Source organism: Podarcis tiliguerta (genome assembly GCF_965153285.1).
Source record: "Podarcis tiliguerta genome assembly, chromosome: 9".
Classification (NCBI taxonomy): Eukaryota; Metazoa; Chordata; class Lepidosauria; order Squamata; family Lacertidae; genus Podarcis; species Podarcis tiliguerta.
Genome location: NC_139542.1, coordinates 39486686 through 39545848, shown reverse-complemented (window position 1 = coordinate 39545848; position 59163 = coordinate 39486686). Strand labels below are relative to the sequence as shown.

General features: G+C 41.2%; 3 protein-coding genes across 3 annotated transcripts in view; 2 read left to right on the top strand and 1 right to left on the bottom strand.

Annotated features, from left to right (window-relative positions):
* FGA (fibrinogen alpha chain) overlaps positions 1-6778 on the top strand; it is a 7436-nt gene extending 658 nt beyond the window's left edge. The window contains exons 2-6 of the mRNA XM_083457301.1: positions 1139-1267; positions 1964-2147; positions 3873-4018; positions 4523-5531; positions 5928-6778. Coding sequence (XP_083313427.1) covers positions 1139-1267; positions 1964-2147; positions 3873-4018; positions 4523-5531; positions 5928-6631 — 2172 coding nt within the window. The 3' untranslated portion in view covers positions 6632-6778. The remainder of the gene's footprint in view (positions 1-1138; positions 1268-1963; positions 2148-3872; positions 4019-4522; positions 5532-5927) is intronic.
* Positions 6779-10592: 3814 nt separating this feature from the next.
* Positions 10593-19070, bottom strand: FGB (fibrinogen beta chain). The gene is made up of 9 exons (XM_083457420.1): positions 18876-19070; positions 18630-18650; positions 17017-17223; positions 16093-16276; positions 14678-14905; positions 13831-13944; positions 12729-12851; positions 11608-11893; positions 10593-10989 (listed from the first exon to the last, which is right to left on the bottom strand). The coding sequence occupies exons 1-9, from the start codon at positions 18978-18980 to the stop codon at positions 10761-10763; spliced, it is 1497 nt and encodes a 498-aa protein (XP_083313546.1). The 5' UTR covers positions 18981-19070; the 3' UTR covers positions 10593-10760.
* A 5195-nt stretch (positions 19071-24265) lies between these two features.
* On the top strand, positions 24266-39533 carry PLRG1 (pleiotropic regulator 1). The gene is made up of 15 exons (XM_083457414.1): positions 24266-24413; positions 28904-29010; positions 30037-30179; positions 30893-30946; positions 32003-32096; positions 32924-33014; positions 33208-33309; positions 33729-33821; positions 34129-34278; positions 34380-34481; positions 35373-35475; positions 36052-36160; positions 36350-36489; positions 37571-37764; positions 39006-39533. The coding sequence occupies exons 1-15, from the start codon at positions 24405-24407 to the stop codon at positions 39063-39065; spliced, it is 1551 nt and encodes a 516-aa protein (XP_083313540.1). The 5' UTR covers positions 24266-24404; the 3' UTR covers positions 39066-39533.
* Positions 39534-59163: the final 19630 nt, after the last annotated feature.

Below are 59163 nucleotides of genomic sequence, written 5' to 3'. Positions count from 1 at the left end.
TGATATGCATTATCTTTGAATTCTTCATATGAAACCTAGTCAATGAAAGTTGTAATTGCATACAACAACAAAACTTAACTGAGCTCTCAGTTATATTACAAAAAAGACCCCAAAATTAATTAAATTACGATGTGATAACTCCCTAAACCAAAGCAAACCCAAGGATAAATGCATTACCTTCATATGAAATCTAGCAGTGTTTCAGCATTTCATGTAATTTGTAACTGTATAAAGCAGAAATCATTCTGACAATCTATACTGCTGAGTTGCTGTTTTTAAGATTGAGTCTACAATTAAGTCACAATAAAACTGAATGAATCACACGAGGGCATGGCAGTTCTCAAAGCTGAAACAAAATGCTTGAAGCAAAGATTCTTTTGATGAATGAGCCTAACCAAACCAAACGTTTCCTATGGAACAGATTCAGATAAGCCTCTCTCTAGCTTCTAAGCTAAGAAGCCAAGTCAATGGAACACCCATATAGCCTATTAAATTAGGATTGATCCAATCCATTTGCTATTTTAGCCAGCTGTATCAATGAAAGAGGCATACAAAACTTTGTGTCAAAGCATACTGATTTTAACTGAGGAGGATTGCAGCCTACATGAGTGATAAATTCCTCTTTAGTTACTATACCTTTCATATACCTCAATTGTAACAGCAGTTTCTTACTAATATTTGGTTGGTGATTTACTTGGCTTATTACTTTCCAGTTGCTTGGTACTTGACAGCATATCAATTGCATGAAGTTGTCCTTTGTGCCAGAAACACACTTCCAGCAAATTCACTCATGACTCACAGCACTTTTGCTTGCATTATACTCCACCTATATAGTAACATTTACCTTTAAAGGCGGAGCTTGAAAGTAAATGACATTGTTTCTCTGCTGTGATGCTAGTGAAACAAGTGCAAGAGTTTCTAGCTACTAGACTTCATTATTAGGGGCATCGGGTATATTTTTGGTTGTTTTAGTAACTCAGTAAATCATTATTAAAGAGACAGTGTGATATAGTGGTTAGAATGTCAGACAGATAACCATGTATGCCACTTGGGGAAGGAAAGAGAAAGAGATACGTAGCAATAAATTAGATTAAATAAGTTATAATATTGTTTTGATGTTTTTCCTCTCCTATGACAGGCAGCAGAAGGTGATGCCTCCTTTACAGAGCTTGGAGGAGGAGTACGTGGCCCAAGAATAGTGGAGCATAAAGCCCAGTCTGACTGCAAATCTGAAAAGAATTGGCCAGTATGCTCTGATGACGAATGGGTAAGAGTGAACAAGCCTGAAGCACATTCATCACACTTTTTGCTGTGTACCACGGTCTCCATACAAAATCACAGTCATGGCACAATAGACCCTAATGACATAGATATACAATGATACCACAACACGCCTGCAATTCAGAAATTGCTACAAAGGGTTTCTTCAAATTTCTAGATTAACTGAAAATCAAGGATGAAAAACTATGTATTGTTTATTAATTAAAAAGCTTTCATTGATTATTAATAAAGTCAATTCAGACTACACATATAACCCGCTGAATTCAGTCAGACATCACAGCAGGAGCAAACATGTACAGAGTCTAGCTGTTGAGCACCCTGTGTGCTAGATTTTGGGCACACACATCTTAGAAAAAATACACAGCACTGCGTTTCCTAAAAATATATTCACATGTGACAAAGTTGCTATAAATACAGAACAATGTTATTATTGCTAGGAAGTCAAATTAAACCAGCTTCTCCAGGTAGCATTCCTGCATAAGCAATGTGGCATGTCAAGCAAACATGGTTGAAACTGGGCATGTGATTATAATTAAATCTCATGTGATAATTAAATTACATGTGATTATAATTAAATCTCTATTAGCAGTAATAATAAAATAATGAACCTTGAGGACCAAATAAGTGACATGGCAGATGTTTCATCTGTAATTTTATTTTATTTGCTATTTCCTCATTTCAGGGCACTAAATGTCCTTCAGGATGCCGGATGCAGGGACTGATAGACGAAACAGACCAGGATTTTGCTGACAGGATAAACAAAATTAAGAAACTGCTTGCGGATAATCAAAACAGCTACAAGACATCAAACATTATTAAACAGGAAATCAATGGCTATCTGGATAGAAATCTGGCCAGTGAGCAACGTGAGTATCATCCACACAAGTGTATTGTCATCTGACTTCTCTAACAATCGCCAAATACAAGCAATTGCTTGTTGCTTCCTTATTATATAAGACCAAGTAGACTCAAGTAACAGTCACAGAATCATAGAAGGGATCTGGAGGGTCGCTTACTCCAGCCCCCTGCAGTGCAAGAATCTCAACTAGCTCATACATGACAGACTAGAATTGTAGGTGTTATAATTACACATAAGGAAGACCCATCAAGAGCAACAAAAACTTTCACAACACACTTGCTTTGTATGATTCCACTGTCAAAATAATCTCCTTTCACAAGCTACCTCCATGCATAATCATACAAAGAGGGGAGCAGGATCACACCAGCTGGCTGCACCCCTGGGCCCCTGCACTCAGAGCCAAAGTTCTGTAGAAGGGCACCCACTTCTAGGTGCATGTGCCTAGTGGGTCTATATCATGAGAAAGGCTGAACGCACAGGATTCTTGAACACACGGTGTCAGCCTGCATATCCAGTGTAACATCAGTTACAGCAAGGCCTTTAACAACTGTTTGAGACAATTGGGAGAGAAGCACCCTTAGCCAAAGCCTAATCAGCAGCCTCCCAATTTACAATTATCACACCATCTTCATTAATTACTTTGCTTTTAACCAGGCATGGCTATCTGTTTTGGCGTCAAGGACCACATGGACCTATGGCCAATCCTCCAAGTTGAAACATTATGGCAAATGTGGGCTTTTCTCCAGATCTCCCTTCCAAAAGCAGACCATGTGATATACTTTCAAATAATGTTCTAAAATAATTCTGAGGATTTATCCTGCCCCAGATCAGAGACCCTGTTTCAACAGTGAAAGCTTCATTCTTCAAGGATGAATATTCACTTATTGTCTTAGTATCTACAGTGTAACGACAACCAAAAATGCTTCATTCCTCAACAGACCATTGGTCCACCTAGTTCAGTGTTGTTGAAGCTGAACTAACTAGAGATGTCACAGGTTGAACTTAACTGGAGATGTCAGGGTGAACTGGGGCCTTTTGCATGTAAAGCATGTGCCCTCCCAGTAAGTTAGGCCCCCGATATTCTTCCTGAATATTTATGGCCTAGATATGAGGAGAATTCATTATTACTTTCTTCCAACATTTCTTTAACAAATTAAAATCTAACATGAATGGAATACACAGAAAGGGGGAAGTAAAAAAAGCTAGGATTCAAATGGCTACAAAAGAGACTGCCAGCTCATGCAGTGAGGTTTTTCAGCACCTCTCTCTAAGAGGTGAATTTTGTGGGTTCCAGTGCAGAACTAAAGGTTGGAAGATTAAGTAATAGGGATGCATAATTCAGGCATACATGGATGCATGCGTCCTTGAGCCTGGCAAAAAAGTTGACAGTACCCAAGTGCTTTTATCTACAAATGGCACCCACAGGGCACCTTGATCTATGCTGGGATCATGACTGGGGTGGGTGTGTCTTCAGGAGTGTTTTTCAATGGGAAAGCAGCATGAGGAGGGAAAGTCAACCCTCCCTCTCAGATACTGCTGTCCCGATCTGAAGAAAAAGACAGTATCATCAAGGGTCATTAGGGTTTGGCCCTACAGGAGCCACTTGCTAATTTCCTCCTACCTAGTGTCCTTATACAGTATAATGTGTTGTTATTATCATTGTAATTCAACCTGTGCCTTGAAATAGCTATTGTGGGGAAAGACTAAGCTATTGCGGCTTCTTTTGCTTCAGAACTTGATGATAACTATGGCCAAATATCTGACGACCTGAGAAGGAGACTTGTGACGCTGAAGCAGAGAGTTGCTGACCAAGTTAGCCGGATTAAAGTGCTGCAGAACACCATCCGGAACCAAGTTGTAGAGATGAAGCGTTTAGAGGTAGGCTGCAACCATTTTTTCCAAAAAAAATAAAATAAATTCTTGTCTGGGCTGAATTCTACCCACTCGCCCTTTCTCAAGGGCATCCATCTTCTGTGAAAGTACAGTACAAGAGGCATTCTTCTCAACTTCTGGTGGAATTGGACAAATTCTAACTATTTTCTGTTGAGCAATGCCTTACTGCTATAGATGAGGGTTTGGCTTCTTTGTTTTACAACAAAACCTTTTGGGGTCACTTCAAGCAGTGATGAAACTGCCATCAGCAATAGCCCAGTGGCATTCCTCCTTTACAAACAAAATAGCCCAATAAATACTTAAGGATACAACAGCTTCGGCAGACTTAGGAATCAAAGCAAGCACATTTATACTGAGGTTGTGGTTTTGTATTTTATACATTGCATTTTGTCTTATAGGTTGGTTGACCATAATACTGTAAACACTTGCCAGACTGACACACGTCTCTTCTTCTCCCATTTGTATTTTCACCTTTCCATCTCTGCCTAGGTGGACATTGATATTAAGGTGCGTTCCTGCGGAGGGTCCTGTTCTCGAGCTGTCAACTACAATGTGGACACCGATAGCTATGACAAGATACAGAAGCTGCTTTTACAGGCCAGCTCCATCAACTTGCAGCCGGCATATGAAGCTGCTCCCTTGAGGGTACTGAAAATGAGACCCCTGAAGGATTCCACTGTCCCTAGCCATTTTAAAACTGCTCCTCTGTCGGAACAAGAAGCAGGCATCATTAATCGTATCAAACTGGTTGAAGTCGTATTGGAAGATTCAGAGGCTGCTGGACAACCACATACTAGCAAGTTAGTCACTCCTGCTTTTGGAGGGGCTACCTCTGGCAGAGGCGATACCTCCAGTAGTTTGAAAATAGTCGGTCCTTCTGAGTCTCGTCTCTCCCGTACATGCGTCAAAACCATCACTAGAAAAGTGATCAGAGGTCCTGAAGGTCCCAGAGAAGAGGTTGTTGAAGAGTATAAAACATCTGATGGTTTGGACTGTTTCCATTCTAAAGATTTAACCAGAGAAGCAGGAGGCACCACCCACACGAGAGTGACCACTGGGACCGGTGGAAGTGGCTCCTCTGACTTTTCTACCCTACCTCTGAATGCAAAAGAGTTTTTCACCTCAGGTTCTGGTGGCAGAATCCATAGCACAGGGACTGGCAGCCACACATCAACCTTTGAAGGACACGACGTTTTCTCCGACCTTGGGGAGGGAGAAACCGACGACTTCTCCATCTTTGACCAGCCCTCCCCCGACTTCCATTCTCATACAAGTGGCAGCACATCCCATTCCAGGACGGTTGCGTCCAGCAGCAGCAGCAGCAGCAGCAGCAGTTCTAGCGGCTTCAACAAAGGGGGCTCCACTTTCGAAACCAAGTCAATAAAAATCCCATCAGTTGAGCTGCAACATGACGAGAGTGGAGAAGACAGACCTGATTTTCATGCACGCAGCTTGAGTGCAGGAGGAGTGAAGCAGGGAGAAAGCTACACCGGGACAGGTACCCACCCACTGCATGGAAAATAATTATTGAGGGAGCAGCAGTGAAGTGTGCAACCAAACTGACACACAGGTTAAGCGAGTGCAATCCATGCCATTGTTTAAATAATAAGAGCAATGTGTCTGTTGGTTGCCATTTTGGAAAGGTGGGGGACATGGTTTCTCGCCATGAGTAATTGGAGAACAAGGCAGTTGTGTACCTAACGTCATGGGTAATGAAAATGTGCATGTAAGCAATCAGTTTGGGGTGGGGGGAGAGTACAAGGATTCGTTCCACTGCAGCCCCAAATTAAGTGTAGCCAGTTGACTTGAGCATGATTACTGTTTGGATTCCTGTGACCTTGTAATAAAGCTTAACCGAAAACTTCTGTCAACCAGATCAACTTTGTTTTTTTAGACTGTGAGGATATCCACCAGAAACACACTTCTGGTGCCCAAAGTGGCATTTTCAGAATCAAGCCAGCAGGAACCACTAAGGTTTTTTCAGTTTATTGCGACCAAGAGACCACTTTGGGAGGATGGCTTCTGATCCAACAGAGATTGGATGGGGCGCTGAATTTTAACCGGACCTGGGAAGACTACAAGAATGGTTTTGGCAGCGTGGATGGGAAAGGAGAGTTCTGGTTGGGCAATGAAAATCTCCATCTCCTGACCCAGAGGGACACTGTCCTTCGAGTCGAAGTAGAGGACTGGGAGGGCAATAAAGGTTATGCAGAATATAACATACACATAAGCTCTGAAGAAGAAGGCTATAGGCTCAGTGTCTCTGATTATGAGGGGACAGCAGGCGATGCTCTTATCAGGGGTTCAGAGGAAGATGGGGTTGAATACACCACACACAATAACATGAAATTTAGTACTTTTGATAGAGACAACGACCAATGGGAGGAGAACTGTGCTGAGATATATGGAGGTGGCTGGTGGTACAATAATTGCCAAGCTGCTAATCTCAATGGAATTTACTACTCAGGAGGTCAGTATGACCCAAGGAACAACGCTCCCTATGAGATTGAAAATGGGGTGGTCTGGGTGCCCTTCAAGCCCTCTGATTACTCTCTCAAAGTTGTTAGATTGAAAATTCGGCCTATAGAGACACTCTAGATATCAAAGCAGCAAGAACAATAACTTCCAAAATTATATATACCTCAACATTATGTAGTGTATGTCTGATTGTGTGTGCGTTTTTTTTTATTATCCAAAACAACTGAATGCAACTGCCTATAAAATAAATGGGTTCACTCAAAAATACATTTCTGGTGTGTTTAAGTTATTTACAAACAACAGCACAAATAAATATTATAAAATGTCTGTTGGGGATGTCTTCCTCAGTTAAGCCATTTGTATCTTTAAAGTTCCATAACAAATGTAGTATTAAACAACGCACATTACACACTGAGATCAAATTCAAAACCATTCCCTTGAAAAACCAGTACTGGCTGAGCAAAGAAAAATAATCTACAGTATTTAAGTCATAAATGGAGAACCATTTTTCAGCCTAAGGATTTCATTCCCTCATTGCCAACTTTCCAAGGTCTTCGCATGCCAGTGGTGGGTGGGCCCAAAACAAAAGTGGGCATGGTCAAAGCAAGCAAGGACAAAGTAGGCACACGTATCAGGGCTGACCCTATTATTCAAGAGACTGAGGCAGCAGTCTCAGTCAGCAGATGCTCATGAGTGCACCCTGCCCCCACTAAGCTAGCCTGCTTCCCTCAGGTGTCCCATGCTGCCCCATCATCAGTGTTGAAGGATGCCAGTCTGGTTGGCTTTTGAAAATGGAATGGGGTGGAGGGGACCATCTTTTCTTTTGCCTCAAGCAGCAGTCTTCATCAATACAACAATCAACAAAACCAGTGTGTGCAGAGGCATATCTGTAAATTTCCCTTTTCTCCCACAGCTTTTTTCAAGCTTAGTTGCTGGAGAGGTGGTGGTCTTAATGAAGACCACAGCCGAGGAGGGGAGGGTTAACCATCTTCATAAATATTGCCCCCCACCCCACTCTCCATGCAGTGATCAGGCCTGAAACAACAATAGATGAGGGTTTACAAGCCCATTTGCCATGCATTGCCTAGTCAGTTAATTTACTAATAACAGAATAACTTTCAAAGGTGGATTTGTTTTGAACTATATAAATTAGTTTGGTGAAAGCAAGGCTGAGGCGATCAAAACAGAATTAAAAGCAGCTGTAGAACAAATGGAGTTGATCCCGGGTCTCTAAATGTTGGAAGAGAAGCCTTTTAAGGGACAAAATAGATGTTACTTTAATTGCCCAGTCACCAGCCATGTCTGGTTTTTATTATTTACCACCAGCCATGGAGGCCCCTGGTTTTTATTGGGACTGCAGCATGAGATGCATAACCCTCCCATCCCTGGCAATAGGCCTGAAAAATTCACCCAATGCACTGCAAATAGCATTAGTAAAAAGGCTCCCATTAGTGATAACCCATGCTTGCTAGCCAGACAATTATAGGAGCATCTGTGTTGATCCACCAATACACTTAAATAGAAAAAGCTTCTCCAGGATCTCTTATCAGTTAAAAATGAAGGTGGGAGAATCAAACAGCTCAATACTCCCCGACATCAGAAACTCTCTGTATTTAGAAAGTTAACATGTGAGGGGAAATATGCAGTGTGTGTGTGAGAGAGAGAATGGGGAGGTCTCTGTGAGCGTATGATCTCTGTGAGAGAGGTGCACTTGAGCAGAGAGAGCGAGGAAAGATGCTTATGTGAAGTGGGTGACTGGTCTGTGTGTGGCGAGTGCTTGTGCGTACTGCGTGTGTAAGCGAGGAAGTGTGGTGTGGTCACCTTGCATATTTTTTCTGGTACTAGGGAATGATCCTTGGTGTTGTTAAATGGCAACAGCATCTGGGTATATATGTAGAATCAATATTGTGTGATCCCCATAGTTGGCATCAGGAGGATGTGACTGACTTCTCAGGCTAAGCATGAGGTTTCCAGGGTGGCGTAGTGGGAAGAAGAAGAGTTTGGATTTGATATCCCGCTTTATCACTACCCGAAGGAGTCTCAAAGCGGCTAACATTCTCCTTTCCCTTCCTCCCCCACAACAAACACTCTGTGAGGTGAGTGGGGCTGAGAGACTTCAGAGAAGTGTGACTAGCCCAAGGTCACCCAGCAGCTGCATGTGGAGGAGTGGGGACGTGAACCTGGTTCACCAGATTACGAGTCTACTGCTCTTAACCACTACACCATGCTAACAACTTTGAGAGAGTAATCAGAGGGCTTGAAGGGTACGCAGACCAGCCCATTTTCAGTCTCATAGGAACAGCAATGCCCACTCTCTCTCTCTAATTTTGTGTTATGCCATCCTCTGATGGCAGCCATTTTGTATTCCGCCATGCACCTTCCATGGCAGCCATTTTGTGTTATGCCACACCCCATGGCAGTTATTTTGTGATTAACATCCATAGCACTTGCTCAATATTCAAAATGTGCCGCTGGACCAAAAAAGCTGGTGACCTCTCTCTTAGTACAACTACCGGTGACAAGGATAAAAACACATCTGCAAGTTCTTAGCCTGGGGTAGCCAATGTGGTGCCCTTCAGGTGTTGTTTGACTACAATTCCCAACATCCCTGACCATTAGCTATTTGGAGGGCCCCACATAGCTAGAGGGTAAGGACATACTGAACAGGGGACTGTGAACTAAAAGGACTCTTGTTTTGTAGTCAACCAGAGAAAGCATTGATAGCCCAGTATCAATTGTTTCTTGTTAGCTGCGTAGCATAATTATAGTCACAGCCCTGTTTTGTCAGGAAAGGCAGACTTCTGCAGGGAAATGTCTAACCGGACAAATGTTAACTGTTTGGTGACAATACACTTCAGCGAGGTCACATTCAAAATGTCCTGATGTGCATTAGACGTTTTTAGTGCAAACTGTGCAAGGGTGGTTCTGGTCTCAGGTGATTAAAAGGAAGTTGGGTAAAAAGTAGCTTGAAGACAAAATAATAAAAGTAAAGAAAAATCACTTATTGGAATTATTTTTATTACTATCATTTATTAAATTTATATACTGCCTGTCATCAAGAGACCACAGGGCAGTTTACACACCCGTGTTCAGAGACAGTATACCTCTGTCGCCAAACATAATAGGATCTCTGCTGGATCAGGCCAGTGGCCCATCTAGCCCCGTATCCTGTTATCAGAGTGGCCATCAGGTGCCTATCAGACGTCTGCAAGCAGGGAGACCCAGCTGAAGAAGCATCAAGGTGAGTTAAGTACCCATTTATTTATTTAATTAACTCAGCAGCTCAGTTTGCTTCCCAGAAGCCTCTGGCTGACTTCTGGGAAAAGAATGCTGGACTCAATGGAACACTGGACAAATCCAGCAGGACCTCTTATGTTGTGAAGCTTTTCCCACAGAATTTGAGACAAGAACTCATTTCGTCACTTTGAATCTACTTTGAATCTACTTTTGAATGGAGAAGTTGTGGAATTCCCTCCACACAAAGATGCAGCTGGCTTCTTTACAGTACAGCTTTTTTCGCAGCTCATTACCCTGGCCTTTGACAGCTGTGAGGTGTGATTTAAATTATATAATACTTAACATTGTATTAGATTTTCATGTAAATTCTTTTATCTTATTTTAAACCGTGTGACGGTCTTGCAACTTGCCCTGGGACCTTAAGGTCAAGGGTATGTGTAAGAACTCCTGTAAGAAAGAAATGAAGTTATTGGAGCAGAAAATGTCAATACTGTAGAGGAAGTATGAGGTATTTAAAAGGTTTTTGTGTTGCCTATCTGTCACAAATGTATCACATGATGTTTGCAAACTATTTCAATGAGGTTAATCCAAGCCAGGAACCCCTGGAATTACCACCCCTGCAAGGTGGAGGGTTTCTTACTTGGCTTTGGGAAGGTTGTGCAAAGGTTCTGGCAGTGTCCCCGAGCTCTCCTGCAAATTCCCAAAGCTTGGAACCTTGCTCACCTTCGGGGAAGGGAAATAAATGAAGAGTGGGTTTTCTTCCCCTCTCCCTTTATTTATTTCCCTCCCATCCCCATCTGCACAAAGCTGTGATCACGTAAGTAAAATAAGTGTAAGATGCGAATTGCCTGTATAACACTTCTGCTTTTATTCACAGCGCATTTAACCAACATAAACATGGCAGAGTGCGTGTGTTTGCCGGTTAATGTTTTAATGCAAAGTTAGGCTCAAATATATCATGAAACAGATATGAGCACACAAAAATTGCCACTGTTTATTTAAATAACCATCATTATTCTTGGATGATTGGTCTAATCTTCATGCTGGCTTTCTTCAGTGAATGCCAGGACCCTTTCCAATTCATCCATACCATGCCATCATCTGTTCCGTGTTTTGCCATTTCTGAGGTATAATGCCCACCCCAGTAGTATCTGCCATTTGGATTGGCGGAATGGCAACGATTGTACCACCAACCACCACCGTCTTCTTTGGAACACTGTTTCTTTGGGTCTGGATTTGGCCTGCGGGGTGAAATATACAAAAGGTATATTTTACATGCACCAATAAAAAAGTAAATGCATAATCTGCAAATCCAACATATATTAATTTATGTTATTAACTGTTTTCAATTCTGAATTTGCCCTGGTGAAGGGTGGGTAATAGATTTAAATTAATAGTAATAGTAATGATAATTACAACCATAATAAATGTAATTGTGAACCCAGTAATAGCTGTATCTTCCTTGGACAAAGTAATCTCTATTAATCACCCAGGAGATCATCCTATGGTTCTCCGAATGATGACTTATATAAATTATATAGCTTATAACTCTTAACACTAGGATACTTTTTATAATCTGTTCCAGCCTGACAGCATGATCCTATACATGTCTAACCAAAAGTAGCTCCCCCTGAATTAGAAATACGCCCCTCCCAAAGCCTGACAGATGTATCTGTGTGCCCATCAGCCATTGGTGTTCATTTATTGCAATGGTAATAAACTATGTCAGCCCAACAGGATGCAGTCGTGCAACATCAAGAGTTGCAAAGGAAGCAATTCATCTTTAGTCATACCCAAATGTGTCCCAAATGTGTGTGCCAGAGTACAGTAGCAAACCAAGTGCAAACGCATACACATACCAGCCATCATTGTCTCTGTCGAAAGTGCTGAAGAACATGCTATTGTGGATTGTCATGGTTCGGTTTTCGCCATACAGCTGCGAGGCTCCTTCTAACAAGGCGTTTCCAGCTGTGCCCCTGTAGTTACTAACTGAGAGCTGATACTTGTTTGCTTCCCCCTGAATGCTGAATCCTCCATAGTGTGCTTTAACCTTATCACCATTCCAGTCTTCCAGTTCGATTAGAAGTTCAGTGGGTCCCATTTTGGTAAGCTGGCTGATTTTGTCATTTCCGAGCCAATATTCACCTGTGGGATAATGAAAACACATTGGCTAAAGAGATCTTCAGAAGGGGTTTTAAGGAATCTATTCTTTGTCCTAAATCTGTAAAACCTGAACCAAACAAGGCAGTTCCAAGAATTATGAGAACACCTAGCTGGACAATGAGTTAAAACCATATGTCATTTTTTTTAACAACAGAAACAGAGAAATCTTGCTTATCCCTGCTCTTCTAATCACTCCAATGCAACCAACAGTCTTTTATTGATTTATGTAAGAGGAAAGTTCAGAGACTGTTAAGACAGCTACAGAAAACACTTCTTGACACTGTTTTGCTGTACAAACTTCATGCATCGATACAAAAAGGAAGCAAAGGTAGTCAAAAGTGGCAGGCATTAAGGTGGCAGTGTTTATCAAACCTGGGTCTCCAGTTGTTGTTGGACTACAACTCCCATCATCCCTGACCACTGGTCCTGCTAGCTAGGGATGATGGGAGCTATAGTCCAATAACAGCTGGAGACTCAACTTTGAGAAATGTTGTAATGATGATTCATTAACACAGCCATGTAGCTGCAAGTACATAGGAAGATACATTATACCGAGTGGGACTATTGACCCACTTTGCTCAGTGCTGTCTACACTGATTGGCAGCCTCTGTCCAGGGTTTTTGGCAGGGGACTCCCCCAACCCTACCCAGAGAAGCTGGAGAATGAACTTGAAGCCTTCCACGTACACAGCAGATGCTCTACCACTAAGAAGTCATGCAACTCCCAAGTTGCAATATGTCCTCTCACATTCTTCACCAGCAAAAGCAGCTGATAATAGTTCCATTAATAAGAAGCTGCTCAGAGTCAAGATTCTTACCAGGGGTGTCACAATAGTTCTTTCCACCACTGGATGCAACATTTCCAAACCCCTTTTTATAGGAATCCCATGTTCTTCCAAAGTTAACACTGCCATCTTGGCGGTTTTGAATAAGAAGCCAGCCTGGAAAAGGTAAAAGGGTGCAAAAATCACCAGTCATTAACCAAACAAAGGAAAGAAGAAGAAGAAAAATGCTGGCACAGGTCATTTTAGTGTATCATCAAAATGGCCTCAGTAATTTGTGTCTCAGTGTGTCTGAATGTACTGGTATATAGAAGACTTCAGTAAAATAAATAGCTGCACCTCTATCTAAAGGACATGCACTGTCTATTTGGACATTCTCATATCATTTCAATAGCAGAACTTGTCAGTGGATCATTGCTTGTGTAACAGAACAATACCTCTTAGAAATAATGAGATTTTAGCAATTGATTTCTCATGGGGTCAGATGCCCACTCTCTGGATTATAACCTGAGATTTTTTACCTTGCCCATCTCGAGATGGGCAGGATATTTAATACCAAAATATGCAACTATACTCTAAAAATATTTGTTCACATCAAGGGTGGCACATGAGATTTCAAAGTGCTAAACTTTGATGTGATCGTATCCATAACACATAGGCTACTGGGGGTAGGTTAGGGAATCTTCTCAGAATTGAATTCCAGCTGTAGTTTGAGAGAATGTGCATCATACTTAACTACCAAATACTTAATTTCAAAGTTAAGTTGACAGGCTGTAACTGTTTTCTTGTTAACGCAAAAGCTGCAGGTGTAATACAGTTGGTGCAAATTTCTTTGCCACTCTTTGGTTCTCTTTACTCAACATAGTAGCAGCTTCAAATGGGCAGCTTCAATGAGTCTTCTCCCTGAATAGCCTTCCCTCTCTCCTTGCCACTGTCACTTGGACTTGTTCTCTCCCTCTGGGACCAACCCACACCACTGCCTAGAAGGCAAGTGGAGGCTACAGCTCCCTCACCTTGCTCTTATCTCTGTTTGCATCCTGGAAGGGGCAGATGAACAGGAAGTAGCAGCACAGATGGGGAAGGGCAAGGGGTCCTGGAAATCACCAAGGAGCTCCTGTGGGGCACTGGCCCAACTCACCTCCATTGTCCGTTTTCATGTCACAATAAACTCTGTATGGTTTGAAAAAAGGATCCGGTTGGACGAGATACATCTCAGATGTTTCACCTCCTTTCCGAATTATGTCTTCGCACTCTGCAATCAGAAAGCCATGATATATATTGCTGAGCAAGCTACAAAAATCTTTTCCTCCCCTCAATAGCCTAGTATTAGCAGAACCAATTACACACTGGCGTAAAACTGTTTACCACCTCCCACTTGCTTTCTAAAGGATGAATTAAATCGAGTACCTGTACTGTCCCACTCACATCCCTCAAACATGGAGTTTTCATAGGGTCTTTGTGTTTAGGGTCCACACCCAATACTTTTGGGGATCCTACTGATGTGAAAAGTCTTTCCTCCACCCATTTTATTAAAATACAAGGTTCCCTCAGTAGAATGAGGTAATAAGAGATTTTCATTAGCTTAAGCCGGCATGTCAGTGAACCAATTACCACGAGGGCCATCGACCAATTGGGAAGAAAGGAAGGAGAGGAGAGCAGCAGGCAAGTTGGCCATGCTGGTCAGGGATGATGGGATCTGAGAATCCAACAACAACTGGAAGACCACATATTCCCTGTCACTGTTATAGACCTTGGGATGAAGTTACAGGGCTGCTGTAGCCAGACCATCACCAGCCACAATGGACGCAGAAGCTATAGCTGGGGGTCAGATTGCCCTGCTCATTATTTGGTGGTCACAAGAGATGCCTCATTGGAGATGACAGTGCGGTGTAAGGGTCTCTGTGAATGCGCCAGTGGCACCCTCAAGGCTGCCTGTGCACCTGTCAAACTATGGAGCAAAACAAGTCAGGGAAGAGAGAGATTACCTTTGCCCGACACCACAGGTATGTTGCATGAAACAGTACAGGGAGTGCGACATTCTTGCAACTGAGAAATGACAGTTTTTTGCAGCTCTTGTATTTTCTTTTGCAAACTATCCACAACTGAACGAAGAAGTCGCAGGTTAGTTGGGATGTTGTTGTCTAGGTTATCTTTGATGAAAGTGTAGTGCTCTTCAACCTCCTTGTTGTATTGAGAAATTACATTCTGGTTATCTGGGGAAAAAAACAAATTCATTTATACTTTTTTTAAAAAAACTGCTAACAGAATAAAAGAGCATTTATTGTGTCAGTACATAGTACACAGTAGACTTTTTTCACCCAATAGACTAGTAATCCGACACTGACTCCCACTGCCCTCGCATTCCTCTACTGCATCCTTTGTGCATTTCTTTAGATTGGAAGCGCCTTGAGGCAGAGAACTGACCTCTCATTCTTTGTAAAACAGCATCAGTGTTAATAACACTTATCCAGAGTAGACCCACTGAAATTAATGGACACGACCAATTTAGGTTCATTAATTTCAGCGGATCTACCCTCAGTAGTACTTAAAGGTAAAGGGACCCCTGACCGTTAGGTCCAGTCGTGACCGACCCTGGGGTTGCGGCGCTCATCTCGCTTTATTGGCCGAGGGAGCCGGCGTACAGCTTCCGGGTCATGTGACCAGCATGACTAAGCCGCTTCTGGCGAACCAGAGCAGCGCACGGAAACGCAGTTTACCTTCCTGCCGGAGTGGTACCTATTTATCTACTTGCACTTTGACGTGCTCTCGAACTGCTAGGTTGGCAGGAGGAGTAGGACTTAGCCGCATATATATGGAGGGTACAATAGAAAAAATAAATACTAATATGTTATAAGCCATGATCAAGATTTGACTTCTGCTTTATCTCCTGGACAAGCACTTCAGATGTTTGTAGATGACATCTGCCTATCTGGTCCAGCACGAGAGTCAGGAATTATTACCCTGATTAGAGATTGATGGCTGGCTGATATGATCAAACTGCCATACTGCTAAATGTGTCATTTTCACACATGGTTCTTACATTCCAATCCCAATATAAATCTATTCAAAATAGACAGCAGTGTTTAAGTTTTCATTTAATGCTATTTTTATGTATGATTTTAAAGTCTCTCCTTTTTTCTATTTTTGTTGTGTAAGTCACTTTGAGATACCCAATTACAAAAATATAACTAATACATAAAGGTAAGAACTAAAAAAATTTTTTTAAGCATTCTGCTGTCCCACCACATGTTTGTGCAGGGAGTGTGGTCACGAATGTGCCCTCTGGTGGTCATTATTATCATTCATCTTTCTTGAGAAGCCTTTCAGGATACCCAGAGCAAGGCAGTTTTGCCTATGTATTGATTTGCAGCAAGTGATAAATAACAATAGCAGGGTTTACCTAGTACTTGTTTCTGTTTCTTTGCTAGCCTCTCATCCAGCAGATGGGTATAAGAATATATAGTTGAAGTGGACTGCTCTAGCTTCTGCACTTTGTCTGTTAGATCCTGCACAGTTGGCTTCACCGTCCTTTCCTGTTTCAGCAGCGCAGTCCGCAGCTCACATCCAGTTGGGCATAAGACTCCCTTTAAAAAGCGCGCACACACAAACACAATGCGACTGAATGCAGTAGGTTAGAACTAAAATGACATTAAGTACATTTTTTAAATTCAATGTGCATGCTTTTTAAAAAAATTATGCAAGTAGCGATGCCATCCCATAGTGCTTGGGTGTGGGTGTGAATGGAGTTCTGAATGGGTAAAAAAGAGAGAGAGACATAATTGGCCCTGTCTATCTGATTGCTTAATTCATACATGACCATGAGTGATATGGAATTGAATCACAAGAAGGTTACCTCCACAGAATTTCAGGCATATACGGATCGGGCATACAAAGTAGGTGCTAACAAATCAATTAATTGGCCAGCCACACATTTGTAGCTGGTTTTGTCATAACAGATGGCTGGTAATTGGGAGAGATAAAGAACAGAATGTCTGTGTTATGATGTGTAAACAAGATGAGTTCTTAAACCATTAAAATAGCTATTGTTTAAAAGCAGCTGCCATATAAATACCTGACGGCCACACAGATGTTTCACTATAGACCCGGCAAAGTAGCTCTGGAGCAAGCTCCCCAGCAGTGCATGTTTGTAATTTTTGAAATATCAGGATTACAGCCCAAAGCAAGCCAACAAGAAATGGACTAATAGCACATATACTTTCCCACCGAAGTGCTTCCAAGAGGTAGCCTTATCAAACAGGATGAAACCTGCTACTTGCTCTTAAGAATTACCGTCCCACCACACTAGTAATGCACATAAACCTACCAGCTCTTCCGACATATGTTTGCAGCCTCCACGGTCAGGGAATACAACCTGCTCTCTCTTTCGGCCAGCCACAGGTGGTTTAGTTGGACGAGCCCGATAGCGAAAGCCACTACTGGGAGGAAGAGGAGCTGGACGCAGAGTTGGATATGGCTCCCGTTTTTTGTTCAGTGGCCTGTGACCTCGTGCATCTACTCCATCGCCGTCATCCTGTTCAGCGACGGCAGTGGGAGGATAAATAATCCTGTTACTGTTATAATCTGCAAACAATTTACATTATAAAAAGAATACGTTGTGCATCTACCAAAGTATTTATTCCTCCAAAGTTTTGCTCATTTTCCAGTTGCTCTCTCCTGTGTAGTTTGGGGAGGGGCTGGGGCTGCATATTTTTAAAGTTTTTCCATATGTTCTTAATGGTTTAAAATGTTTTCATCTATTTTACTTACTTTTCTTTAACCTGTACTGTTTTGCTGCTTCGTCATGTTCCATCTGGGCTCCTTTGGCAGGAATGGCAGGATGGAAATTGAATAAATAAAGCTGATAGGTTCACATGTAACGCCAAGCCATAGTTAAAACAAACTAAGGTTTGTAAGCCAACAACAAACCATGGCTTCAGATTGTGGTTTGTTGGCAGTTAATAAAGCACAGTTAAGCACTGGGCAGGGTTTATGTGTAATACTAAGTCATGGTTTAATAAAGCATGGGTTGGTATTATGAACAAACCAGGCCTGCTCTAGTATTTTGGATTGGACTGGGCACAGGGGTCATCAAGGAAGCTCAGAATAAAACTGTATGCAGAAATCTGTGGTTGGAGGCAAGTAAATTCTTCAATATATTTGACATTCTTTTGAAACCCATTAAGGGATGGGGAAATCACTTAGCATGTCATCTGGAGAATAACAGCAGATAGAGAAATGCCTGCCTATTTATTCTTTGCTTGGACATGCACCCTTCCCAGCATATTTTTTAATTGGAAAAAACTGCATTGAAAGGTGCAGTTTGGTCCTAACAATTATGAGTTTTTGTGCTTACAAATACATAAAGATGCATAAGGAATAGGGCTAATATCCCTTAGATATTCCTAACCTAAAATCCCAATGAAATGAACAAAACCTGAGAAAAAATGAATCCAAAAGCAATGGAAGGCAAAAATCAATTTTAAGATAAAATGAGATAATATATTACAATACAAATAATTACCCACTGAACTTCATTCAAAAGATTAACTGAATTCACAAAAGGTGACAGTGTTCCCAAAGACAAAGTTCATGTGCTATTGAATTCTCATGTTAGAGAATTTTTCTTCCCACTGATGGTACCATGTCCTTTTCAGTATCTTATGTGGAAACAGTCAAACTATACCTGAATAATCCCATGAGGACCAGCAGGCTTTCCTCACCCCACCCGCCAGCTTTATTTCAAGAAATGAATGATAAATGTCTCTGGAATGGCAATATTAAATAAATTCTTAAATTGGAGGTAAGTGCATTTTTTTCACACACACAATTATTTGACAGCAAATTATAAGCAAATACGTAAGTTTCTGGAACGGAATCCATAATTGTAACCATTATGTGGTTTGTTTTTCTTTAATTAAGAAGAAAACTTGGTCTTACCGGAGCTGCGGTTGTGGTTGCCTATATAAAGGAAAAGGGAAGAAAGAAGGGAAAAGGATTAGCATTAATTACACATAACTCAAGAATTCAACCCTTCTTTCCTACATGTTTAATTTGCAAATTATTATTTCCTTAATGCAAATAAAACGGTATTAGGTTTTGCCTCTATTTTCTGAAATCTAAACCAAAAATGCGAACACATTATTATTATTATTATTATTATTAAAAAAACCTTTATATTCTAACCTCCTCTTCATCATCATAGTCAACAGCAGCCTGGGATTTAACAACGACAACAACAGAAAGGAGAAACAGCAACAGTAGTTTCATGATTTTGGATTGCATGAGCATCTTAGCAGCTTTCCTCCCCTCTGTAAAATCAGAGAAAGCAAGTCAGTGATCATATATAAATGAATCAACCTGAAGTATCTTAGCTGGTTAATGATAGCTCTGCCATCCCACACACTGTTAATATTTAACCTAAATGTTCAGAGTTTGTGCCTGGACAAAGTCTCCAGTTGAGCAACATCTTTTCTATGTACCATCTTCAAGGGAGGACAAATAGGTGTCATTTAAATATAGCCCTGTTCATTTGCGGAAATTAAAAAGGTTGTAGTCGTAAGAAATTGGGTAAAGAAAACAGACTAGCAGTGTTTGCAACTGTAATCAGGGTCTTGATAGTCTTGTTCCTTCGTCTCCTTTTCGCTCTTCAGGTCTCAGCAACCCTGACCCAAAGCTATGTATAACTACATTGTCTCAGATCTAAAGAAAGTTAAATGTCATCCTTTAAGTCCCATTGAAATCAATAGGGAGAGTTATTTGATGTGACTATGACCTAATGGTCAGGGGTCCCTTTTTATGCCCTATGAATTCCTATGGAGTTGGTCTTTCCTTTACTCACATGTAGTTTTCAAGTCTGTTACTGTAATTTTACATACCCTTTCTGTGGTTTTGGATATTTTTCATACTTTGTAAATGCTAACCTGGTCTTCAAATGGCATTGCATGCTGCCCATCCTAAGCCACGTCATCTCCATTTTAAAAAGTGCAATTTATTCTTCAACCTTAAGTCTCACTGTGCAACAGATTAGCAGCTTTGAATGCTTACACAATGAGAAGAGCTTGTGCAAATCTTTGATGTGGTACATCATCAACCGGGTTAACCAGATGACGATTTTTATTTAAGCTTATTAGTTGCATACTACCTCAAGCTCTCTCCATGCCAAACAAAGTTTTATAAGCATATATCATCTCGCTTCTAACAGTTCCTATCTAAGCGAGATTGAGGGGTATCAGATCTCCTGCTGCAATCCAGCCAGCACAGGAGATACATGTGTGACTTATCTCCTTTTTTCCTGACATGGCTCTACTTGGAGAATGGCCACAGCTCAATGGTATAGCATTGGCCTTGCATGGTGAAGATCCTAGTATCTCCAGGAAAGTGTGGGAAATAGCCCTGCCTTAAAACTTGGGAGAGCCATTGGCAGGCAGTGCAGATGAGCCAGATGGACTGACGGTCTGACTCTGCATGTGGTAGCTTCTATGTAAGTTATGCCAGCTTCAGGAAGTCTGATCCTGGGGCCCAACAAACATACAGAGATGGTCTCTGTCCTACCAGTGGACATACTTTGGGGCCTAATATTGACTACTATTAGTGAAAGAACTGCCAGCGGTAACTCTAAGCCCTCAGAAATATCCATGAGTATAGTCATACCTTGGAAGTCAAACGGAATCCATTCTGGAAGTCCGTTCAGCTTCCAAAGCATTCAGAAATAAAGGCGCAGCTTCTGATTGGCTGCTGGAAGCCCCTACAGCCAACAGGAAGCTGTGTCGGACATTCGGGTTCCAAAGAACAAACCGGAACACTCACTTCCGGGATTGTGGCGTTCGGGAGCCAAAATGTTTGACTCACAAGGCGTTCGGGATCCAAGGTACAACTGTAGTTGCTAGAATACCAGTTGATAGAATAACAGCTGCTGGGAACTTCAGAAGAGGGCTCTTAAGCTCAAATCCTGTTTGCAAGCTTCCCAAAGGTATCTAGTTGACCCGTGTGAGAACAGAATGCTGGACTAGATGGGTCATTGGCCTGATCCAGCAGGCTCTTCTTATGCCATAATGTTGTGTAATTACCGCTTCCCAGAACAGCAGTTGGAGCACACAGGATAAGCAGAAGTGTGTATATAGCTGAAAACTTGACTATCTGGAGATATTTAACACTATTTAGCAAATGTATAGCCATACAAAATTGTGCTATACTTGGAAGTCTCACTGAGAGTTCAATAGGACTTACTCCCAGGACCAGAGTTGTTGAAGCTCAGACTTTGGGACACCCATTCCTGAACAAATTTATCTATTATTTATTGGCTTGTCTCAGCCTAGGAGTATGTGGAAATGGAGTAGTGAATACAAATGTCCCACAAATCCACCTAACCCCGCTCCCACTAAGGCAAATAAAAACCACCACCATTAACTCTGGCTATAGCCATTAAAAGCCAGACCAAATAAAAATGTCTCCCAGCACTTCTTGAAAATGATTATGTTCAAGCCTTGAATATCTATGGGATGGAAATTACACAATTTTAGGGCAACACCGAGAACCTCTCTTTGCATGTCCTTGTTGTTCAAATATGGCAAATAGGTGACACAGTATTTTCATTTCCTTGAACTGTTATGAAGTATGTTGCTTTTTCTTTTTTTGATGAGGCAGGAAAACGACCATCTTAGCAATTATTGGAAGGTACAGTAATTCATTCTACTGAGAGAGAATGTGTAGCAGATTCTTCTAACTCAAGAGGTGGAGGTAACGAGTTTTTCTTAAAACAAGAAAATGTTGGCTGACATTTCTCCTTTTCCTAGGCTTTCCTCTTATTTACCTATATATTTGGATAGTGGAGAACAGAGACCCTAAACTGCATCGTTTGCCTTGTTGGTTTGTTCAGCCATGGTGCAATGCCCTGCTTTGACTGATAAGCCAAGGCCACTAGTTAGTGACTCTCAGATCAAATGATATGTCTGTGTGCAGCTCTGCAGAATTCTATGAGTAGGCCACAGATAAGCCACTGCGTTTGTGCAAGAGGGTCTTTACTGGTTGTTAACTTATTTAGAAATGTCCTTTTCCCCCAAGCAGGGTTACAAACCTACTCTGTCTTTTAAAAGAGCAATGCAAACATGAAATCTCTCTCTGACCCTCTCAAATTGTAGTCTGAAGGCAACAAATATTTGTAGTAGTTTCTCGTAAGTGAGAATACATCATGACAATATGCTGGAAGCAAGCAAGTACACACACACACTTTTAAAGATTAATGTGTGGGATGCTTCCTGTTTATTTTCATCAGCTGACTTAACCCGGTTGTGAAATTTAGCATGGAACTTGAACTAAACAATTAAAAAAAGCTCTGAAAGCTCTCCAGAAAAGTGGGACTCATCAAACGAATAAACAAACAATTTAAAAGACTTCTGTCCATATCCAAAATAGTTAGCTGTAAAAATATTTGGAAGAAACTATAATCTGATACGATCTGGGGTTTGTTTGTTTTTTGAAACTTCTTGGAAGGAATTTGAATCTTGGCTATCTCTAGTTCTAAGGGCAAGCAAGGATCTTTTTTAGAAACAGTGCAGCTGCATTTCTACACATACATGCCTGGCAGCATGCATGCTTGCTCAGAAGTAAACCACATTGAATTCATTGGGGCTTACTCACAGATAAGTATGTATAATATCAGAGCCAAGTAAATCTTGCCAGATTTCTAATGTTAAAAAAACAGAATCTTTTTCTTGAGGTCAATGAAAAGCTAACTCACGCACTCTTCTGTTCAGAATCTGTAACTACACTTAGTGCCTTCTGAGTTACAAAACATAACTGAAGCCATCCGATTAAACTTGTCCACAGATGTAGTGGAACTCAGTTTTACAATAATTATTACACAATACTGTACACACGCACGCACAAACATTCCACAGCCACTTTTGCAATTCATTATATTCAGTGTATCTTGACGGTATGGGTGCTGCCTTGAGCACAATATTCCCATTTTTATTTTCACAAATTTGCTTTTAGCTTTATTCAGTAGCGGCATCAGAAAAAACTTAGTGGGTAAGAATAGAGCTGCCACCATTTCTGCAGAGCAAGCAGCAGTGCTAACAGGTACGACCTCTCAGAACTTAATTTATTTACTACACAAAGGTAGAAACAAATAAAATGATTTAAAACAGCAAAAATAAGTAAAAATCCACAAATAAATTACTGCAGTGACCCAGGGAAAATTAAAATATATTACTATACCAGAAGTGAATGCAGCCCTCGATATGAAAAAGGTTCCTCACCCATGATATAAATAAAGGTGGCATTTGAACTGCTGTAGTGCATGGTGGTAGTTTCAGCACAGGGATAGTCATATAGCATTCATAGGAAGCTGTGTTATGCCAAGTCAGACCATTGGTCCACCTGGGTCAGTACCATCTGCATTGACTGGCAACTGCTTTCCACGGGTTTTATCCGTCCATCCAATGAGTACCTTTTGCATGCTAAGGATGTGCTTAACTGCTGAACCACAGCTCTTCCCTGGTTACTTCCTAACACTGCCACAGTTTAATGCCTTTGGACAACTATCCAGCATCACTGATGTAGAGTGATACCTCAGGTTAAGAACTTAATTCATTCTGGAGGTCCGTTCTTAACCTGAAACTGTTCTTAACCTGAAGCACCACTTTAGCTAATGGGTCCTCCTCCTGCTGCTGTGCTGGAGCACGATTTCTGTTCTCATCCTGAAGCAAAGTTCTTAACCCAATATACTATTTCTGGGTTAGTGGAGTTTGTAACCTGAAGCATCGTTAACCCGAGGTACCACTGTACATGGATTGGAGTAGCCTTACTTCCCACTAAATTTAAAGGGATTATTCCAAAGGACTGCAGCTTCAGTTAGTCAGGTAACACAGGAAAATCAATCTGATACCTTACCCTGGCACTCCAATCGCATTCTGCAGCCTTACTCAAACAGAACTGATTCCTGGATCACACCAAAATATATTTCAGATGAGTAAATAATAACAATGATCAAATGTGTGTTTGAGTGGGAGGGGGGTGTTATTCTTGTTTTTATTACGTATTTTGTCTTTTTCATTTTTCATTTTTATGTTGTGAACCACTCTGAAATCTATGGATAAAGGGCGATATACAAATTTAATTAAGAACAATAACAATAATAATGTTAGCAATGGTCCTATGGCTCTGTGGCTTTCAATTTCAGAGCATTTTTGTTCACAAACCTCCGAGCTCCTGATTATAAAATCACTGGATGGCGTGACGCCCCGTAGGTGTTTCTGTGAGAACGGCTAATGGGAAGAGAAACAGAAACACGGGGGTTTGAAGCGCATCCTTTTCACGCGCTTCCCTGGAAGTCCCACGGGGACTCGCTCTCTAGCCAGGCGCATGTGGCATACGGCAAGGGCGTGAGGCTGCCGCCACACTGTCTTCAGCCATCAATTCATCTCTCTCCGGCTCTCAGCCCCCTTTGCTACGTGCGGGGTTCCCGTTTCGAGCGGGCAGCCCTCCGGTGACGCCATCAAGCGAGCGCCCGGCACTGAGTGGAACCGAAGAGGTTCCGCCCTAAACACTGCTCCGCGCAGGCGCGGCAGAGGGAACAGCGCGTCAGTTCCGGCGCGGCGAAGGCAAAGCGCCGGAAGTGGCGCCTTCTTGCTAACGGGCCTGCGTTCGGCGTCGGTTTTGCCGCGGTTTTCACTGAATGACCAGGTGGTTATAACTGAGGAGGCTGGCACCATGGTGGAGGTAAGAGGGCAAGGGTGGGACTGTCGAGGCTCGTGGCGCGATGAGTTGAGGGCAGTTTCGCTCCTTCGCGCCGCTTTTTTTTTGGGGGGGGGGTGTCAGCTGCGCGAAAATGAGACCCTTTGAAATCAGCTGGATGAGGCAGTCGCTTGTCTTCGGTTCGGGCGTAGAGCTGGACCTGCCTTCCTCCAACGCCGGCTGTGCCTTAGAAAGGGTCGAACCGGAGCTTGTGTGTGTCGGCGAGAGTGAGGAGCTTGGAGAGTTGCGTTCAGAATCCTTCCCGATGTTGGCTTGGAGGAGGGTTTTCGCAAATTCAGGGTGTCTTACAGGCAGTCAGATAGTAAGCATGAAACGTGAAGGTAGTCATGGAAAAGATCAAGAATGAGTGTTGACTTGCCGAAATGGCAAAAATTTAACTGGGAAGCTCAGAAATCGAGACAACAAGAATGGGGAAAGTTTATAGCTTATTTACGAGACCACTGTAAGCAAGTTAAAACATTGGCAAAATTTTAATCACACTTGTAAAGTAACAGAAAGTATGGATAATTTAGAAGGACAAAAAATTGGGTAAGTATTGACACGCAGTTGTAAATATCATCATTAGGACCCATGGAAGGGATGGGGGGAAGTCAGGAGATTCAGAGTAATCTCAGTATTTGGATTTGGAATTGTTTTTTGTTACATGTTTATACCTTTTAAAAATCAGTTATTTTTTTTATAAAAACAAATTAATCCCACTTCAGAAATAACACCTCATGGATTCCATCAGTACACGAACTAGCCCCTCTTTCTGGCATTCAAACATGCCAGTGAACATCCATCAGTGATAGTTGGTAGCCAAAGGGGCTCTCAGGTGGTTCTGGATTTAGGAATGATGCAGGAATGTTTGGTTGCTGCTGCTTTACCTTCATCATAAAAATAACTGAAGAGTATCTCTTCTGAATAAGAAAAAATTGTTCATTTGAAGAGTGTATGCCTTGAATGCAGAAGGCCTCCCATTCCGTCACGAACCTAAAAAGCATCTTTGGTGACAGAACTGGGAAACCAGAAAGGTCTGAGATCATGGAGAGTTACATCCATAAGAAGCAATGCTGACAGTACAGGCTATATGTGTAGTGTTAGTGTTTTTCCATTTCCTCGGATATTGAGGTGTTTTTTTAAAAAAAAATAATACTTGGTGAACTTTTGTTTGCTTACTCATGAAAAGTGACAGGAAAACTGCATTTCCTTTTTAAAACTAGGTGCAGAAATGTTGGGAAATCCTTGTGCCTGGTCTGAGCTTTATTGGTGTGCTGTGCTTACATGCTCATAATCCTTTAAAAAAGCTGCAATTATCTCCAGATCTACTTCATTGTAAAATAAGCTGTCTGTAAGGCACACATATTGCCCAAGTGCTGTTCTTTTTTTATTCCTCAAATACTTGACTGAAAACACAGGTCAGGCAATAGGAAGAGGAACACTGCTGTATCCATCTTGCCTGTACACATACGTAGAGGGATGCTGCTATTACATGCTGGGTTATGCTTGTATGGGGCCCATGTGAGTTAATTATCCCATGATAAACCATGTTTGTGGATGAATTAACTGAACAAAGAATTCTAGAGTATTTAGCTTTTCTGCATTTTGCTACCACTCAGACAAAAGTATTCACTGAAGAGCAGGGGAAGAAGTTTGTGTGATAAATGAATTACTATTTACCCAGATCGTCATCAGCTTCAGACCCTTTTTTCCAAGTACTAAAGATAATGCATAAAATGTCTGGTCTCATTCGCATGTTAAGTTAAGCCAAACCAAACCATGGCTTAGGATGCCAACTAAGTGGCCCTGCATTGATACAGGAACGCTAGTCTCCCATCTTGCAACAGTGCAGCCAGAGGTCTTAATTTTACATGGGTGCAAAAGCCCAAGAAGGCTGTGGGTGTAGTGCAGGGCCTTGCACAAATTGGGTTTGATGGCAGAGGGACAGTGTACCTGACAGCTATCTATTATGTCAGATTTGGTATCTCATTTTGCAGCCCTGAAAAGTTTGAAAGTTTGTCTTGAAGCACAAATTCTAACCAATACAGAGCCTTGTAGGATAAACAGCATCATGTACCTTTCACCGAAGTGGCAAGAATATGAATGACACATTTCACAGACATGCAGCCTCCACATCCACAATTTATTTGTGTGTTAGAAAATGGAAGTCATCCCCAAACAACATGGGTCAGCCAAGAGATTTGGGGAGCACAAATCCTGCAAATTCTGCAAACAGAACATGAGTGTTAAGGGACAAGAGAGAATGGAGGATAGGATAAGTATATGCAAGTGCCCATTTTCCTAGCTGGAGAATAAAATCAGGTTGGCAAAATTGCTGTTAAGATGTTTAAAAGAGGCAGAGATTTTATTTATGGTGTAATGGAGTATAGAAGCAAAACAGTTTCATCTACATGGTGAACGGCTATTGAAGTAATGACTGCATGATACTGAATAACATTCTTTGTTATTAATAGTAGTTGGGGTTTCATGTGTGAACTCAAATACTTCCATGCATCCACGTATCATTTTGGGTGCAAATGGGTTTAGTAGGTGCTTTTGTTAAGGAGTAACTGACTGGGACAAATGTGTACACCCCACTTCCACTGCATTCCAGCATGCATCAGATCCTTGGTCTTTTATTCATCATTTGTTTGTCATAGCTGCTTTGTCACATAAACAAGGTAGGAAATTCCAGTATCACCCACCAGTGTAATTGACATTGGCTTCCCAGTGTAGGATAATAGTAAAAAGCAGTTTAATGTGGCCTCTGTATTAACATTTGCATGCTAGCCTGATCAACCAAGCAAGTAATAGTTGATTGGAGCCAACAAAAAATGAGAAACAGTTCTCTGACTGGACATGCAGAAAGCTAATGGATCATGTTTAATGTTCTGTAAATAATGTCCTCACTCTGTTTGTTTTTTATCCAGTTTTACAATGACAATAAATTTAGGGGAACTCTGGCCTCTAAATGTATATGAAAGGTGACTTGCCAGAAAGGAAGTGCAGAGCTTTTATGTTTGGATTTACACCCAGTTCACCCTAGGATGGAAAACAGACTTTTGACCAAAGCATTAGTCTAATGTCTTTGATCTTGACACTCCGGAAAGGAAGAAAGTTAACTTAATACTTCATTTGGAAAGTTCAGTCATAGTTTTTAGCACTTAGCAGATTCTGTTGCAGAGTAAACAGGTACTTATTAGGATGGGGGCAAGAGCTATGCTCCCTTTTCTCATTTGTTTTTGGTACTTTGCCTTCTTTTTGAATGGGGGTGGGGAAAGTGAGCTACACTTGTTCTAAAGGAGAACAAAATAAAGTCAAGCTAGCCATGTATGCATAAGTACTGTTAGTCTAATACCTTTTCTTGGACTCAATTAGAACATCACAATACTAGTGAAAGTAACATTTATGGGTTATATTTTTCTAAGTACACATACTACTGCAAACTATTTTTAAAAACATTTTACATTTTAGTAGCTATTGTACTTCTGTTTATTTCTAGGACACATTTCTTTTATATTCTGTAAATTAAAACAAAACTAGAATTGCATAACAATTTTAACAAGCAGCTAAAAACACATACCAAAGAAGTTCACCAAAACAAAGTATTTAGTAAACATTATTATTTAGTAAAGATGTATTAAGTACATACATACTTACTGTAGATAGTTAAACACAGTGAATTGTATCCAACTCAATTATGCTCAAAATAGTCCCATTGAAATTTTAATGCTACAAATACAATGCTCAGGTCAATCGCAATCCCCACGAGGTTTTGCTAGATCGTGGCCCTCTTTCCTTAGCGTCACTAAAACTGACCCCTGCCCCGCACCCTCGCCCCACCCTCCATTGTTGTTTGATCTCTGGAAGGTAAGACGGAGCTTTCTTTGTGTTGCTGTTTTCATTCATAGCGATCTTTTTATGAATGACTTTACCCCTTTGTCTCTTGTCTTTAACCCCCCAAAAAATGGAAGTCACCCCCCAAAAGCTATATTTTTAACCCATAAAAACTTTGAGCTGAACCCCCCAAAAACGGGGGTAGATCACTGCCAGTTTTTAATTCTGAAAGTAGATCACAGTTTCTTGAGAGTTGGCCACCCCTGCTCTAGGGGAAGGAAAGGTCTCTCATGTCATCATGCTGAACTTTAGACCTGAAAGAAGTATTTTGTGTTTTCTTCTGTCTACTCCCAAACTTGGCAAGTTATGAAGACTCACCATTTGCCTCTTCTGACTTGGGAGAGAGAAGGCTGATTTCTCATATAGTGTTTATGTTTGAATCAGATAGAAGGGTATGAGATTTCTGTCTACTCTAGAGATCAGGAGAAATGAGAACCTTATTGAGTTATCTGACATGTGCAAAGGACTTGAGGAAGAGACGTGGGGGTGGGGGGGGTCAGTGCTTGTCAATGTTCGTTGAGCATTTTTAATGAAAAAGGTCTTACTAAAGATGTGTCTGAAACTTTTCTCCCCTTTAGGAAGTACAAAAGCACTCTGTGCATACCCTTGTTTTCCGATCTTTGAAAAGAACTCATGACATGTTTGTGGCTGACAATGCAAAACCAGTATCATTGGATGATAGGAGGTAAGGAGGATTGCCAGTAAGCTATTGGTGCTTTTGAAGCTACAAACCAGTCTAAAAACTTAATCCATTACTCAGCAACCCTATTCCATAGTATCACAGTATCATTTTGAAATGAACTAGTTCTTGAGGGCTTAGAATCAACATTGGATTGTGTTTACAGTGATGGAGGATGAAGTTAAAACTCGGCTATGGACCCAACTAATCCTGTGTTTGTATCACCCACTGAGTTTATGCTGAAGTATCAAAAAATATTTGGTGGGATATGCATAGTCAGAAATGCATCATCAAACAACAACAACAAAAACAGAAGGGGGCAGATTTGCTTAAAATTTGTATACTGTATGCCAGCACAGGTATACAGATGCAAACTTAGAAACTGAACTGTGTCCTCCTGGCAGTGGAACAGATGTCATTGGTGGAGCAGAACTATCCCCCTTCTGCAGCCTCCTGGAACCCCCAAAACCGGTTCTGGAGGTTTGTGGACCCTCTATAGCACATCTGGGCAGTGTCTGAAATCTGTAGGGGGTAGGGTAGGAGAGAAAGGGAAGTTATGTCTCAGAAGCATGGCGCTGTATTAAGTACAATACAGTACTTAATCTCACTATAGTACAGGACAATCTCACTATAGTGGGAATAACTGTGACCAGGTGATCTGTGTGCCTGTTCAGCCTGTAGTCCAGGTACTAACTGTTGAAGGGGGAGGGCCTAGCTCTCCGTTTTTAGAATTATTTATCCTTAACCTGGATTTTGACTGGGCAGCCCTTTAAATAGAGGGCTTTCCTTTATAAACTAGGGCCTATGAACACCTAGGGTGTAGTAAAATCTAGAAAATTGTAACATTCAGTAACATTCCTGTTTGCTGGACTATTTATCTAAATACTTAGAATACTGCATCCCAATATAACTCCACAAGAACATCAGAACTGTTATCAGAACTCCTAATTGCATATCTTACTTAAAGCATGAGTTTGTTATGATAATACAGTGCATCAAAAATACTAAGTACTAAAGTGTTTTCTTACGCAGCCACAAAGTAAAGATGGCCGTTAAACTTCGTACAGAATACGGTTCTGTGCTTCACATGCCTGTATTGAAAGAAAATGCTCGAGAGAAGGGTGCCCATGGTGTGATTGATTCTTATGGACATAAGCAGTATCTTCAGAATCAAGGTATGGCTACAATTATAATTGTATAAACCTGAGTATAGACATTTGGGCCACACTTGCAGTGAAAGAATTTTGCTGCACTTTCAGTTACAATGTGGTTACACAAATGAGGACCCTGGATTATTATTTTTTTATCTTTCTTTTCTTTTCTTTTCTTCTGTCATGGACCCAGCATACATGTGGTTGACAAAGACTTGGCATGTGCAAGTGCATATTAAATATTTATAGAACAACACGTCAGAAGACTTTGAAGTTTTTCTTCTTCTTTCACATAGAAAGTCTTTGTGTATCTGACAGTGGCATTGGCACATGGCCTGATCTGTGACTTGCCATGATGTAGCAGCTGGTGATCTTTATCCTAAGTATAGCTTGCTAGTGCAGAACATGTTATTATTAATTATATTTATATCTGACTGTGTTTATTAATGGTTTATTGATATAGTATGCAAGACATTTAATAATACTCAAATAAACAAAAATGGAAATAAATGCCACTGTGCCAGAAGAATGAGTGGGAAAATGTGAATTCCCAAGTTTCTTGTTAAGTGTATAAGCAGCGCATAATTCATGTGCTTACAAGGTAAACAGTACCAGCAGTTCTTGTTATGTGCAAATTATAATGAAAATTGTACAAAGGTGTGTTTAGGAATTCAAGTAATTATCTGTTTACTATAATATTTATTAAAGTAATAATCAACAAATCTCTTGCTCTTTAGGCGATGATGATGAATATTTGATAACAGGGACACATCCATATCCCCCTGGACCTGGTAAGATTTTGAGCAAACTATTTGGGTGAAATTGAGTGCAATTTTAGTATATACTGTATTTTTCGCTCTATAAGACGCACCAGACCACAAGACGCACCTAGTTTTTGGAGGAGGAAAACAAGAAAAAAATATTCTGAATCTCAGAAGCCAGAACAAAAGTGAGTCTTATAGAGCAAAAAATACGGTATATTTTCTCCAGGAAGATGCCACTAATGATGCAGTGCTTGATAGTCACTGTCTCTTAATGAAGTTAGAGGATACAATACCAAAAATAATTGGATGCAACTTATACATGCAAATTACACAAGTAATGTTTACTGAAGTGTGGTTTGCATCTACCTAATGAGTTCTTGCATGTTATAGTGGAAGTGTACTGGGCAAATTTTGAAATCGTTAAGTATCTTTCATTATTCCATCACTACTTGAAATGAAGGAGATGCACTTGCTCTTAGACATTTGGTTATTAAATCTTTGGAAATTGGCTAAGAGATAGGATGGTCCTGGAAAATTGGGGGATGTGTTGCCCCCATTCCGGGGTGGGGGGCGTCTCTGGGCCTTAACATATCTAGCTGTGCTGCTGTTTAGTGAAAATTAACAGGGAGTATTTCTCTCATGGAACACTTTTAACCTAAGAATTTTATAATTTAAACTCAAATTATATATATATATACACCCCCCCACACACATTGGAGCTTAAGTTGTTGTTAAAGTATCTAAAGTGTCCAAAAGAGCATTACAAGTTGTCCAGTATACTTAGGTATCCAGAGTATCACGAGTTATATTTTTTTACCTGCATTATAGAGAACTATAGTTTCAACCTGCTCCAAAGAGAGAAAATGGACTCTTTGAATTTTAAAAGCCAGTTTAGCCCTGTTAAAGTCAGGTAAAATTAAATCAACTGAAATCCTTAGATCCGTAGAATTAAATACATATGATCAATAATGACTAGGTTTTGAGGGATGGCTTTTGTCAGCAAGAATAGATTGATCAGGATTTAGTTGGTAACAAAAAGTAATTAAGATTTGTCTTAACTGTGTGTATTTTCTCTTTTAAAAGGAGTGGCTTTGACTGCAGACACTAAAATTCAGAGGATGCCTAGTGAATCAGCAGCTCAGTCATTAGCTGTGGCGTTGCCACCTTCTCAGTCCAAGTAATTACATTCCGTTAAAAGTAAAATTATTCTGTGTTTTAACCGATGATTAACTGTTTTTAACTGATGATTTTAGCTGATGAAGTTTTCATGGAAAATGCAGTGTAAAGAACAGCTATTTAAATCTGTATTAATGGAAACAGAATAACGTGTTCAGTCTGAAACTGAGCTTTTGGGTTTTTTCATTGATATAGCTTCATTTGTTTTTCTATATTGCTGAAATTTAAGAACTGAATGTTGTCTGATGAGATGGATTGGAATTACTGTGGGACCCTTTTCCTTGTACAATTGATCAGCATTTTTTTGTTAGTTCTGATTACCTCTCTGTGGAGGTGAGATGAAAAAGGGAGCTTTGGATTAGGGAGTGATGTGAAGACAATGGCAAATGTTCAGTTCTTTTCCATTTTTGAGTGAAGTCTTTGCGGGACCTTCCGGTAAAAGCTAGTTTGCAAGGATTTGAGCTGTGAGCCACGAAGTCCTGGTTCAGATTTCACCTGTACCCACTAACCATGCAGTTTACTAACCATGTTCACTCAGAAGTGAGTCCCGTTCAATTCAGAAGGACTTCCTAGTAAGCGTGCTTAGGTTTGCAGCCTAAATGGCTGCCTCTTCAAAACCTTAGCCCTTCATCTGCAGTATGGAAGCAGTAATGCTGACCAACCTTACAGGACTGTTTTAAGGACACTTTTTGTATTTTTTACATTTACACGCACAAGATTTTGTCAGTTACTTGAAAAGAAGCAACTGAAAAAAAAGTCTGCTAACACTTTGTAGGATAATGTATCTTCATTTTCTCTGCCTCACGTCCACTCCCCCTGCCTTTCCAGAATGGAATCAAATCGAACTGCTTCTAGCGTTGGTGATATATACAGACATGCTGGAATTCCTGAGCGCTCACAGCCTCCAGGTTTGACTCTGGTAAGCCCCGTTAATTGAAAGCCTTTGATGGAGATGCAGTAAATTTACCAAATTGGATTCTTAACAGTGACTTTGTCGGGAATAGGGTTGTGACAGAATGACACTGCATAACCATATAAGGATAGCAGAAACTTACTGGGGCGGGATGGAATATTTGTTGAGTGTAGTTTTGAAATGTCTGTTCCTTTTATAGGCTATGATGGAAGCTGGTGGGAACAAAAATTCAGCATTAATGGCAAAGAAGGCTCCGACAATGCCAAAACCACAATGGCATCCCCCATGGAAGCTGTACAGAGTAAGTAGGAAATAAGTTGCAAGGATGAATCTCAGGATAAATTGATTGCTAAGCACTGGCAGGCTCAAACCTTAGGCTCAAGCACACCCACTCCTGCTCCAGTGCAGTCTAGAGCATGGGTCAGCAAACTAAGGCACGCGGGCCAGATCAGGCCCAATTGCCCTCTAGATCTGGGACGGTCTTGGAATCCCCGCTTGGATCTGCGTGATCGTTCAGACTGCGCCATTTTTTTGCCATTTCCCCCCCCCGGCGCCATTACCCCCACACTGCGACGACACCTCCTCCCTCCCTCCTGGCTTCTCCCTGCCCTGTGGAGGATGAGAGCTGGGCTTTGATTGGTGTGAGCCAGTCTGAAGCCTCGCCACCCGCGCAATCTGTCTTATTTTATAACAATCCATCTCATTTTATAACAATTGCAGGTTATCAGTGGACACTTAGGTTGGGTGAGATGTATTGCAGTAGAACCAGGAAATCAGTGGTTTGTTACTGGCTCTGCTGACCGAACTATAAAGGTAAGAGATAGCAAAGAACTGAAAAATCACTGTCTGCTGCCATTGATGCTATTTTAGGTGCTGTTAAGCGTTTCATGGCCAGCATAATTTATTACCCATCTTTCTTTCTGTTACCTACAATTTTAGTTGCACCAGTGTGCCGGAACCGGAATTAAATAAAAACTGAGTTTTCAGACTTTATAATTCTGTTTAGAGATTAATTTTGTACGCTGCTTAGGTCTTTGAGATGTTGGACTCCATTAAATGAACAGTCTTTGATGTCTTAACTTTTGCAAGATCATCAAAAAATTTGTTTCTCTTGCTTCAGATCTGGGACCTTGCTAGTGGCAAACTGAAACTATCTTTGACGGGGCATATTAGTACAGTTCGGGGTGTAATAGTGAGTGGACGAAGTCCATACCTTTTCTCTTGTGGAGAAGATAAACAGGTGAAATGCTGGGACCTTGAATATAATAAGGTAAGCAAAGCACATTGGCAGCAGCTGAAATTTTATTAGTAATTTAAAGATTACCTGTTCATGGAGCATCCTATTTTAACTGAAATATGTTTGATGTGTAGGTTATTAGGCACTACCATGGCCACCTGAGTGCTGTGTATGGCTTGGATTTGCATCCAACAATAGACGTGCTTGTAACATGTAGCAGAGATTCAACTGCACGTGTAAGTAAAACACATATATCTGTGATGTAGTTGATCTGTCTCTTCTTACGTAAGATAATGCTTAAATAGGTTTCCTGTCTCTTGCCAATTTGGCTTCCATTTCAAAAGGTACAAATTCTACTTACCCTCCCTGGTTTAGGGTATGTGATTTGGTCAGATCTAAATCATGCTATGAAGACTGAAACTTGGCCTTTGAGCAGGAATGTATGGCACTCCCTGTATCTTACATGGACATAGTCTCTGTTTAGGCAAATTGGGGTATACCACCATATGTGATATATGCTGTGAATATATGTGTGCATACCTGCTTGTCAATAATGTGTTGCTACAGGAAAATACAATTCTGTGTTCTTTTGTCTGATTCCCATTTAAAAATAATAATAATGTCACAACGTAGGAAAAATGTCACATGTGTGAATCAGCTCTTCAAGGCATATATGCCTCCTGCCTGCCTGCAGTTTAGTGAACATTTAATACTTGGCCGACAGCTTTAGTTTCCATCCTAGTTTATGCGTTTCATTATCTTCAGGGGCGTTAGGGTGGGTTGTAACAGATACCTTTGTATGAGTTAAATTTTTTGAAGGCTTCCTGTGGCCTATGAGTTATTGCTTTGGCTACAGTTCAGTGTGGTATCTGCCACTGCGGAATACACAAATTATGAAATGATATAGGGCAGTAATTCTTAAATGCTGGGCTCAAGTTCACAAGAAGATGAGAGAAGTTTGATGATGAAAGGCCAGGCTGCTAACAAGTAATACTGGAACTAATAGGTGAGCAGAGGAAGAGTTGGCCTTCCACATCAGGAGAGACCTGAGTGATACATACTTTTGTCATTGGTTTTGATGGTGGATGGTGCATTTATCTGTTCTAATTTGATTCTAACCTCCCTAGATTTGGGATGTGAGGACAAAAGCGAGCGTGCATACATTGGCAGGACACACAAATGCTGTGGCAACAGTGAAGTGTCAAGCGGCAGAACCACAGATCATCACGGGTATGGTGGAAGTTGTTTACCAAATGCATACAGCATATCCAGCAGTTCACTGTTACAGCCAGCTGGAGTATAGGGGAGGGAAAGTGCTGTTCCAATTCCCAGACTCTCTTTGGAAACATATTGAGAACCAGAAAACAATTGATTTGCAGCCATGTTGTGAATTGAAGATGGTAGAATATGTAGCCCATTTTGCTGCTTGATTTTCAACTGGAAACTAGCAGTGGGAGTTTTTACAATGTGTTGGTGGTAATCCACTAACCAATAGGAAGCTATTTACTTACAAATGTGTATACAGCAGATAGAAGGACTTTTCAGAAAAGAAGTACCTTGGCGCTTTGAAAGTTTGACTATTGGATAATCCTAAGTCCCCCCAAGACATTGAAATGCAATTTAAGATAACATTGATGCATATGATGATGCCTTCTCTGCAGGGATGCTCAGGAGCAGAGTTCTGATTGTGAAACTTGGAAGTATAACAAAATTGGAGCATGTGATTCTTTAACATACAGGCAGTTCAGATACTTATCCTATCCACATGCCTTTCTAAAATCTGTTCTTATTATTTTGTATTTACAGGAAGTCATGATACCACTATACGACTCTGGGACTTAGTGGGAGGAAAAACACGGGTCACTTTAACCAATCACAAGAAATCAGTAAGAGCAGTAGTACTGCACCCAAGACAGTAAGATTTTTTCAGGTTTTTTCCTCTCCTGTTAATGTAATGTAATACATATAATAATATTATATTATAACTACAACAACTGCAACAATGTATATTATTGAAGAAAGTGGTAAATTAAATTGTTAATCAGATATAGTAGTCTTTGGTTAACTGAACTTCCAATACTTGCTAACATATACCTTGTTACAGGTACACATTTGCATCTGGGTCTCCGGATAACATCAAACAGTGGAAATTCCCTGATGGAAACTTTATCCAGAATCTTTCTGGTCACAGTGCTATTATCAATACACTAGCTGTGAATTCAGATGGAGTTCTGGTTTCTGGAGGTAAATGAGAATTGTCGAAGTAGCTTGAATAGGGACATTTCTTTTTTTCCATATTATTTACTGTAACATGCTGTCTGCAGGGCTCACTTATGCAGACAGTTCTGAAACACTGAATAGCTCAGAGGTCACCAATCCATTTTGATTGACTCCACAAATGTATAGCACTAGCATTGAAAGAGCTTTGGGTCCCAGACTATTCAAAATACTGCTTTTAACATTTAGAGCAAAGCTTTCCAAATTGTATTTTGACACATTAGTGTGTTGGCATCACACGAATGCTCCCTGCTTCTCCCAGGGCTAGAAAGTGGTTAGTTAAACCACTGGTTTGCTAGTAAAACTGAATTACTGTGTCATGAAATAATGCATGTCTAAAAAGTGTGTCACCAACAAAATTAGTTTGGAAAGCTTTGGTTTAGAGCAGGCATCTCCAACCTGCGGCCCTCCCGATGTTTTGGCCTACAACTCCCATGATCCCTAGCTAACAGGACCAGTCAGGGATGATGGGAATTGTAGTCCAAAACACCTGGAGGGCTGAAAGTTGGGGATGCCTGGTTTAGAGCCATAAACGAACTTGGTCCAAGTATGTTGAGGGTGGTAATTGGAAGAATTCTTGTTCCAAATCCCACCTTTATCTGACATTTGATGGAGATGAGGTGCAGGGCCTTCTAAATGGTGGCACCTGTGTTTTAGTATAGGCTGCAGATGGCAAGCACAATCTTAAGAAACATCCCCCCTTTATCTTACATAAGATAAAATGCCTCTTCTAAACTGATGCCAGCTATGACATGTGCATGCATCATCTGAAAGCATAGTATACTTGCTTCAGAACTACTTGCAAATCAACACAGGTTTAACTAATTGATGAACTGATATGCTGTAATTCTATAAATGTTTCCTGGGAGAATAAGCTCCATTGAACTCAGTGGGGTTTGCTTCTGAGTAAATGTGCATAGGGTTGTGCTGATGGTGCTGTTGTGATTACATAGAGTAAGTGGGGTTTTTTTTATAATAAAAACATTAAAGTGAATTTGGGCTGTATGTTGAATTGTAAAGCAGGTGTAACACTGATTTTGTTTTTCAGCTGACAATGGTACGATGCATCTTTGGGACTGGAGAACTGGGTATAACTTCCAGAGAGTGCATGCGGCTGTACAGCCTGGATCACTGGACAGCGAATCTGGAATATTTGCATGTGCATTTGATCAGTCCGAAAGCAGGCTGCTTACTGCTGAAGCCGATAAAACCATTAAAGTCTACAGAGAAGATGATACTGCGGTATGGAGAACCATATTCTTTTTCGCCACATATTTTATATATAAAACTAGGTTTTAAGATACTCTTAGGACAGAGATTCTGGAAGCATTATCCCTAAACGCTGCTTACTGCTAGAGTGATTACACATTAGCTCGGGCAGCCGGCCTACTTCAGCAGCAAACGCATCTCATGGGATGGGAAAATGTAATAAAAAAGCAGTCGCTACAAATAGAGGGCAGTTAGGTTGCTTGCCTGTAACTTTCTAACAACAATGGAATAAAATGATTTCTAATTCCATTTTCAGCCTGAACAGGGTAGATTTTTTAAAATGGTTAAAAAGAAGAAAGTACTATGCATTTATTCAGAGCAGAAAATGCTTGATACTAGTTTCACAAGATTACAAAAGGACGTATGGATTTGGAGATGGCTGCTGCATTTTAAAAGCAGACAAGTATTTCCTTAGCCACACTGATTATCTGTGACACTTAGAGCACAATCCTGTGCATAGAAAAAAGTCCCACTGAATTCTTATTACACGTGAGTAGGTTTGCAGCCTATTATCTGTTGTGCAGACTTCTGCTGCATTACTTGCTATCATGGCTGCAGCCTTCTATCCATTATTATTTCACTGTACATCAAACTACGCTTGTTTTACAGGGGAGAAAATCACTCTTGAATTTTTTATTGGGAATCTTTGATCAAAGGAAACTGTGAAATGTTTTCTGTTGCTTTATTTTCTACTTTTAAACAAAAGCTTGTTACTGCATATCTTGATTGTATGGTGCGGTTGAGCCACTTAAATAGCTATAGTACATCCAGTAAACAAATCTACCTGTGTCGTCATCTACACACATTTGATGCATTGCTCTATATTACACTCCAGCTGTGAAATGGGATTAGTGGCTTATCTTACCAGCGCTTTTAATTGATAGATTCTAATGCTTGTGTGCAGAAGTTGAAAGAAACACACAGTGGTTTCCAGTTCTGCTGCCTCCTCTGCCACTGGATACCACCCATAATAAACATTTATTGATACGGTTATGTATATTGGACCAAAACTGATAATTTTCCCCCTCCTGTTGATGGCAATATTTTTATATTGTTCTCTTAACTTCAGCTTGGATCAATAAACTTAGTTCATCAAGAGTGTGATTTCATAGTAAAATTCAATGACGCTGATCTTATTAAACATTCTGACTTTAACACAAGCTGGAATTCCAATATGTTTTTTTCTTTTCTTTTTCTTTTAAAAATACTTCTAGACTGAAGAAACTCATCCTGTCAGCTGGAAACCAGAAATCATCAAGCGAAAACGATTTTAATGAGAATCCACCTGAATAGCTGTGCCATAATCCTGACTCTGACTACAAAGCCTGAACTCTCCTCAAGTCATTGCTTTGTTTAGTTTGCAGTTTTTATATTATATATGGCTTCCCTCTAGGATATTATCCTCTCTCTGATCCCAGGAAATCGGCTGCAGATGTTACACACATCTGAAGAAGTGAAAGTTTCTTTTAATAAAATGGTAATGTGCTGGTGATCATAGTCACCCAGTGTGTGCATGTCATTCTATGTGGGCAGAAGGTGGTGTGAATCCCACCTGCTCTTGTATCCCTCTTCTTTCCCCCGAGGAAAAAAAACAAAACAAAACTCCTGTTTGGTACTTGATCCTACGGCACCAAATAGTAAAACTGTTGGGGGGGAAAGCCATTGTAAAAGTGATTTATGTCCTTAATACAATGTGCTACTTCACTGAGCTGTAATGCAATAAAATATAAATTTCTTTTCCAGTTTGTTCTTGGGCGTTAACAACTAAAATGCAGAACTGTGCTCTTATATGTTGTATGTGTGGTTCTGTTTCAGAGCAATGGTTTTGACCATCTCGTGTCAGAATCCTACTTTAAAAAATAATGAAACAACCTCTTTAAAATGCTTTCTGATGAGTGTCTATTATTTGATTCTCTGTTAGTCAAACTTTTAAAACACAACTCTTTTTAAGACTCCACAGACAAGGTAGAAGAGTAGCTCTGAAACGACACAAGCTTTTTGGCTGAGATCAAAAGAGTCTTCTGAGTGAGTGGAAATGCTTCCACTTACAATGCGATGGTTTAGCAATTTTACTTTCTGACTAGAGCTGGGCGATATATCAATATATGGTCCAAAACCGATTTGAAGCTCACATCGTGATAATTGTTTCATATTTGAGCAGGCAATATATCGCGAAGCATATTGTGTGTAAGGGCTACGTGATACCTGGTTTTCACCATCACGATAACTCACCAGTTAAAGGTTGCGGTGTACCACAATGTCTGTAATAAGGATGGAATTATACAGAGGTGAACAGGACAATGTCCAGGCAACCGCTACTACTTAAGAGGTCTAAAACGGATAAATGACAGTATTATCAATCACCACAAAGTCAGTTTCATCAGCAGGCAAGCCAAAATTCATCCCAATAGGACTTTTGGTTTGGGGCTTGGCTACGAAATTGTGGCATGTAGGACAATCCAAAGTACAGCAATGAGTCATAGCAATGAGTCATAGCCTCGCCACAGCAGTAGGCAACAGCAGCCTCTGAGGTCTTGTAGTGGGGACAGTAGTGGCCTGCAAGGCCTTGTAGTGGCAAAAGCGGCAATGGCCTGCATGGTCTTGTCATGGCAGTTGCAATGACAGTGGCTTGTGAGGCTTTGCAGTGGTGGCAGGAGGCAGTGGCAGAAGCAGAGGTGGCCTGCAAGGCCTCACTGAGGCAGGCTGCCAGCTTCCGCCACTTCCTCCCACTACCCTCAAGAGGACTTGCAGGCTGCCGCCACTTCTTGCCACCGTGGCGAGGCCTCGCAAGCCCCAATGTTTGTGTGCCTATGAGGCCTCGCAGGCTGCCACTACTATTGCCATCACCATTGCCAGAATATTGCAATATTATGTTGCCGCCGCAAGGCCTCGCAGGATGCTGCTACTGCTGTCACCTGTTACTGCCGCAAGGCTCCCCCCCCCCCCCGGGTGTCCACCACGAGGACTTGTAGGCCACTGCCACTTCTGCTGCCAAATCCTGTCACCACTGTGAGGCCTCACAGGCCAATGCTGTTACTGCTGCCACTCTTTGGTAGCCAAGCCCAAAACCAAAAGTCCTGTTAGGATGTCTTTTGGCTTGCCTGCTGCTGAAAGTGACCATGAGGTGATTGATAATATCATTTTAGCCCCTAAGTAGTAGCAGTTGCCAGGACATTGTCCTGTTCACTTCTGCGTAGTTCCTTATTTCAGATACTGTGATATATTGGTATATCGCCATGCTTAGCTGGTGATATATCACAATATTGAAAACCAGTTATCGCCCAGCCCTATTTCTGACTGCAGTTCTGCACGTGTCATTGAGTGCTGCTTTGGGGTTCTTGTGACCTTTGCGCACAGCTTTTCAGAGGATGGAAGTTGGCTGCATTGGAACAAATTGCTAGAAAAACCACTGTGTGCCAACAAAACACTTTGGGTTTGGCCGTCAACTTGGAGAGCCCTCCCAAGGTGCCATTTAGGTGCTTTGTTCCAGTCTTGCACACTTTTTTAAATGGGTTGGATATCTTCAACATCTTCACTTACACTGTTCCAATAGCATTTACATGAGTATATATTACACATATTTGTGTACATAGAAATTTAATATTGGCAGTGAAATACTTGGTTTGTAATATTGGTTGTTATCAACTGAAGTCCCATAAAACCACAAGCTAGTGTTAACTTACACATGAATTGTCTATTTTGGAAAAAATGTTCTGTTACAGTTAACAGGTATTGCAAGTGTGTGTTAATGTAATTATGATGCAATTTAAACAAAAGTTTGACCTCGTGAAATAGCGTTTAATTTTCTCCCCATAATCTTCACAGTGGTGTAAGTGCCAACTCCCTGGGTTAATACAATTAAGGATGTTTAATGCCAAATAGACATATTTATGGTGTGGTGTGCAAGTTTCATTAAAACATATTAAACAGCTCCATGGCTGCACCATAAGATCAGCCAGGGACCTAATTTGAAAAACTGCTCAATTGGTTAGCTCCATTTGGATTCTCCTGTATGTGCACGATAACATCTGCTCATGGAAGAGCTATTGTACATTTCTCATCAGAGCATTATGTCAGGAAAAAACCAGAATAAAAATATATTCTGCTTGTGGAAACGTGCAGTATGCTCTAAGTTCCCGGTTTCATCATATGTGCACAACCTGTAGCACAAAGATTTGCAGAATAGTGTAATGGCTATGCACATGGTTTCTCATATACTTTATGAAACAATTGCTTGTAATATGTTGAGCAATCTACCTAGTTTTTAACTAAAATTGGTTGTATTCCAGTTGGAAAGACTAGAGCATTCAATTAATTGCTGCTTGGCTGGTGTACTTTGTTGAACGTCAGTATATGGTAGTGCTTCAGAAAGTAACCACCTTTTACACACTGTTGGGACTCTGCTCCAGAAACAAGAGCCTGATCTGGTCCTTGGATCTCAGGCAAAATCTTTGTGCTTGGTTTTCCTAAAAGGCTCACTAAACAAGCCCCAGCAGTTACCATAGTTAGTCTGCAACTGACCAACAAACAGTAGGGGTGAACTGAGCTTAAAAGAAGCTAGAAAAGTGCAGACCAGGAACTCAATCTTGATGGTGAGCAGCAAATTAGTTCCTTGGGCAAATGTCAACATTTGCCAATACTTTGTAAACAGCTTTAATTATGAAACCTGTCAGATGTGAAAGATCAGGTGCGCCATCATGGCACGTTTTAATAAAACAACCTGATAACGTTTGTCAGGATCAGATTGTGAGTCATAACAACAAAGGCCTAGTGTCAGAGAAATCTGCCCTGCCAGCACAGCAATTTATAGAATCAGCCAATTGTGTTTTGGAGGCTGGAGTAGAATTCTGGGCCATAGAAATTTGGAGTGATAGCAGTACCCAAGATTTCAGTGGGCTTTCCCTTGAGTACTGTTTGGTTGGCTGTAGCAGATCGTAACAGCTCTCGTAGCAACAGTTAGTGATGTCCCGTTGGCATATAATAGAAGAGCTGTTACCATTTATGAATTCAGTCTATAATACTTTAGAAAGAATAGGAGGTATAAAAATCTTGGGCAGCCTTGCTGTGCCATAAATTGTTCTTTGTCCTTCAGATTGAAAACGTTTTTTAAACCAAGCCAGTATTAAAACAAGCTTCATATGGTCAAGATTACTGACTCCAGGGGTACATTCAATATTACAAGTCTGCACACATTTCATTAAGTTTTAGAAGCAGAAAAGCTTTTGGCCCTTGCAACATGACAAATAGGAAACTGCAAATAATATTCCTGCGTATTTTAATAATTTTATAAATGTCAGCAGTTGCTTTCACAAGGAACTGAGTGGCTCAGATATAGGCCTGAGGGAGGAAATGCAAAGAGCAGGTGTTGGAGAACAATGCTTACTTATTTGAACTTTTAATTAGTATTTTCAACAATCTTATTTACATTCACACTGTGGAAGGTGGTGATTAGAACAGTGATTTCCCCAGACAATAGTTTGGCACCACAGCCAGGAGAGCCATTATCACTGTCAGGTAAGGATGCCTCTAGAAACACCTATGGCTGCACTCCTAAACACACCTAAGAAAATAAGCTCCATTAGATGCAGCAGAAACTTTAAGTAAACATGAATAGGATAACACTATATGGCAAAGGGACTGCTAAGCCAGCAACAAATTTGGTGCAATGACAAAATAAATAATTCTTAGATGCCAAGATCCAAATTTGGGGTAAGTACTCTGGTATCCCAGCAAAGATTTAAAATCACAATATGCAGCAAAGTATAAAGTATGGAAATAAAGGTTATTAGACCTTTAAAATATGCCCTTTAAAGTGAGTTCCAAAAATGTTCCCTTAAAAGTTTGTTTCCAAAGTTTCCCTCTTCCTCCAGCATAGGAGAAAAAAACCTTCACTTTTGGTATGTTAAAAAATGGTTTACTTACAAACGCTTCAAAGGTCAGATTCATGGGCTTCAGAAAAGTTGCACAGGCAGTAAAACTTTGTTCAGTTACAAAGTGGCAAAAGTTCCTAAATTATTGGTCTAGGAACTTGAGCGGCTTGTAAAAGCCATGCAGCTTGAGGCAGCAACTCAGAGCTCACACACTGGATCTACATGTAGACTGAGGGTGAACAATAGACTTGATTACCTGTTTCCAGAATTCTAGATTAAGTCTGGCAGGCATGTATGGTATTAACCCCTTCATGTAATTAATTAGATTTAAGAATGTTGGTTAGATGAAGCTGGTTATCCCATAGAAATAAGTGTTGGCACAGAACAATGCTGTTGGCTCTAATAATTTTTCTTGCCTGTTTTTGTGCTTAGCAGTTTCTGTCAGATAACAAATCTGGAATACATTTTGTATGTTTTGCTCTTTTGTTAACTGATACAAGTGTGGAAATTTAGAAAGCTCCATGTTACTTCAGAGCCAGAACTTGTTAAGTGTATTTCAAATTGGAATCAGAACTCCTATAATTTCCTCTTATCTGGTAGCATGTACTGTTCTAAGTGTGTAAAATTTCCTTTCCTACCAACATGACTTAAAAGGGTTTTGTTTTTAATATTGTACATAACTATAAGAAAAGAAAACAATTTCTTGTAACATAATTGCAAGTTTTATGTGACTGATTAGGATCATAAAGCTTCAAAACAGGATTCCGGTTTATGAAAACATGCAGTGCGGATTAGAGTGGGGATGTTATCATTTGTTAATGGAAGATTGGGCAACAAAACTAAATATTTTGCGTGTTAAGTAAAATATGAATATTGTGTATTCTCTGCAACTTAATCACAAATAAAAATTTAATTACTGAAGCATGCATGTGTTTCTCTTCAGAACTCAATCCAATTAATTTATTATGTTCATGTGCAGACTCATGTCATGGTTAAATGTAAATAATGCAGGAAATGAGTTCACTCTCCGGAATATGCATTTTTTTTCCAGAAGGGGAAATGGGTTTTATGTTTCTTAAATTGATGTAAATATAGCGAGAGGCTTGGATCCATTCAACGTATTTTGCATGTCAAAAAGGGTCTTGGAGAAATAAAAGTTGAAACAGCAGCAACTGTACGGCATGGAAAACATACTTTGCAGACTTCTGCAACTTGTGATAATGGCATGGGATCTGCTGTTTAGATTCATCTACCTGAAACTCATCCCTGTGCCTGAACAAGTAAAGATTAGAACTGGATTGACTGAGATTTCTCAGTGGTGGCATCATGTTTAAAGAACTTGAAGAGGGGAACCATTTTGGCCCAGTGTGCCAGATTTTTATCTCATGTTGGCAGGCAACCTTTGACAAGGTGAGTGGAAACACCCACCTAACAAACTTGGGTTCTGCTGGGGTCCAGGGAACTACTGCGCAAAGCAGGATTGAATTCTCTGTGCATCAGTTTATAAGTGCTAGGCTCATTCCTGCTTTGTGCAAGGTTCAGGCATGCCAGACACTTCCCAGCTGGGACCTGGCTGGCATGCCCAAATTGAACTGGGCGGATTTCCGTGACTTCTGGTTTGTTACCTGGGGGAAAGAGCCGAAAGTAGAATTTCACATACAGTGGTACCTCAGGTTAAGTACTTAATTCGTTCTGGAGGTCCATACTTGACCTGAAACTGTTCTTAACCTGAAGCATCAGTTTAGCTAATGGGGCCTCCTGCTGCTTCCGGAGCACGATTTCTGTTCTCATCCTGAAGCAAAGTTCTTAACCTGAAGCACTATTTCTGGGTTAGTGGAGTCTGTAACCTGAAGTGTATGTAACCTGAAGTGTATGTAACCCGAGGTATCACTGTATAAGGAACTGACTAGGTCATAAAAGATACATTTCTAACTTCTGCAAACCACAAACTTTTCTCCTTTGGAATAAATTTATTCTCCACATCTCATTGATAGGAACAAAATTTGTATCTACTTTGAAGCAGCTGCTTTTAACAACACAATCAACTCATATTGGAAGATTAAATACCTGAGAACTAGAATGCAAGAGTAGAATTTTTGAGGTACAGATTGCCCAGTAAGCTGTTTATAAATTCTTTCCTTGTGCTCTCTTATTCCACATTGTTAGCCTTTTAAATAAATATTATACAGGTCTGATCCAAGCTGCGTTGTCATTCCAGACTCCTATGCCTGGCATGGATTCCATATACTGGATTGTACTGACCCAAAGCCCTGTTAAATCACCATGCCAGTATTGGCAACTCGACCAAATTTGAGAATGCACCCCTGTGTTTAAAGGATCAAGCAGGACTTATCACCAAACACAATAAGCAATATTTGCAGTTGGCACACAGTATTAGATAGAACTCATCCCAGCGCATACTTGTTTATGCTGGTTAGCCAGTTGGAAAAGCACCTGTGCGACCAGCCAGCATCAATTGCAACTGCTGACAGAGAAGAGCTTTGCTAGCACTACCCTTTCTCTGTTGACACGCTCTGGTTGGCTAGAAGGGCCCTCTTGTCTAGCATAAACACCATGCACTGATAGAGAAGAGAAAGCAGCTTCCTCGCTAGCCAGAGTAGAAATATAGTGTTTTCTGGGAGTATCAAGTGAGCACAGGGCCAGGCCTACCATTAGGTAGAGTCAGGCATCTGTCTTGGGCAGCAGATGCTGTGGGGCACGGAGGTAGGTACTGGGAGACAGCTGTGGGTACCACGCAGCTTGCCCTGCACCCCTAAGCTAGCCTGCTGCCCTCAAGTGTTGTGGTGGCCACTGGCTAAGGCTGAATAATTGAACTGCCAGCCTGGTTAGCTTCTGTACATGAAATGGACAGCCAGAAAAATATCTTGGCCCAGCCCTGGTTTGATGTCTTGCTTAGACCAGTGGTGCTGGTGTCTACTGGGGCTGATAGGGCAGAAGGCAAGGAGACCAACAATAGGGGGAGCAGGAGTAAATGATGTGCAAAGATAGCTCCTTCTGGTTTTGTTCTGATCCTCCTCCCTGCTGAGTTCTACAATGGGCAACACTGAGACTAAGGAAGAGGAAGAGCTACCGGTACGTACTTTGAGAAGGCAGGCAGGTGGGGGCAGTTGGCTGGCAGAATGAGGTTGGTGGGGCTGTGGCCTATTTGCCCTAATGCCACAACCTCTGCTGGCTTAGACTCTGCTTGGAGAAATGGAGGAAACCTCTTGGTTTATGCCAACAATTCGACTCAATTTCTTGTAAAATTCTTGCTTTGTTGTTTAACAGTAAATTGCATTTTACTGTTTGCATTTTGAGAAGCTAAAGAAAAAGAAAAAAGAAAAAGTCCAGGTCATTATATATACCCAAAACCTCTCTGAATCCTGGTGCATAATAGTCAAATAAGTCTTAAAAATGTTTTGCGGTTGTCTTCTAAAGGGACAAAAAAACCCATCTGTTCTCTTGCTGATTAGGAAAATCCCCTTTTATGCTAAATTAGTATGTCCTTGCAGGGGGAAAATGAAAGAAAGTGACGATGGAAAATTTCACTTTAAACGCTTTACTGAGTACTAACTAAAGAATAGTTACAAAGTGATAAAGGAAAACACTTAATAGCAATTATTCAAATTAAATTATGCTTAGCAGACCAGAAGCTTCCCCATAAATGTAAACACAATTCGTTTGAAGTGAACTGAACCTGTACACAATGAAGAGAAAACATTTGCATAGGATCAGAAGTGATTTGGGACACTGGTAAAAAAAACGAGAGAGAAAAGGTGAGTATATTGGCAAGCTTTTGATATACACAGAAAGGTCTTCAGGATGGCAGATGAAAGTGTGACTCTCCCTGTTCCACCTTCTGTGCAAGTTAGGTAAAGGTAAAGGTACCCCTGCCTGTACGGGCCAGTCGTGTCTGACTCTAGGGTTGTGCGCCCATCTCACTTAAGAGGCCGGGGGCCAGCGCTGTCCAGAGACACTTCCGGGTCACGTGGCCAGCGTGGCAAAGCTGCTCTGGCGAGCCAGCACCAGTGCAGCACACGGTAATGCCGTTTACCTTCCGGCTATAAAGCGGTACCTATTTATCTACTCGCACTTAAGGGTGCTTTCAAACTGCTAGGTGGGCAGGAGCTGGAACCAAACGATGGGAGCTCACCCCGCCGTGGGGATTCGAACCGCCGACCATACAATCGGCAAGTCCTAGGCAGTGAGGTTTTACCCACAGCGCCACCCGCGTCCCTCTCTGTGCAAGTTAACTGTCCATTAAAAAGGTCTAACTGGAAAAAATTTATATACTCTTTCACATAGTGCATAGTTAAACTTTGGGGTTCAGTCCAACAAAGAAGGGATGGTCACCAACTTGGCTTTAAAAAAGATTAGATAAATTCCTGGAGGATGAGACTATCCATGGCTACCTGCCATGAGGCCGGTGTTCTACCTCCACCATCAGAGACAGTATACTTCTGTGCAGTGCTGGTAGGGAGAGCATGGCTGCACTCAGCTCCTGGTTACTGGCTCTGACCCCTGGAGGGTTAAGTCCAGTCAAAGGCGACTATGGGGTTGTGGCGCTCATCTCGCTTTCAGGCCGAGGGAGCCAGTGTTTGTCCACAGACAGCTTTCCGGGTCATGTGGCCAGCATGACTTCTGGCACAACGGAACACCGTGACGCACAGAAATGCCATTTACCTTCCTGCCACAGCAGTACCTATTTATCTGCTTGCACTGGCTTGCTTTTGAACTGCTAGCTTGGCAGAAGCTGGGACAGAGCAACAGGAGCTCACCCCATCGCACACGGGAATTTGAACCACCGACCTTCCGATCGGCAAGCCCAAGAGGCTCAGTGGCTGAGACCACAGCGCCACCCATGGGCCCTTGATGTGATCCAGAAAGGTTTTTATTATGTTAACAGATTGTGTAGTTTGGCCCTACTCATTGTAGCCTTTGGGTCACAAAGTAGGAAAAAGCTGAACGGGTCTCACAAGAAATGGAAGAGTTAAGGTTTGGTGATTTGAACAGGACACTTCAAATGTTACTAAAATTCCTACACACGGACAGACCTCTATGTGCACACAGGTTCTGTGCTGATATGTGTGTAACAGTCCCACATCCACATCCTTCTCGTGTGTGTACCAAGATGTTATGATTGTTGCCCAAAGCGTTTAAAGAAGCCAAAGCTAAGTTAGGATAAGCACTGAGGGGAATTTCTTTTCAAAGAGGTTACTTGAGAGCAATGTTTGCCTAAACTGATGAGCTATAATGCTGCAGTAATTTCCCCGCTCACCCCCATAGGCTGTAAAATGTATTTTTGATCAGTTTTAATGTCAAGTATAGACATTATGGCTTTTTCTCCTGCATTCTATTTTCAAACCTGCTTTTATGTGGTCTTTAAGTATGGAACTGCATGTTTCTCTAATGTTCTTTTGCGGGGGAAAGGCAGCAAGCACCACAAGGGAGTGTTGACAAGATGATAATTTATCTATTTAATAAGGTTCAGGCATTTGAAAATGAAGACTAGTCACAGCAAAGTTTTCACTGAATTATTATGAATATTGGTGAAGATATCTCCTCCCAAGTACAGTGATTAGGATAATGAAGAAGATTAACTTTGCTAAAACACTTGCTAGTTATTATCATGCAGCTAGAGTACGGCAAAATCGACTCAATTCTCAAAGGGGCTTTTTCAAATAAGCGTTATGAAATAATGACTAGACTTTGGCTTTAGCAAATCTAGCTGCTTTTCCATCTCTAGACAGACCCAGATTCTGCAAAGCTCTTTGTACAAAAGTTGGTCATCAGTGCCTTCATGGGGTTTTGCAGGTCAAAGAATTACAAAGACAACTTTTTTGATCATTGTCAACATGCTCTGGCCTTTCCAACTTCTTTCTGTAATATTAAATACTGCAATGTGTTTTGGCAATGTATCCAATACTGTGTGTGCAGTTTCGCTCAACTGATGGTGAAGCTTCCATCAATAAAACAGGGAGGGAAGTAATTTTTGATGATTCTCACCCCCTTCTCCTGCAGTTCCCACTCCCTTAAATCTATTCCAGAGGTTTGGGGGACCACTCCCACCCCCCAAGCACATCTAGGGGCATGTGGGACCACAAGGGGGAGGAAAGGATTGTCAGAAATTGTATCAATCCTTGTTATGCTGAAGGAAGTCCTACTATCAGCTGAGCAACACTGTAGAACATACAACCCTAGATAGATAGATGATAGATAGATAGATGATAGATAAACATATAACATACAACAATTAAACAATCAGCCTAAAATTCTTAAAACTTTTTCTTTTTCCACAAACAAAGTGTAAGGTGATGGTTTCCTAACTTCTGCTGTTATAGAGTAGTTCTAATAACCAAACACAGGGCTGGATTTGAAATACTAAGGCTGCAATCTAATGCACAGTAACCTGGGCCTAAGTCCCATGGAACACAGTGTGACTTACTTGCAAGTAATATGTGCAGGTTTAGCCTGCATGGTTATATTTCTTTTCCATTCGCGCGCGCACACGCACACACACAAACATCATTCCACCTACCAGTTGTTCTGATGGAACCTTCTCTAAACTCCCTCGCTCCTCCTCATAGCTTATAGTAGGGAGTGGCTACAGCTGTCTGCTGCCCCTACCAAAGTGATATAATATGGTTCTCTTTGCATATAGACAGCCTGCCTGCTGTGCTCTGCGCTCTGGAGCCTTGAGCTGCCTGCTTCTCAACTGGAATTAATTTGGCTTGTGCAAAAGATTGCGCAAACTGACGTGCACATGTGTTGGGGTCGCGCAGTGCTGTTAGCTATTCCCATTATGGGAAAGGAAAATTCTTCTGCGTCTTTGCTGTGACCATATGAATTTGGCAGAGAGGCTCTCCTTTGAAATCGCCATTCCGCTGAGGAGAATGGATAGGCTCACACACAGGGAGGCGGTTTTTGCTTGCCCCTTCCCTCTACCCAGTGAAGGAGCCACAAGCGAGTCCGGTATCTCTCGAGGGGTGGGAGTGGCTGTGGTGGAAACCACAAGAAAAGCCCCACAACATCTCTAGCAACAGCCATTGATATCCTAATAAGTGTAGAATCTTAGGGCATTAAGTACGTATAGCTGTTAAGATGCCCCAGATATTTTCCACAATAACTTTTAAATGTGGAACTGCAGTAAAATTCATAAGCTTTTTAAGGATTAGAACCATTCTCTAAATCCTCATTTGAAAGAAAGCACTATTGTTTCCTCCTATTAAATGTCTGTTAATCTAATCCACATCTAGTTATTTGAAACCAAAGGAATGCTGCAAATTGAGGCGCTTCTATGTCGGGCTCGTTGTAGCATCCTTTGGTATTTCAATTAATATGTCTGCATCTAGCGGCAAGCTTTGCTGAAAACAGACCAGGGGCTAGTGATTTGATTCTCTAAAAGGGTTGAGTGCTGGCACTGCGGTATTGGCTACAATGGAGAGAAGATCTTCAGTGGATCTGCAGCAACAGATCAAGGAAAGCTCCTTGCCCTGCAAAGAGGAAATAGAAGATTTTGAGGTCTGATTCCTCATCTTTAAACACACAAGAACGCCTATAAACATATATAATATGCACATGTTATTAAGTGTCTTTGCTATGTGTTAATGGGACTATGTGGGACGCGGGTGGCACTGTGGGTTAAACCACAGAGCCTAGGACTTGCCGATCAGAAGGTCAGCAGTTCGAATCCCCGTGACGGGGTGAGCTCCCATTGCTCGGTCCCTGCTGCTGCCAACCTAGCAGTTCGAAAGCACGTCAAAGTGCAAGTAGATAAATAGGTACAGCTCCAACGGGAAGGTAAAAGGCATTTCCGTGTGCTGCTCTGGTTCTCCAGAAGCGGCTTAGTTATGCTGGCCACATGACCCGGAAGCTATATGCCGGCTCCCTCGGCCAATAAAGCGAGATGAGCGCCGCAACCCCAGAGTTGGTCACGACTGGACCTAATGGTCAAGGGTCCCTTTACCTTTACCTTTACCTTTAATGGGACTATACTGGATGTAAATTTATCAACTGCTCCAGCACTAATGGCAGCTGCCCAGGAATGTACTGACTCTTCCTGGAGGTAGTTTGGAACTAAGAGCAACTTGATGACTTGGAGCACCCTGTGGCATTGAAAGGGAGAGGATGGAACTGGCTCATTTATATAATGGGGTCCCCAACTTTTTGGGGGACTGGGGACATATCAAAGAAACTGTTCTGGGTAGCACAAAATACCCATTTTATGAATGTAAATTTTACCCATGTATGTTCTGTAGGGCCAGTGGTGCAATTAAGGCATTTTAGAGTTGATGGTCTTACCTGGGGAAGGGCTTCTTTAGATGATAATGTGCATTACTTCACTCACTTCAAAATGTGGAAAGTGTGAGTTAACGTTGCTGCTCTTCTGTTGCCTGGGGCCATGGACTTCAGCCTCAAAGTTCTGCCCTGATGGCATCACTGAGCAGAGCCTCATTAACAGATCTCTAATGTTGGGGTTATGAATGTATATGAGAGCCAGTCCAGCCTTTGAAAGCCACACATCAGTAGCTAAAAAACCCAGAAAAGCTAAGCCGTTTTGGACACACAAAGCATTAAACAGGTGGGGCAAAAAAACCCCTAACAAACCGCACAATGCTTCATTCTATTTCCTTGCCTGTTGTCACAAGATGGCAGTGTTTCAGAATTCGTTGCTGATCGTTCTGCCGATCTACAATATTACTTTCTTTAGGTATCAATATAGACATTTATCCTGGATTCGTTTTTTTAAAGTACTTTATCATTGCACTGGTTCCTGTTAGGCTACAGTTGTGGAATTAGTATATTCCTAAATATACTAGGAACATTTTTTGTATATTTTTCATTAAAAACCAGAAATTAATTGGACTAGGCGACAGGAATCAGTGGAGCAACAGAAACCCTAACTGCATCCCAGTCCTTGTTTTCAGAAATGTCTCTCTCCCCTTTGAGTCCAATGGGTGAAGGTAGCTGGGGAAGGGGTAAATGTAAGAACTAGTTAATTTTATCTGGGATATTGTAGATGGGAGAATTATCTCCAAGGGCACAATTAGCAGCATAAAATGGCTAATTTAGCTCATTAAAATGTAAATCTTCTCAAGTCATTAGTACACGTAAAAGGCAATCCGGGGAGACCAATAAGAATAAAGCTTAAAATCTCTTTCTCTCTCTCTTTAAAATATAAGCCATGACGGGAATTAAATAATTAAAATCGCTGTTTTAAATATGACAAATGAACATCTATTCTCAGAAGGTGGAAGAAGCAACAAGGGGGTCATCCCTCTTGGAACCTGGTTCTCACCAACATGCAGCAAAGGATCAATGAAGTGGAAGTACTGGGAACCTTGGGAGGAAGTGATCATGTTTTTTTTGGGTTTCATTATACAAAGGAAAGGGAAAACTAAGTCTGGTCGGACATGCACTCTGGACTTTAAGAAGTCTGGTTTCAAAAAGCTTAAGGAAATACTGGGTGAGATCCCCTGATCAGAAAGACTCAGAGAATGGATCCAAGATGGAGGTAAGTTTCTTAAAGGTGAAATACTGAAGGCACAAATACTGGAACTGCATTAAGATCACAGATTTCCCACACACAAATCCACTCCTGTTAGCCCACCACCCATATTTTTCCCCCTTCCATTTCAGCAGTATAATTAAGGGGAGGGGGAGATTCGTTTTGTTGCCATTGGTAACAATCTATTTCAGATCTACACCCAAAGATTTAAAACTTTACCCTTCTCTACCTTTTGCCTAACCATGCTTTAACCATCTGAGGTTTACTAAACCTCAGCTAAATCTGCTCACTCCTTCACAGTGTTCATTGCCATACATTACCATACAAATATGGGCTACAGTATGTTCTTAGGAGCTATCTATGATTCTGCCTAAGGCTGCGAAGTTGGGCTGGATGTGCACTGTGTGCCATTTTGGTATGTTTTGTTTTTGTTTGTTTAGTCGTTTAGTCGTGTCCGACTCTTCGTGACCCCATGGACCAGAGCATGCCAGGCACTCCTGTCTTCCACTGCCTCCCGCAGTTTGGTCAAACTCATGCTGGTAGCTTCGAGAACACTGTCCAACCATCTCATCCTCTGTCGTCCCTTCTCTTTGTGCCCTCCATCTTTCCCAACACCCGGGTCTTTTCCAGGGAGTCTTCTCTTCTCATGAGGTGGCCAAAGTATTGGAGCCTCAGCTTCAGGATCTGTCCTTCCAGTGAGCACCCAGGGCTGATTTCCTTAAGAATGGATAGGTTTGATCTTCTTCCAGTCCATGGGACTCTCAAGAGTCTCCTCCAGCACCATTTTGGTATACTCTCCTGCAATTCTGTGTGACATACAAGATATAATCAAAATAACTTCATTAATATCATAAAAAGATCTCATAATAATAATAATATCATATTGAGTTGATGTCAGTGGCAGAAGCGCCAGAGGCAGCAGGCAGTTTTGGAGTCTTTGAACATTTTTACAAAGATGAATTCGCCATTTCCAAAAGTTTGCATTTTTTTTAACCTGAAAGTTGGATGGATAGCGTAAGAGCCAATACCCTTTCTCAAGGCAATCCCTAGGGCATCTTCCAAGAGCATAGTTGCCTGCAATAAAAACAAAAGCAGTCAGGAGGAACACAACCAAAGGAGCGATAGTGGGAGTAGTAAATGATATATAGATCTCAAGAGAAAAGAAAATTGTTTTGTAGGAGAGTCTAAGCCTGCCTGGCTGAGATAACAGTGAAGTGTTCTGCTGAAAAGAAGACTAATCTCTTGCAAAGGAGATAATGTAATGTGGTATTTGTCCTGTTTGTTCACATTTTGTCCTGTTTTACATCAGTAGTATTACAAAAGAGCAAGGACATCAGAACTCAGCGGTGACTGATCATCATATTCAGCGTGGTGAAAACAGAACCTTGAAAGTCAGAGTTGTGTATACAGGCAGCTCTCCCTTTATACAGGGCTTACATCCCAAGGCACCGCACATGTTGGTGAAATTGTGTATAATTGAAACCCAATGAAAAAGCCTGGAAACACCCCACTCCACCCTAGCCCTTTTCATGATGTTTCTGTGACATCTTTATGTTTCTGGGTCACTTTAGAGTTCAGCGCGGTGCGCATATACATGGTCATGCACTTATTGAACAGGCACAAACAAGGGACTGCCTGCATACTAGAAAACTGGAGAACGTAAAAGCTCAGAAGTAATCTTATCACTCAAGAAGGCCCCACCATTAATTGGGGTAAGGTAGTGCTTGAGCATCTACTTTGCGGGCCATGTGTGCATCTTCTGTGTTGCGTGCTTCTTTCAGATGTCTGACCTACCATGGCTACGATCTGGCCAGTGGGGCTGCAAAAGATTAAAGCCCCCTGTCCCCATGCTTATCAGGCTGAGGGGCTCCTGTGCTTTTAAAATAATGATGATAGTAAAACCTATGCAAGACAAACTATGTGACAAACTTCACGTCTGCTTTGGCTCTCTGAGAATTTAAAGTAGGGATGATTTTTTGCTTCAAAGACCAAGGTCAATTTTATCAACAATAATAATGAAATGCAAGTGCATTCGCATATAATTACATCTTCAGAAAACGGTTTCTGGCCCTCAACCGCGTGGTCCTTGAAAGTGTGTGAAATATATTTGGATCAGAAAAATAAATAAGCAGCCTAATTCTAAACACATTTGCTTGGATGCTAGTCCCACTAATTTCACTAGAACTCACTTCCAAGTATGCATGGTTTGGACTGGAGCCCAAATCAAAGAGACTTCCATTAGCTTCAGACATGAAGACGTCTAATAAGGCTCTGCATTGCGGGACACACCTGCAATTAAAAAGGGAATGGCTCCCATCAAAGCTCAGTCGACTTCAAAGCAGTCTGCAGGTTTGTTTGAATTAGAGGGGAGACAAATGTGCTGCTCAGAATTCCCCAGTGCAAAAGATGAATATTCATTAGACATTATCAGAATATTTGGTATCCAGTGGTCTACTCTATGTTGTATACTATATGGAAAAAGATGGGGTGGTGTTTTCTCTCTTCTCCTTTCAGATTCAGCATCTGGTTGTGATGTGTTACTTACACAATTCCAAAAGGAGCAAAGCTGAGGTTATCTAATGCTTTGAAAAAGGCTAGAAATCCAATCTGATACAACTTCTTTACGTTGGGAAATGTGTCTTTGTGCAGGAGAAGACACTGAATAAAATAAATAAATAAAACTGAAATCTACTTTCTAAAACTATCTCCTTATTAGGAATTGACTGTACTTTAAAGCAAATTACTAAAACGACATGATTTTGAAGGACAGTCCACTAAAATCAGTGCAGCTCACTTCCAACAAATACGCAAGCCTATTATCCTCGCAAGCCAGTAATATAGTGATTACCAGATGTTGTCACTATGGTTTGGATCTGAAGACAAGTTAGCTTCATGAACTTCATGGAAGGAATGCTGCCTGATTCCTTTCCACCTGCAGCTATTTGTACCCCCAGAAGACTGTCCACAGGGTTGGGGGCCCTCCTGAACAATATAGGATGATGGCGGTGGGAGGATTATATGGAAAATGTTCTTTCTGTGAATTTCCTTAACAGTGCAATCCAACTGCATGTCAGGCCACAGTCACACCATACATTTAAAGCACTATGATACCACATTAAATGGCCATGGCTTCCCTTAAAGAATTCTGGGAACTGTAGTTTGTTGATGGTATTGAGAGTTGTTAGGAGACCTCTATTCCTCTCACAGATATTTCCAGTGAAGAGGGATTGATTATTAAACCACTCTACTCATCCAGACTTCTCCCCTTTCCCCAGGGGCCTGCCAATTATTTATGAAAACATGTCTATATCACCTTCCACCAAAAATCTTGATAATCCAGGCCAGTGTCAAATTTAGCATTATTTGCTGGAACTAAGCACCAGCAAATGTCTGGGAACACAAATCAGGCCACATAGGATGAAAGTAGGCCAAGGACCACATCTGACCTCTGGATGTATATCTGTCCTAGATTAGAATTGGGAGTGGGGAACTTGTGGCCCAAATTCAAATTCCGACTCAGCCATGAAGCTCAGTGGGTGATTTTGGGCCTGCCATTCTCTCAATCAGTAACCTCACAGGGGTGTTGTGAAGATGGAGCAATCTCATCTATGTATGCTACCCTGAGTCCATTGGTTAAAAATGTGGTGAATAATATTTGCAGTCTGGTTCCTGACAAACCACAAAGGTGTCTGAGAACAAGATGGGTCAGGATTCTAGGGTGAAATTATCAACTAAGGCCATCACACAAGTTTAATACATGCTTCATACAGTTAAACCTATGTTCATCACCCTGCTTTTCAGGGAATCAATGGTTTGAGCAAGTCACAGTTTTCCACATTGACATGCAATGGCTAACTATGGTTTGTTGGGAAAGCAGAGGTTATTGAAGACCTTACTGTACCCAAGGGCAGGTGGGCGGAGACCTCCAACTCCTTGTTTACATGGAGTCAAGCTATGAAGAAGCAGTGACAAGGCCCTTCACGATTTGGTATTTTTGAAAGCAAAAAAGTCTCATGGATAAATAGTGTAGTAACTAGGATATCATTATAACATAGGTTCAGTTTTCCTTACCTACCAGGGGCTTGTGGAATATAAATACAGCTTTGAGGAAACATCCAGCTCCTTAAGAAAGTCTGCGCACATAAATGGTTCCAGATACACAAGAGTGTGAGTAAAATTGAGATAAATCCTAATGGACCCAGAGATTATCCAGCTAACCCAGCCATTTTTGTGTATTTCCTCAGCAGTGACCCCTGCGTTTTGCACTGATTAAATAAAAATGCAGATGGTTACTATTGAGAGGCTCGCTGCACTTGCTTCCAGGAGGTTTAAGTTTAGTTCCGTAGTAACCACATCTCGATAAAAAACATGTTTCATTTATTTCCTTAATGATCATGGAATAAGCAGGATGTGGGGCTTCCCCCACCCCCACGATGTATATGATCCAGGTACTTTCCTGTCAAACATCTGTGACTTAGGGACAACCCACGTCTGTATTAGTAAGCCTGCCAAGGGCTTGTTTCCTGCTTAGGATTATCACAACATAGTTGCTCTCTGGGTCTGCACAACTAACAAGCCAGACAAGAGAAGGGTTTCTTCTCTTTGAAACCCTCTTGTCTCTACAAAAAGAAGTACCCAGCTCTGAACACTGGGAGGGCAAGTTCAATTTCTAGAACCTTGTGTCCTTTTCTTCAAACTGTGCTACTAAGATGTTCACAAATGTGTCAGTGTTGCAATCATAGTTACTTTCTAAAGGCATGGCCGAGTACACGCTGACCCAGCTGTAACAAAAAAACATAGTTTTTCTCAGTCTGGAACCATTCCTGTTTGCCATCAACTTGCTACTTTCAGTCTAGATTGGATTCTAGATCCTGTCATCCACAAGGATGGCTGCAGTTATACTTGAAATGCATTTGAAAACACACCCCTCGCTAGGTGATGCACACCTTTTCCTGCCCAGGTGACTGAAGAAGTAAGTGGTGATTTTAATCTTGGTATACACCAGGCATAGGCAAACTCGGCCATCCATATGTTTTGGGACTACAGCTCCCATCATCCATGACCACTGGTCCTGTTAGCTCAGGATGATGGGAGTTGTAGTCACAAAGCATCTGGAGGGCCGAGTTTGCCTATGCCTGGTATACACCCATTCACAATGTCCTTGTGGCTGCACACACACTCATTTCTGGGACCACCCATATCTGTTTTCAAAAGGACACACTATATGGAACACAGAATCAATCTGCAATGACCTTCTATTTTTGGAATGAAACCAGTTCCTCAATAAGCATCTCTCAGGGGCAAAAAAATATGCAACAGATCTGATTGTGTATACAGATATAGGTAGGAAAAAGCAAGTATTCAGTCTACATGGATTCTAGAAAACCGTTCCTCAAACAAAAAACATGCTTTGTGAGATTCAAATCCTGGAAGGGCTCAGAAAGATACTCTGGTCAGTCACTGCTATTCAATGTAGTCAGTACTGAATTGGACTAGCCAATAGCTTGACTCAGTATATGGCAGTTTTCTATATTCCTAATTTAAATCACTGAACTCATCTTAACTTTGGATCCTGCCACTATATTTATTTATAGGTGCAACTGGCGTTCAATTGCATTGCATTTTAAAGATGGATCTCCACTCCCAAGGCAATGGGAGCAAAACCAGAGAAAGGAGGAATGCTTGCACCCCAATGTGTGTGGCGTGTCTGGAAAGGATAATAAAGTATCTGGAGCTAATGCAGCCATTTCTGAATGTGCTGTATACGTAGCACATAAATGGGAAATTTGTAGCACATATATGTGGCACATAAATAGGAAATAATTCCCTAAATCAATGTTCTTAAAATTATATTTTGATATAAACAACAACTCACACAAGGCAATCATTTTTACTGAATCCTACCCAGGATTTGAAAACCAATGTAGAAGAAAAGGACTGTGTTAGTTATTGGATTTCACTTAATGTGGCTATTATTGCTAGTAAAGGCTTCCC

Bases quoted from the DNA above. Each gene is read 5' to 3' on its own strand.
- FGB (XM_083457420.1), bottom strand. From the start codon at position 18,980: ATGCTCATGCAATCCAAAATCATGAAACTACTGTTGCTGTTTCTCCTT. The intron at 12,852-13,830 runs GTGAGTTGGGCC...TACCTTTTCCAG, and splicing joins CATGAAAACGGACAATGGAG to GCTGGCTTCTTATTCAAAAC. The intron at 10,990-11,607 runs GTATGTGTATGC...TTCACCCCGCAG, and splicing joins GACAGAGACAATGATGGCTG to GCCAAATCCAGACCCAAAGA.
- PLRG1 (XM_083457414.1), top strand. The intron at 29,011-30,036 runs GTAAGGAGGATT...TTTCTTACGCAG, and splicing joins GTATCATTGGATGATAGGAG to CCACAAAGTAAAGATGGCCG. The intron at 33,015-33,207 runs GTAAGCCCCGTT...TTCCTTTTATAG, and splicing joins AGCCTCCAGGTTTGACTCTG to GCTATGATGGAAGCTGGTGG.